Source organism: Saccoglossus kowalevskii, chromosome 17 (assembly GCF_978046115.1).
Source record: "Saccoglossus kowalevskii chromosome 17, keSacKowa6.1, whole genome shotgun sequence".
Classification (NCBI taxonomy): Eukaryota; Metazoa; Hemichordata; class Enteropneusta; family Harrimaniidae; genus Saccoglossus; species Saccoglossus kowalevskii.
The window spans coordinates 11,365,673-11,427,600 of NC_140657.1; the positions used below are offsets into that span (position 1 = coordinate 11,365,673).

At 35.1% G+C, this 61,928-nt stretch overlaps 2 protein-coding genes across 2 annotated transcripts; one reads left to right on the plus strand and one right to left on the minus strand.

Moving 5' to 3' along the window:
* The first annotated feature begins 3,451 nt into the window (after positions 1 to 3,451).
* LOC102801483 (uncharacterized) lies at positions 3,452 to 32,824 on the plus strand. Its single transcript, XM_085491854.1, has 18 exons — positions 3,452 to 3,716; positions 5,086 to 5,168; positions 6,788 to 6,943; positions 8,096 to 8,215; positions 8,944 to 9,022; positions 10,453 to 10,639; positions 14,877 to 14,952; positions 15,392 to 15,559; positions 19,240 to 19,307; positions 20,489 to 20,571; positions 21,359 to 21,465; positions 22,635 to 22,726; positions 24,853 to 24,947; positions 26,142 to 26,215; positions 26,750 to 26,929; positions 27,768 to 28,014; positions 28,737 to 28,804; positions 29,492 to 32,824. The coding sequence occupies exons 1-18, from the start codon at positions 3,500 to 3,502 to the stop codon at positions 31,400 to 31,402; spliced, it is 4,011 nt and encodes a 1,336-aa protein (XP_085347980.1). The 5' UTR covers positions 3,452 to 3,499; the 3' UTR covers positions 31,403 to 32,824.
* Positions 32,825 to 34,802: 1,978 nt separating this feature from the next.
* LOC100372270 (parafibromin-like) lies at positions 34,803 to 59,277 on the minus strand. Its single transcript, XM_085492528.1, has 15 exons — positions 59,105 to 59,277; positions 56,523 to 56,625; positions 55,941 to 56,010; positions 53,646 to 53,705; positions 53,396 to 53,475; positions 52,806 to 52,867; positions 52,452 to 52,677; positions 47,067 to 47,183; positions 46,876 to 46,954; positions 46,278 to 46,342; positions 41,572 to 41,753; positions 40,653 to 40,811; positions 37,473 to 37,573; positions 36,105 to 36,246; positions 34,803 to 35,454 (listed from the first exon to the last, which is right to left on the minus strand). The coding sequence occupies exons 1-15, from the start codon at positions 59,233 to 59,235 to the stop codon at positions 35,418 to 35,420; spliced, it is 1,614 nt and encodes a 537-aa protein (XP_085348654.1). The 5' UTR covers positions 59,236 to 59,277; the 3' UTR covers positions 34,803 to 35,417.
* Between the last annotated feature and the right edge of the window lie 2,651 nt (positions 59,278 to 61,928).

The window sequence follows — 61,928 nt, forward strand, 5'->3', positions numbered from 1 at the left end:
TTTTCTAAGGGGGAGTATGCTCCTGGACCCCCCTAGTAAAGAAATTACCATTTATTATTCCTGGGGGGGGGGGCAAAACAGAGGGGGTCAGCATATGTTCCAAAGCCACAGAGGAGCAGTGACTTTTTATATATTTAAATATATTTAACTGAATATATTTAAATATAATAAAATAAAAATATACACATGGAAAATATTTTTTTAACAGATGTAAAATAATATATACCACAAAAATAAACATGAAATGTCAGTACATGCAAATCTATTGTGTTTAAAATATGTGTAAATATAATTAAAGAAGTATTCATTATTGCAAAACACGTCTTATTAAAGCTGACAATGCATCTACACTGCCATCTAAACCACTAGCAACAGACCATCACCAGGAGCAACATCCTCATTGCCACCAACACAAGTGGTATTAGACCCACTACGATCACTAGTGACAATATCATCACTACCACCTAGACTACAGACATTGTCAGTATTGTCAAATCAGTCAGATTACACAAAAAAAAATATAAAAATGTCTCACCCTGAAAAAAGATGGTGGCCATGTAGCAAAAGATAGATTTGTTGGTCTTGGGTGCTGTGAGTAATTGTTAAGATAAGGTTCAGGGGTGGATAACAAGAGACGAACTGGTGTACACTATAACAGATGACTTTATTGAAACCTCCTCCCGTGGTGTGTCAAAGCACCCACTTATATACACAAGTTTACATTCCTTGCATTTTGGCGGAAAGTGACTTTGGCCTTGTACATGATTGGGTAATAGGGAGACGAGCTGATAGGTAAATAACTATTAATGAGGTTGTTTTATTGGCTAAAATTAACGTACTATGATTGGCTAAATTATTTGTAAGCAGAATCCTAAATCGACATCAAGCTCGGCTAGTTATATTTCCGATAGGTGCATAACTTTGTACAGTGAAGAGACTGTTCTAAATCATAACATGGACTTTCTTCAGACAAGTGAGTAGAACTGGTAATATAAATTCAAAATATTATTTGTCAATTTGTGTATTTTTACTTCACAGAAATGAAATCTGCCGAAAAAGTTGTGCATAGTGGATTGCTTGTAGTAATGTTTATTTATCAAAATGCTTTTTCGAGGCGACAGTTTTATCTCAACTGTTTATAGTAAAACATTTTATCTGAAGAAGATATATCTACAAATTAGACTGACTGAAGTTCTCCTCTCACTAAGCATTTATGTTGCTTCATATATACATGTAAAAATCAATAACAATACATGAAAATATATATATATATGGGGGGGGTTTACAAATATGTCATTTTTTCTAAAGGGGCACCCTCTTTTACAAAATGAATACTCGTGTTGCATTAATAGAACGAGTACGGACAAAACATGGAAAGAAAGAACACACAAAGAGGAATACCAAAAGAAAAAAAAAAAGAATCATCAAACAGGCAAAGATGTTAGTGGTTGATGCATATAGCTCTGATATGGGAGAAAAAGTTGTTAAATCCAAATATGGACATAAACCAGATACTGTTATTATTACTAATAAAATTGCCAAACCGAAGCTGTTGCCAAGGAAACACCTCAATTGTCTAATTTACTTACGAAAAATCAATGCATTTGAGAACCCTGATAATGCTGATGACAGGCTGGACGTACAACGTAATCAATCAAATATTTTTTTCGTACACTGTAAAAATGTGTCATTTTTCTCGGTACGTACAGGAATTTACATCCAAAATAAAAAAAAGTCGTAAAGAATAATCCAGGGAAATTACATTTTCGAAACTGTAAAACGACCAGATGACACATTTCACTGCAAAATTCAATTTTCACTGTAAACTGTAAAAACGTCTTTTTTTTCCTTGTAAATTGTAAAAAGCCCTTTTTATTTCCCGTAAAACTGTACCAGCTACCCCCTTGCCCCCCCTCTTGTTATAGCATAGTACATTGAGTGCAATAATTGGTACCAGCAGAGGTACATTACTTGGGGTTTGTAACTACGGTGACATGATACCAAGATCCCGTCACAATCTCGCTCTCGCATAAGCGTTCCAACTCAGAAAAAATGCGAATGCGCATGCCCGAGGTAACTCGGATACTGGGATGTCCAGGTGGATCAAAACAGCTGCTCACGATATGACGGAGTACGAGAACTATATTTTCTGTACATTTTCGATGTATTACATTTTTCACTGTGATAGTGACAAGAAAAGTTTATTTTTTTCATTACAAACCTTGAACATTGATATGCGTCATGTCAGAAGGTCGTAGCCTCAGTCTCGCTATCTACGAGAAGAGACTTGAATGGGATCTTGACATGATGTCACCATACAGTACTATGCTAGTTGCAAACCCCAAGTAATGTACCTCTGGTACCAGGAAGATATGTATACAGTTTGTTAAACGATGGTGCTAGTTTCCTTGCTTTAAAAAACAAACAAACAAACTATTATTCATTATTTTATATGTCCACATTTCCTCTGTTGCTACCTTTAATACATCATATTTACAAAAAAGGTTTTTACCACCATAAAAATTTACAATCAAATCACACCGTTTTTTGGTCAAACTACATGTAAACTTAACTGTTGTTCTACCGATATGTTTTATTTATTATACTAGTACATTTACAAATATGTTTTGTTTTTTTAAGTTAAAAAGTGAATAAAATATGACAAATATTGTTATACGTTGTCGTGTTTTAAAATGTTATGCCCCCCGGACAGCTGTCATAAAATTTCAAAGCCCCCCAGAGCCACCCATATTTTTCCGTTACCCCCCATTTTCTCAACCCCTCTGCCATAAATTCTGCTCACACCCTTAGGCACTCAAAATGAAACTATGACCTCAGATAATTTTAATTTTATTAGGAGTAAAATCGTCCAAATGTAATTTCCAGCATACAAATCTGCATAATACTAGTATTACATTTATTTTGATGTTGGGCATAGTGCGAATAAATTACATACATTTCTGTTTTGCCAATTCATACAAAAATAGTAAAATTTCGTAACTATAGTCGGAATATCTCCAAAAATTTTTTATATAGTATTTTATTTTTGATTGAATTTTACATCAAAGTACCTTTCGTTTTATTACATGATGTGTTTGGACTTTGGATTTTGTTTGCCTGAATATAAACTTATTAAAACAATTACATTATCTTTGGAAATATAAAGGCCCTTACTTCGACATTCACCCTCAATCCTGTGCCACAAGACGGAATGACAAATATCACATGCAACTATTGACTGCAGAACGAACATTCTGAGCATTTGGCCCCTGGAGTAGTAATGTTCATGGTATACATGCATAATATTTCATATGCATCTTATTTCAGGCTATAATTTCATTATTAATATATATTCCCATTTTTATAGTTCATATTTACATTGATTTGTAATTTGAAATTACTCCTCTGTCACACGCTAGTGAGCTTCGAACTCTGACCTCAACGTTGACCCATCGTTGAAATATGGCGACTTGCGTGCGGATGTATTCTTTCTTGAACGATGTCAAATAGCGATATTTGCCGAGAAATGGCAAGCACAAGTCGTGTTGGTGGTGAATTGGAGCAATTGAAAGATGATATCGAACAGATACAGCTGGTTTTAGGAGCAAACGGTAAAAGAGATTCGTCAGACGAATACGAGTCTGCCTCCGAAGATGACATTCACGATGGTGACTCTGAGACTGAAGCGGGTCCGAGCGGTATTCCATCTATTCCAGGTGATGTGACGTTATACTCTCTTACAATCCAACAGTTTGATCCTGTCTTACCCAAAGAACGAGACTAAAACACTGTTTAAATATTAACTTTAAATACCTCTGTCATCTGTACTTGTGTTCGTCTTGACATAGTCCTTTGTTGAAGAACCGGAAAATCAACAAATACTAATTTAAAAAAAAAAAATCATCCGCTATACGTATATAAATAAACAAGTTGTGAAACATGGCACCTCGTAAATCTACATCGTGTCGGTTTCAATAAAACCAAGTTAGCGATTATGAACAATGGTTATTAACGTAACACCTGATCCCCTCTAAAATTTTTGTTTCGCATTTTGAGGTAAGAAATCGAAATTTGAAACCGACACGATGTAGATTTACTAGGTGCTATGTTTCACAACTTGTTTATTTATATACGTACTGCGCATGATTTTTTTTTTAAATTAGTATTTATTGATGTTCATCCCCCAAGTGACTGTGGAACCGGGGTATTGGTTTCGGTAATATTGTAGGCGTGCTCGTCCTTATTTCGTTTTTTGTATGAAATAAGTGTTCAATAGCTGATAAATCGTACTGCAATTACAAGAACACGACGAAACCAATAACTACACAAGAACTGGCCCTAAAAGCTTGTGGTGTACCTTGTACTTAACGTTTCATGGTATATTTAAAATTGCTTTCTATGAAGTTCTCTTTTCTGACCTCTTCTTGTATTCTTGTTAGCTTCGTCTTGTATAATCGTAAAGTTCATACACTTGTTTTCAAGAAAACATGAATTTTTTTATTATGAAATTTATAAAACATGTATACTCTCAGCGCAACAAAGACATTCGCTTCATCTTTATAAATATTTATAAATTTTCAATGGCAGTTGAATCAAACCAGCCAATCAATGAGCACAGTGTGATACCTCATTTGAAAATGTTCCAGTGTTATTCAATTATCCAATAGAAACATCTTGTTTCTGTTTGAATTGTAAAATTTATAAATATTTATAAAAATGAAGCAAATGTCTTTGTTGCGCTGAGAGTAAAACAGGTATACAGATGTATGCTACTATTGTCAAAGTCGTCAGACCATCATGCACTGCAGAACTCATTACTGTAAAAGGATTAATTATTCACTGGGTTTTAATTTTGCTTATTTTCGCTGACTGGAAAGTACGCTAAATTAAAACCCAGTGAATATGTAAAATTGAGCATAGAACACATTATCCAAATGTTAAAACCGTCAATTTAAAACCCACTGAATATGCCTGAAATGCTAAATCAGCGAAATTTAAACCCAGTGAAAAATTAGGCATTTTACAGTATATGACCATGCTGCGTAAATGTGAACTCAAAAGTAAGTATTTTTTTGTTTTTTGTAGATGATCACATTGGTACAGGTAGTTTGCTAAGATCTCCACCAAGTTCAAAAGACGGTGTTCAGATTGCAGTGGGATCACCGCAGGTACGGCTATAACTATCATCCATACACACTATTCATACATGTTTTAGATTCCAACACACCCCTGTGGGAGATATGAAATTCTTACGAGGATGCCGCAAAGTATTGACCAAAGTGTAGCTGAGTTAGATGTGACAGTGTACTGTCTGAGTACATGTTTTATAGTATTCTCGTAGTAACCTTTAGCTAAAGAAAGAAAAATAATGCCTTTCCGGTATTAAACCCACCCTTGCCTTTTCCAGGTCGACCCTGTGTCTTTTTTCATTGCCAAACTGGAAAATTGGGACTTGTAGGTACTGTAAAATGACTAATTTTCACTGGGTTTAAATTTCGCTGATTTACCATTTCAGGCATATTCAGTGGGTTTTAAATCCACGGTTTTATCATTTAGATAATGTGTTCTATGCTAAATTTTACATATTCACTGGGTTTTAATTTAGCGCATTTTCCAGTCAGCGAAATAAGCAAAATTATAACCCAGTGAATAATTAACCCCTTTACAGTACTCCTTTCAGCTCTATTTAAAATTCTTCATTTTGGAACCAAAATGTCAACCTGTACATGCAAGATATGGTGTGTTATAGACAAAAATAACAATATTGGCCAAGCAGCATTCCCGAATAATAAATTGAGAATAATTAATTGCTTTTCATACAATAAAAAGTTATTCCTTTCTGTCTCAGGGATTGAAATATTATTTTTTTCCTTGCATGCACAGTGTGCATGTTGAATTTGAAATTTACCTGCACTAAATTGTTGTGAAATGCACCACTTTTAAAGTTATAATAAAATTTACTAGTTCTCGATCAATGTGAACACGAAAGAATTTGCTTTTTTTTAGTTACCTTACAATAATTGTTGAACTTAATTTAGGCTTAGTGAATATAATGAGAAAATGTTGTGTTCATTGCTACATGCACAGCGTGCACATTATATTTTGAGTTTATTTGCACGAGCTGATAATCTATGTGCATAGTGCAGTGTGCACCAGAGTATTTCGACCCCTGTGTCTCTACTTTTGTTTTCAGTGTTACCAGAAACACGCTGTTAATTTTTCATATAACCTTATTATTATTCTACATTTTATCAATCCAAACACTTGTATGCCCAGGATTGAGGAAAATTATGAAAATTTAATATGGCTTCAATTAATCATTATGACTAGATAAATACAATATACGAGATATTGTAATGCAATACTTAGCTAGACAAGGTCGCGTGAGTTGCGCCCTCTCCGGTACTCCAAACCCAACACACGTCTGACAGAACAATGTAGTTTTTCACTTCCCCCAATGATTTTATTGTTGGTACCAATCAAATTGCGTGAATTCGCAATAGAGATCTTGCTGACAATACATACAGTATTCTGTCAGGCGAGGGCACCACTCACAAGACTACATGTCAGGCTAACCAATAAACAGTGCTATTTTCTTTGAGTGGACACTGCAGTGGTGCGTCTATGATAAAAGTAATAATGTATGTACATACTGGTAGAGGGCACAATTGATTTTTAATGTTTCAACATAAAAAAAGCAATTATTTTTCTTCATATAATATGCTCTGATCAATTTGGTCCAAAATATTAATAATTTTAAAATAATAAAGACTTGATGTTCTTTTAGGGCAATGCAGTATATAATGTTGAAGCTGACTATGACAAGGATTTACAGGATTCCTCGCCACTGCTGTGCTTGCAGCAAAACATGGAATACCAGAGAGCTATTGAAGAAGAAATCAAGAAATTACACTTCATGATTGCAACCAATAATAAGAGACAGGTAAATTATTTCAATTTATTTGCCAATTATGAATCTCAATTTTATGATTTCAGCTTTCAAAGCTGGTATTCATGCTCCGTAGTCTGTATTCTCCAAGCAAGATGTGTTTATTTGTTATTTATCTCCTCAAAACTATGGCCGAGTCAGAGCATATATATATGGCAGAATATGATACTTAAAAAATACAAGCTCCTCTCTGATTGGTCTGACTGTTAGGTGTTATGGTTAGGTAGCCAATCAGGCACACTTTTCTAAGTAGCTTTGGATTGACTTCAACACTATACTATTCCGAGGATGTTTTAAAGTGTGCCCTCTTTGACAATTTGATATCCCACCTTTTTGTTTCTATGGGCTATGCCAGCTCTGATTGGACACATTTTTCAGACGCTTTACCAATCAGATTTATGCACTTTACCACAGCTTAATAGCTTAATATTGTGTGCAAGGTAGGGCAATATGAGATAAATGATGATAAATAAAAACTGGTCAAACTTGTTTTAAAAATGTGGAAATTTTTTTTTTTTTTTTTTTAAATAAATTACGGCACCCAAATTTTAAATGGTTTTATTAATATTAACAGAGGGTGCAATAGTGAAATAAGTTTGAAAAAAAGATTGGTGCACTTATTTGGAATGCATGCTGACCAGATTTTCTGTTTTTGTCCCAAGGAAAGTACAGACTATAAACAGTGACTATTTCGTGAATTTGTGTTGAAAAGAGGGAATTGGTGGTAAACAGGTTATTGATCTAGTCAAATGGTCAATGTCTTGGCAATGGAGTTATATAATGTAACAGAGCTACACAATGTACAGTGTATATTCCTAAAATCATATTTCTATAAAATGAACTGTGAGTGCAACTTTAACACTTTGTGCACTATTGACTACTTTTGACACCATTAACAAAATGGTTTCGTACAGTCTGCTCCTCTCGACATGAAATGTTTATAAAAAATGACAAACCTTTTGATTAAAAACTAAAAGCAATATCTAAAGCTGTCTGTCTGGTCCAAAATAATGATGAAATTTTGTGAGAATTTTAAAGAATGAACAAATATTTGCACTGTTTTTTAGGGCGGGAAAAAATATCTGGCCCTCAAAAGTTTAACAAATACATTGAAGTATAGTAACACCTTGTGTATTTCTCTTTCAGAATGAAATCAATCAAGAGTTAAATGGTGATAAATCCTCATCTTTACAAAGCAAGTCAACGTTTAAAAGTTTTTTTAATAGATATTTCCAGGAAGGCACTTGTAAAGAAGGCACCTATACAGTGAGTATCACATTATTTAAACACAACTTCTCGCTAAACTTTAACATATTTCAGAATCTTTTGTCTTTTTTTAATAATTTCTTTATTCATTTTGTAGCTACTGGATTAAAATGGGTCTTGCGCAAAAATTTGAAAGAATGTTAAAATAATTATGCAGATTTATTTTGTCAAAGATGAATTTGTCGTATAAAAGGTTGATTGATTTCGTTCAAACTTAGTACAAAGACACGTCATACTGGTTGACATATGCACATCAATTTTTATTTTATTTTTGTTTAATCTTCGGATGACTGGTGGCCATTTTTATCTTAAAAAATCAACATTTGTACATGTCGTTGTTTCTCAGGCTTGGCTTGACTGATTGACATCTCTCATGTTGGGTTACTGATGCATTTTTTTTTTCTTTTATGCCATGCATCCTACATATAGATGTATAGTTGTTGTTTCTTGATTTGATTAAAATTGGCTGACTGGCGGCCATGTTGTTTTCATTGTCAAACTTCTCAGACATTCTTTGTCCAATATAGTTTGAATGTTGTCACTTTTCAAAAGTTAAATAATTTTTCTATTTTTTCCAAAATTTTGATCAGATCTGTAGCCAATTAGAAATTATGTCCATTTGATCCAATATTACTCAAAAATATTATCAAAAATTTATGAAAACTGACAACATTTTGGAAAAATGATGCACTCAAAGGGTTAATGATATTGTTTATACTTACTTACAGGTACCACCTATGAACAAAGAAACCAAGTTGAGACAGAAACTTGGTTATCAAAGTGCACATGTTGGTAAACCTAGGAAATGTGAGTCAACAGCTATAAATCAGCTATTGTTATTGGCTACTTTTAATCACATGACAACCAGAAATGATTATTCATTCATAATCAGAAACCTTATTGGTCAGTGTCAGTCACATGACCATCAGCAATGATTATTCATCCATAATCAGAAACCTTATTGGTCAGTGTCAGTCACATGACCATCAGCAATGATTATTCATCCATAATCAGAAATCTTATTGAGGTTTATGAAGTTACTGCATTTATTGTATATAATATAGGTACTATAGCTTCGTCTCCATCTAGTTCCAAACCGTCTTATATCTCAGACAGGTGCCTTAGTATAGGGCACATATTTTTTATGTCATTTTACAGTACTGGTACTCATTCCGCCTAACCTCTCGCTTTTATTGCTTTTTGTCCGACCGCTCATTGCTTAATTTTCAACCACTCACTTCTTTACGACCGGAAAACGATCACATATTTTCGCCCTTTTTCCAGTCACTCGTTTATAATTTGGTCATAAACCTGTGGTATTTCGGTGTCTCATAGACAAGACATTGTGAGATACATATGCATATCATTTTGTTTCACTATCTAGAACAGCCAACTGGCAGACATTTTTTTCATGAATGTACTTTTACATGCCTTGGATAGTTATTTCAGCATTATTTTATAATGTTCTTAGCTCTGCTGTCAACTTTGACGAGTGGAACTTATCATATGTGATAAGTGATTGTTTTTTCATTTTTGGTAAAAAGTGATATTTTTGACTTCTTGTTAAAACTGCAAGTCTGATTGCTTTGATATTATACATATAGGTACTACAGGTCACAGTCCCTCTATCTATAGAAGAACTGTGTACAGGTGAACCTCTCAGATTTGTTCATTTCATGATGATATTTTCAATTCTCTAATTTTGATGAATATTTTTTTCATTTTTGGTAAAAAGTGATATTTTTGACTTCTTGTTAAAACTGCAAGTCTGATTGCTTTGATATTATACAATATAGGTACTACAGGTGGACCTCTCAGATTTGTTCATTTCGTGATGATATTTTCAATTCTCTAATTTTGATGAATATTTTTTTCATTTTTGGTAAAAAGTGATATTTTTGACTTCTTGTTAAAACTGCAAGTCTAATTGCTTTGATATTATACAATATAGGTACTACAGGTGGACCTCTCAGATTTGTTCATTTCGTGATGATATTTTCAATTCTCTAATTGAAATGTGCATGCTAACAGTGGAGCTGTCTCAGTTGAGAGGTTACTTGTAAATGATCAAAATAAGTTCTAATGATCTAGATTTATAATTGCAATTTTTAGGTCTATATGCACTTTCTCGTAATAGTGTAATTATGATACTGGGCTCAAAATCACAAATTTGGCATTTAGGAAATTTCAGATGAATACCATCTCAAGTTAGATAACTCTTTTTCCATTTTGTTCAGGGCAACCACGAGAGAAGACTATTCTTCACAAAGCGGTTTCTAGTGAACAAAAAAAGCGGCTCATGCAGCCATTGATCAATAAACAGGAAGTTTTAGAACGGAAGCTCACTTCACCACTTGAACTAGAAGAGGTGACAGAGTTGAAGAAAGATATAAACAATCTGAAGCTACAGATCAACGCTATCAGGTACGATGAAAGTTATTTTATCGGGAACACTTTATTCATATTAATTATTCGTTATTGATTCGTTTTATTTTCACTTTGAGTCATAGTATTGTTGTATTCCTTTAAAATTACATGTATCCCTATGGTAAACCATGGAACTATAAACCCCAGGAAGAACAACGAAACTAAGAGGATTAAAAAAACCTTTGTCTTAGTTTATCTTACAGTGCTTTCGCTTTTGTTTCCACGACATTAGTCATACTCCATGTTAGTTGCCGCCGATACGCCTGTATCAACCGCTTTGCTGGAAACGGAAAACTTGAAAAAAATATTTCATATCTGCGCAGTAAAATATTTCGTTAACTACGCATGCGCAAACAAGTCAGTCTGCAGGGTGACCTTCAGTGTACCGGAAATCATGCAACGGGTCGGAGTTTTAGCGAGATTTCATAATTTTCAATGTCGTTTTTAGATTATTTCATGTTTTTTTCAACCCTTGAAAAAATAAGGTTGCGAAAGTTTGCGAAACATGGGGTTTGGTATGCTGTTTGTTGTCGAGATATCCCGACTTATTCCGTGTTTCCCTTCGATCGCCAGAAGTGGCAATGTGTTTTTTTTTCCCGTTGAATGTCGCTCATTATCAGTGTTTTTGTCTTGGCGCCATTGTTTTTTTATGCTATAACCGAAACAACTCGATCACGTGATCCCCGAAGTCGCCTGATTGACTCCGAAAATGACCGATAGTCGGAGATAAACGTTCATTTGCGTAAATCGGCTTATTTTTTAATGCGACGAAATAAACAGTCAAAATAAACATTCGTCATCGCGGCAACTATCATAGTTCAAAGGAAACGAAGTGGTTGTTCTTCCTGGGGTTTATAGTTCCATGGGTAAACTAACACAACCTTGACTGTTTCAGACCATTTAACTATTCAAGGTTATTGGTACTAAAGTAAAAGTAAACATACTTCGAAAGTAAATACAGTCATAGTTTATTTACATGGTGTGAATCCTTGACTGTCTATATAAACTGTGATTCAATGTAATTCTCTAGTTGTTTCTACCTGACGCTCTATGACGCATGTCATATTCCCGAGTATTCTTTGCTGTAGAATACTGTCTCGTTGTCACTCTGTCACCGTCACTGCGTGGTATATACATTGTATACACTACCAGACTCGTTCTAATACAAATCCTGTCTTAAATCCTGTTGTGATATCCAACCACATATTTCAGTAGAATTAAATTCACCACCGAAATGGTTGAAAATCATCTGAAAATAAACAAATTGAAATGCCTGGTCTTGTGACCTGATTAGCTGTTTAGTACCTATGTTTTTTTCAGCCATTTCAGTCATGAAAGCGTCAGAAAATCATCGTCTCAAGTTTACAGTGAAATAAATATGTTGTAAAGTGTTGTAATCACCCAGTGTTCTCCACAATCCAAATTAGCCGGTGGGCGGTCTAATTAGCATAAATTTGCATATTAATTTGCATATCATTTACATACAGCATTCTCGCATTTAGGACATGAACTGCAATACACACTAAGTTATTTACTATTCTCTTTTTAATTTAATTTAATTGGAACATGTTACAATTTTTTGAAATACAAACAGATTGGTCACTATCAATATTTACGAAATGCAAAATGTTTGAAATCGGTGATTTATGCGTTCGCAAATTATTCTGCGTTCATGAAATGCAATTCGAGTAACCAAGAGCAAGTACAAAACATAATTGAGTTATAATGTAGAAAATATACGAGATGATTTGCCCACGAAGCCAAAACGGACAATTTGTCAAAACAAAATCCATAACATTTTTATTTGTGGCATCAGTACTCACCCGTGCCGACGGACGGTAAGATGCATTTACGCATGTACGGCCACGATACGTTGCGTTTTCACACATTGTTTTGGAATTCAAGAAAAAAATGCTAGCAATCGGCAAAATAAAAGAATCTGATATGTTGTCGAAAGATTAGACATAAAAAATAGATAAATTGAAAAAAGTATGTGGAAAAGATAACTAAAATATTATTCAATTACAAATACTCGCGGTAAACTAATCCAGCAGCCATGTTTGATGTTTATTACCGCTTTCCGAATTCAGTACACGAACACCCAGAATGCGCTGTTCCCCTATGCAACTTAGATACTAATAGTAGTTTATAAATAAATAAACGCTGCTCGGACTGATAAGTATGATATATTGAAGATAATATTTGGTAATCGTAGTCCTAAATAACTATTAAAAATAGCTAGACGTTTCGAGCAATGGCTCTTTATCGATAGCATAGAAGCAAGTCACACTTGCTTCTATGCTATCGATAAAGAGCCATTGCTCGAAACGTCTAGCTATTTTTAATAGTTATTTAGGACTACGATTACCAAATATTATCTTCAACTTAGATACTAAATCGTTACAGCGCCAACAGCGGTGGGTAGCAGACGGTCGTTGAATGGGGTAGGCCAAAAGGTCATCAGTTTGCCTTCTCCATGCTGTTTTCACAATGAAAATCGAGCGAACTTTGTAAATACGGCTAGAATTTAAATTTTTGTTCGAGTTTACATGCAATCTGCTAATATATTTGTTTATTTTCTGTGCATATACATTTCGTTCGTATTTACTTCTTTCTTTCATGATCGGAAGACGATTATTAAAAATACAGCTGTAAATTGAAACCACTGTAGTTGCGTGTCGTGAGCAATAAGTGGCAACAATGTCGGGCGACAATGAATTCAAGCGATTGACACATTGCCATGAATACACTTGATAACTGCTTGCAGACTTCCAATGGACATTGTTTATGTTTGGACAGTTGAAACAATAGCAAAATAAAGGGTTGGGCAACTACTCTTTTGTTTAGGCTTGGGAAGAACAATGCAAGCTTTTTACAAATAATTTCAGCTGGATGTACGTTGGTGGGCGGGTGTTGAGAGTTACTGGGCGGCCGTAAAACTTGATGGGCGGGCCGCCCGCCTAAAACCCCTTGTGGAGAACACTGTCACCCATTTGTCAATTTCACCAACTTTAGAAACATGTGCTTGTGCTCAAAGTCAGTTTGGGATTTTTGCAAGATTTGCTTCAGTATCAAAAACGTAGACGAGATTTATGTTTAGTTTGACTGTCATAAATTTGAATTAATGCATGTGGGGGCCGTGCTAATAGCATCAGTAATATTCAATGTCATGAAATCAACGACAGCTGAATGTGAAAATGTCAGTTTGTTTTTTCAAACACACATGGGTTCTTCTACGCACCTTTTTGTCATATTAATTAATTTGGAATCCATCTATCTTTCTGTTTGTGTGTTCAGAACCGTTTCTCAGACATTCAAACTTAACACGCAGGCTATGCATGATGATTCACATAATATGCACATCAATTTTTATTCAATACTGTAAAATACTTTATTTTCGCTTGGAATTAATTTTCGTTTTTGTCGCTGAAGGGATGACTCAGTGAAAATAAAAACTTTTTTCTTATATTTCACATTCAACTCATCAAAAATCAATGAAAATAAATTCCATACAAAACACCCAAAAGGCCTTTTCAGCGAAAATGAATTCCAGCTAATAAAAATAAAAGTATTTTACAGTACCATTTGATCAAGTATGGCTGACTGATGGCCATTTTGGATATCAAAGTTGCTAAATTCTGAAATTTTAACATGTAGGGCACTTCTTCTCGGTGATGAACAGGACTATTTCATTCAAATTTTGTAAGCTGACCTTGCATATTGGGTTATAGATGTAAATCATAGATTCAAACACAACTGGTTGACTGGAGTGTACTCAAAGGTGAAAGAATTATAAATATTACTGATCTCATTAATTTGGTGTACATGAACTATAATGTGAACTAATCAATTATATGCCAATCTGGGAGCAATCAACTACCAATCAGAGGTCGAGCCGAGTCAAACATGAACTTCTCTTGTTTTTCTTCTTATTCCTTACATTGTTGTGTTGTGCCATTTATTTTTTTGTCCTCACCTATGCATTTCTACTGTTTGTTAGGTGAACGAATCATTTTGATTTCCAACTGCATTATGGGAAATCAGGATGGTTGGATGAGCGTGACCCAAATAACGAGCGCGGCCTTGCTATTTACTCCAATGAGTATGCAGACAGTAACTAGTCAAAGCTCAAATCACTCACCTGAAGAGTGCATTTATTAAATGTAACAGCTCTTGTCCATCTCGTTTTGCATAATACTTTCACTGGTATTTTTTCATATTATTTTATTTACAGAACAAAATCTGACCGTGAGTTACTCTCAGAGCCGTTCGATGATGGAATGGATTGGCAAAAAATATCATGTGTTGATGTGAGTGTTCAGAGGGTTTCAGGATTTTCACACAGAATTTTGCGTCTTGTGAAAGAACGATTTCCTGTGCACTGTTTGAGGTTAAAAGTACACGTTTCTAATACAGCTGCAATAACAGTTGCGTATATTAGACGTACAATTTGTGCAATATAAGGAAATGCATTACTGATGCATTATACACCTGTAATGATCGATTTTTGTTTGGAAATGGTCCAGTCATGTTAGAAAAATGGAAAAAGCGCTAAATTAAAACCCAGCAAATGTGTAAAATTTAGCATAGAACACATTATCTAAATGATAAAACCGTCAATTTAAAACCCACTGAATATGCTTGAAATGATAAATCAGCGAAATTTAAACCCAGTGAAAATTAGACATTTTACAGTATATAGTTCGCTGAATGATATTATTAAAAAACGTTGTTTCATTTGTTTCCCAGTTTGATGGTGACAGAACTGCTATGCAGTGTATGCTTGCTTGGAAACACATGTTCCATCCATCAATCAACAACAGCAAGGCATGGACTAACAAAGAGGATGAGCAGTTATTAGAAATAATAGAACAGCATGATGCTAAAGACTGGGATGCCATAGCCGAAGAACTTGACGTATGTTTGCTTTTCACTCATTCGGTTGATCTATCGGTGTTATCTCATCCTGTTTTATAATTGCAAAAATATATGTAGCAAGACAAGTAATTATAGGGGTGGTGGTAGCACTGCTGATAAAGCAGCTGATCAATAAATGAGTTTTGAGTTAAAAGAAGAAGGGGGGGTTGTAGCTAGCCCAATTTGCTCACTGGTTTCCCTGCTTCCCTGTCTCCCCCCCCCCCCTCCTCCTCCAAGAAACATTTTTACACAAGATCACATTTCTAAGGTAACGACAAAACTCGAAACTTGTCTACTGAGTCTGTGATCTTTTTCACATGTATATGTGTATAGTGGTACATGCAGTATATGTATACCCTCTTATGCAGGGTTTCATTCTGTGTCTATATTGCCCTACGTGATGGGCCATATTCTGCCAGGTGGTTGAATTACTGGAACGGAAATAACAAGTAAAATTCAGGTGGTCCTACTAATTCTTGTATTATTGGTTTCAGTCACAAGCAGGCTTTTCAGCCAGCTGCCGGCCTGTCTGCCTAGGCTGGCACAACATAGGCACTTATCACTCATGATTATAATTGATAAGGTGAATTTATACAAACCTGTCGACTTTTGACTAAAAACTTTCTGTTCTTACAAAATAACTATAAATAATCAACAAAAAATAGACTACAATCTTTAGCTACACACCAGCAACTATTACATTTTAGGAGAGATTTTGGACAGGCACTCATTCTCTGGCTATAATACTGATCACGTGGTATTTTTGTCTGAGTACATCATCATCTCCACCATTTTGTTTGAAAGATTTTATTTTTAGGTGGTGGTGCTTTAAGGTAGAGATGCAGTTTATTTGGCTTGCTTTTTAATTGAGTAATTAGACAATGAAGATGGTATTATATATCCAACATGTTATATATTTTCTGAAAGCTTATTATACAAACTTTGTAAAACTTGTCTTTATTTTAAATATCCAGAATGCGTTTTTGATTTTGGGTCAAAAATATGCTTTTTTGGACAAAAGTGGTTTAAAAAAAATTAGCTTAAAAACTTCAAGTCCATTTGTGGGTAAAATTACATCACTGGATACCTTGGTATACTACTAATTCAAATGCGTCCACTCATCTCTCTAACGACTTTCAAAGTCGCACAGCATGACCTCAAAGTTCACTCTTTTCTATTTTTGCATAATTTATATATCCATGTTAATTGCGGACTTGTTATTTTTGTTCCACTCGCCGTAATAAACTGTCCGGACGCATTTTGAAGGGGGAACACCTTGTCAATAATGTGTGAAAATTTCGAGGCAAATGGCCAAAGCGTCTATCAGCTATTTTAATTTAAAACCCAAGAATTCACCAAAAATAGAAGACGAGAAAAAGGCTAATTTGCATATTTGTGCGTTAAACCGGGATTTACTGCTTTGTCATACTTTGTCATACTTTCTAGACTATTGAAATTGAAAGTTGACGTATAGACATAGACATTTTATGTAAAATCGTTGGACCAGAACAACTGCTCTTGAATATATAAATCAGAAACACGTCATTCATACCAGTGTTTTGATGGGGTCGGTAAAAACACGTGGCAATGCCCAGTAAATATAACGTCATCTCATGAATTATTAAACAGGGGGCGGTCCTAGGAAGGTGACCTTTTATCACGATCAAAACATGGCTTCTCTTCGATGTATTTTCAATAAAAAATCTACGAGTATTTCAGAGCCTATGGTTTACCGTGAAGAGTACAAAGTGGGATATTAAATTATTTATCCTTGATGATTTTTATGTAGTATTGAGAACCAACTCCAGGAAGCGAACGCACAATAATGAATAATCGCGTAATCCTAGAATCGAAACGCGAGGCACAGAAGTTTTGTTCATCGTTTCCAATCCCATTTTTCCCACTGCAACATATTTGTTAAAAGAAATATTTGAATTATGTTCGTTTTTTAAGGAGGCATTTTTTTATTTTTCCGATTTTGGCAACGCCTTATTCAGGGATTTTCTAAGACAGTCGCAGACAATCAGCGCACGGATGTACGTACAAAACATGCTGTTGTACTACCAGCGACGGTCGCCTGCAAGAAGAGAGCTCCAGCTCCTAACGTAAAAGTTTTAAAATTTCGACCGGTTTTAAATAATTAGTGTTGGAAATCTGACATGTTTTAAGAGTGCAAAATTAAGGTGCATTTTCGAGCGGTCGAATTTTTCTGAATAGAAATCGGCAAATGAAAAAAACAGGAGTGCTAAACAGTGTGCTTCGGTAGTTTAAAAAATGGAATGTCCGTCAAATTTACGTAAACTTCCCCATTTTTCACGGAAAAAGCAAAGGTCGTGGCCGTGTTGCAGGCTAAAAAACTCAAAAATCAAAACAAAATCATCAATCAGTAAGTATTATGACAAGGAAAGCAAAACATCAGACGCGGAGAAGCGGTCAGCGCGTCGAAAGAGTTGTTACCGTAATGTATCAAGTTACCTCTCCCTGTGATTTATTTTTCATTGAAATTATTTGGTTGTTTTCAATTAATTTTAGCGTACCTTTGCAATTTATTTTAGCATTGTCAGTTGTTTGCTTCATTGAATTAAACGGAGTTCGTCCGGTTGCAAACAAAGCTGTCTCGCACCACCGAGCAAAACTTGCGAATGATCGAAGTACAGGTACCCATTGGACAACTTGAAAGATACACAAAAGTTTGTATCTCCCCGACCCAGTGCAATATATCCGGTTAGAATCAAAGCTCACGTGTCCCTTATTTGAGGGACCAGATTCTGCCGTAAATTCGGGATGGGATTTAGAAAAAAAATAAAATGGGACTTTTAAGGTGTATTTTGGCGTCATTTCAATCATTCCTAATGCCTAAAATAGAGTCTAAGTTTTACCGTAGTCATTGACGCCTATTCAAGAGTATGATGCTTATTGTGACTAGCGTGAATGGGTAAGCTTCGTTTCGACTATGAGCAGTTATCACTGTAAACAATGTTAAATTATTCTTCACATGCTCAGTTTATTTTTTGAGAACAATTATTTAAAAATAAAATCTCTCAGTCAATCAGAAACTCGGATTCATGCCTTCAGGGAAAGTCATGTTTGGACGCTCACATCGATTTGTTTTTCGTTCGGTGGGCTGATGCCTTCGGTGTAGCTTTTGCATCTTCCGACATAGAAATCATCTGAATCTTCTTTCTACCTTTCTTTCTTTTCACACCACGCATAATGTAATGATAAAAATTAAGAAAAAACGCTGAGGAAATATAATGTTTGGTTTGCTAGCGAGCGAGAACTGATTTGAGAATAATTGCACATGCGCGTGAATTGAATGAACTATGACCCGTACAATCTCGATTTGCATATTGTCAATCAAAGGTCTTGTTATTTGGTTACTCATGCAAATTAGGCAATTGGACATAAACATTGCCACGTGTGAGTGTTTTTTATTTTTAACCAGAAAATAAACAGCATTGTTAACGGTGTTCCAATAAGAATTCATTGGTCAAATTTTCACAGAATGTTCTTTAGATAAAAATCTATATAAAAAACGAAAAAAACTATTTTTGATTGAAATTCACAAATAAAGTGCATCTCTACCTTAAGTAAAACATTGTTGCAATGACGACAGTGTCAGTTTAATTATTGCTAAAACTACAATGTTATGCACATTTGTCCGCAACTTGTTTTTTTAGAATGGGCGTGTGGGGTGGCAGTGTATACAAAGATATCAACAACATCTCAATAAAGATCATGTCAGTAAGTAAGTATGCAAATCATTTACATATTATATTTGTATTGTTATGTAGCTGAATTGTAAAAACAAGCTACATCTTCATCTTGCTACCGTGATTCTTCGTATAGCTACATGTCCTGATAGTTTTCTTCAAACTAAGCAATGTTCAATGCAACTGAAATAAATAGCCACTCGTCAAAAGAAGCTAAGTTCAAAGTTTTGACATGTTCGTCGTACTTTCCTTATGAGTTCATACCATCAGGATACCAAAAATAGAAAAAAATTGGGGGTCATCAGATTATTTTTTGAGATTCCTGAGTCTGAAGTATCATGGAAAATAGTCAAAATTGTCATTTTTACACTGGTTTCTATGGTGAGATTTGTTATTCCTATCTCAAAATTTGGCTTGCTGACTTATTAGTATTGATATATATTATTATTAATATGAAATCTAGCATAGTGAAATGTTTGAAAAATTGACATATAATTTTACTGAGTTTCCAGGGTGATAATATTTTTCCATGATATACAGGTTATCTCCCATAATGCATTGCACATATATAGAGTAACATCATGCACAGTAGTGGAAACATTTCATTGGAGTTTGTGTGTTACTTTCTTCAAGATTTCATTTTCATGGATTAAATACTATCAGGATACTGAAATTGAAAAAAAAGTATTTGGGCTTAGCAGACAATTTTTCGAGAAATGCATTTTTACACTGGTTTTACATGGTCTAATTATTTTTTCATACCTCAAACTTTTGCTCGGTGACGTCGTATAATATTATTTTCTTGAATCCCATCATGGTATTGGATAATTAAATTCATCGCGAACTGCTGTAACAGGCTCAATGTCAAGTCAACTTTCTGCCAACTTTTACAAAACAAAGCTGTGTACCGGGGGGTAATTTGTTTTCCACATTCAAAAAATAAAATGGTCAAGACCTGTAGCAAATGAAAAATATTGACCATTCAGTTAAAAATTAACCAGAAATATTATTAAAATATTTAAAATATTATGATTATTTGGTAAAATGTGTGAAATGTTGCATCTAAATTTTGGCGACAAAACATTTAAAATGTTAAAAACTTGTATAAAATATTCCCTTCTCAAAATTGTGCAAACCCCAAACAATAAAATATGAAACTCGTGTTTTACCAAAAATATAAATATGGGAAATTACATCAATTTTTTTTTTTTTGCAGAAAATTCACCCCGGAAGAGGACAAACTGATTGTGGAAATCATTGAAAAATTACGAGTGGGAAACATGATTCCATTCACCAAAGGTCAGTATGCAGTTCTGTGAATAGAAAAAAAAAATAGTGAAAACAAATTTGTGTGAGAAAGTCTGGTGGTGAAAGGGTTAAGAGTAGTCTGGGATGCATGTGCATGTTGTAGATGCCTCTATTTTGAACTTAAGAATACAACAATATTATTCTTGTTACTACTGTGTCCGAGTGACTTTTGAACATCAACCATTGCGTGCTTTCTAGTTTAACTGTTTCTAGCACACTCCTCCAGCAGCTGTACATGACACGATTTATTGTAATGAAGACAATAATAACTTGGAGAATACAGGTTTTGATGCGTATTACTCGCAAAACGCTGTAACTTTCAAATTTGATTTTTGGCCAAGTTACTCAAAATTGAAAGAGAATTCAACTAAGTTTTACCGAGAGGTAGAATCCAACTCATAATTCTTGAGAAAATTAAAATGGTTATATTTAATATTAAAATTAGTGTATATTCAAGTGTTGGTAACAGTGAACAACATTCTCTTGTGCGTTACAAAAAAATAATTTTGAAAAAGTGGGCCAGATAAAATTGGTTACGCATTCGTCTATACTTCATGTATTCATGTCTATTATCATGTCTATATACTTTACCTTGTTTGTATCATCGTAGGTGAAGGTCAATGTATATGTCGTAAAACTTTTTCTTGTGTTTACAATAACTCAAACAGTTTTTATACAGTTTCTTTCAAGTTAACGTTATATTAACTAGTTTGATATCTGGACCGCCATTATATTAGACAAAAATGAGGAAAGCCTTGTTCCTGTGTTTTTTTTCTAGTTGCTTATTTTCTTGAAGGCCAGTCTAGTCGGAAAATACTAACAAGATGGCACAATAAACTCAACCCTGATTTGAAAAGAGGTAGATTTACTGAATTGGAAGATCAGGTGAGTAGTGCATACATACATTTATCATCTCCATCATGCCTGCCAACCCTAACCAGGACCCTCCTCCTCCCAAATGTCATATTCATATATAGTCGATAGTCGTCACGCCACGCATGCTCGAGATATATGGGCCTCATATAAACAAAAATGATGACTTTGACTGTTGCGCAGATTAACGAGTACAAACTGAAACATTTTAACAAGCTTTAATTGGGAATTTTTCAGGTGATTGAAGGTAAGGAAGGAGTCAACGGCAGTAATTAGTGCAAATCACGCCCAAACATCATATTTGAGATTTCCATTAGAAAAGCACACTGAATTGTGGGAAAATAAATGTTTATCAACACAAATATCGCACATGCGCAGCACGACGACTACCGCCCTTTAACCTTTTAAATGAAATTTTGGTGTAATATTTTTTTTCAAATTTTTATCTGCGGTTATTCATATTACGGAGCTATTCATATTACTGATATAGTTTCTACCTTGCCATTTATTCAGTGTTATTTACTTGCTTTACTTTCTAAGTCAGTATCTACTATGAGTTAACAATTATTTCTCAGTACTTATTCACTGTTATATCGCTACACCATTACTTTCGACTTTCAACATCCTTGTACCCCAGTGTCGGGCTACGCTGTGTGGCGAGGATTGGCATGAACGAATTTCATGCTCTTTACACGTAATATGCATTCTTTATTGGGGAAATGCCTGGTGGCTAATGGGAGGACGTGATGTGAAGCTCGATAATTAGGTTCTAGATTCTATGTCAGTTATTACTATATTATATTCATATTACTAATTGTTCATTGTTGTCAAGGTTACATGTTTGACATCTTAAAAACTGTCAGCTATATGGCTTTTATACTCGCTACAAATATACTATGAGCGATTTTATCATTTTATGATACCATCAATATTTCAGTGAATATTCTCGTCATTTTTGGTAAAAAATGATATTTTTGACTTCTTCTTGAAAATGGCAATGCCAGTTGCTTGTTTGCTTGTTTTTTGGAAAAAATTATGTCACTGAAAAAGTAAAAAAAAAAACAAAAAAAAACTGCAATGTGTAATTATAAAATATTAATATTTTACTGGAAAAATATTTGTCTGTATGTGTTTTGTTATGAATTGATTGTAGTATAAAAATATATTTTTGTATTTTCTAGCTTTTAATAGCAGGAGTGAATCAGCAAGGTCAAAACTGGGTTAATATATCTAAAACCATTCCAGGAAGAACACCTACCCAGGTCAGAGATAGGTAAGATAGTATTCTATGGCCTCATTGTGTGAAGTCAACAGTCCCTCTAGCCTAAGTTTTTGTCAACTAAAATGATTTAATCAAATGCTGCAATTCATTTACGAAGGCATTGCAAGCAAAAGATGTAAGACCCACGGGACTGTTATAGGTTGAAGGCTCTGCCTTGCTATTAATTATGCATGCATCTGGATGACATAGTAAAATTTGCATATATGCAAATCTCAACTGCATGGAAATGTCAAATTTTCCGTTTTTAAACGTCGTGCATGTGTTCCTGTTTCCTGTTCACTGTCTGATAATCCATCTTCAGAACTACAAATGCCATTTTTTACCTCAAAGACAGTGCAATCAATGTGAGTCCACTCACTTGATGACAAAGAACTGGTCAAAGGTTCCCTGAACATTTCACTCAGCAAATATTGAGTTAATATTGCATTCCTCCCCAGTGACCTGTGATTGTGATTTCATGACGTCATTCTACCTGTCACTCACCTTGATATGCTACAAGAGAATTTCTCTACAGTGGCGAATGATGGTGAAACAGCCTATAACAGTCCCTCAGGCCTTACGGCAGTCGCTTGAAATCCCTTTGTAAATGCATTGCGGCATTTTTTACCTTGCCCGTACCATCAAAGATGGAAGGGAAAGGTATATTAAGGGATAAATTTCTGTCCGGTGCTGTCGTTGTTGTCGTCATCATCGTTGTTAGGCACCAATTTTTTTGCAGTATAATTACATCAAGGGTAAAGTCACCAGAGTTCAACTATTTTAGTTGAAAGCCAGAATGACCATCGACAATCTATGTGTAATACACTAATACATGCATAGTATTCTATGGGAATCACTATGTAATACACTAATACATGCATAATATTCTATGAGAATCACTATGTAGTACAGTAATACATACATAGTATTCTATGAGAATCACTATGTAATACAGTAATACATACATAATATTCTATGGGAATCACTATGTAGTACAGTAATACATACATAATATTCTATGGGAATCACTATGTAATACAGTAATACATACATAGTATTCTATGAGAATCACTATGTAGTACAGTAATACATACATAGTATTCTATGGGAATCACTATGTAATACAGTAATACATACATAGTATTCTATGGGAATCACTATGTAGTACAGTACTACATACATAGTATTCTATGGGAATCAATAATACAGTAATACATACATAGTATTCTATGGGAATCACTAATACAGTAATACATACATAGTATTTTATGAGAATCACTATGTAGTACAGTAATACATACATAGTATTCTATGGGAATTACTATGTAGTACAGTAATACATACATAGTATTCTATGGGAATCACTAATACAGTAATACATGCATAGTATTCTATGAGAATCACTATGTAGTACAGTAATACATACATAGTATTCTATGGGAATCACTATGTAGTACAGTAATACATACATAGTATTCTATGGGAATCACTAATACAGTAATACATACATAGTATTCTATGGAAATCACTGTAATAAAGTAATACATACATAGTATTCTATGGGAATCACTATGTAATACAGTAATACATACATAGTATTCTATGGGAATCATTATGTAATACAGTAATACATACATAGTATTCTATGGGAATCACTATGTAACACAGTAATACATGCATAGTATTCTATGGGATCACTATGTAACACAGTAATACATATAATTATATGGCGTAATACTGTAATACATGGCATCATTATGTAATACATACACTGTATTATATGGCATCACCCTAATACATTACATCATGATATTTTATGCTATATGATTCGATAATTAACAACATTCATAGGGGAAAAATTTTGTAGAACAATCTGGGAATCGCTGCAAAATGTCATGTTTTTCCATGACTCTGTGTATTCATGTTCGTTTTCATGTTCGTATTCATGTTTGTATTCATGTTCGTAGCTTACAAAAGAAAACATTTAACAGTATAGAAAATAAATACCTGCAAACCATAAAATGCAATTTAAAAATAAACAAATTAAATTCAGTGAAATAAATGATTCTTCATAAAATGACAATTCGGCCATTTTAATCCTATTAGTGGTTTGATGTGGAAATCTTGTTGTTCGTAAGGTGGATAAATTGTATCAATCCTGAGTTAAAGAAAGGTACATGGAGCCAATCTGAAGACATTAAACTAATGGGACTGGTCAGAAAATATGGTGCTGGTAAGGCAGTTGTTTTTTTCTTCCAAAATTTGGTTGAAATTATTGTAAATTTTTCTGTATTTTATAATAATTTTACCGTACTCGTCAGCGCCCATGCCCGGTCAATCGCCCAGCCCCCACTTTTGTGCAATTTTTATATTAGGGGTCACTTTCGGCAAAGTGCCCACCCCTTCAAAATGCCACTAATTTAAAATTGGTCTTTGATCATTGCTTAACAAATACTGGTAATTGTTTTTATATCATTATATCATTATATTGACCGCCACGAATATGTTGTGAATGCGTAGACCACGGAAACTGTGCATAAACTACGCTTCGACAATGACCTGTTAATAAAAGTAAAATGCTGTAAATATTTCATGCCGTATTCAGTTTACCTATAAAAATTGCTAGTTTAAAAACCATGTCGTACTTCGAAATCAATAATTCACTTTCGCATTGCGTTACCAGAAAGTCTTTGGGAATTTCAGAAGAATTGCGTTAGTACAACACATCATTTTGATTGGATAATAACAGACTTAACACAGTAGGTCAAAGAACATTGATGCAGGTCAAATGCAAATACATTATGGCGGAAAGTGATTTTCATCGAGAGTTTGCGTACGATCAAACACATTCGTCAGTGGCGATAATGATGAAGATTTTTACTTTGACTGTGTTCCAGCAGACTCTAATATTTTTAATCTCAAAAATGTGGGTGGTACGTAATAAAATATTTTAATAAAATGTGCATATTTGACCATTTCTGTTTCTTCATTGTAAGAGTCACTGACGATGCACCTAATTTCGTAATTTAATTTTCCCTCAAAGACCATATGCACTCTTTTCTGAGGGGGGTGCTCGGGTAAGCACCCTCACCTAAAAATTCTTGATTTTACGGTATTGTTAATTTCAGGGAAAATGTCAACTGTTAAAGAATGTTGTCATGGCAACGTGTCAAGTTTGATAAGGGTCTTATACATGTTTGTTACTACGGCCATCTTGAATTGACCAATGGGCATTCTACAATTTTTGTGGTATTCTATAACCTGGATACTGGAAAATTTTAAAAACCATTTCTCAGGCCTGCCTGGACCTATTTCATTCACACATGATAGGTGCACATGAGTTTGTTTTGTGACAATATTATCACAATGCTGAATACTTTGAATTTTTCAATAATTGACACAGTCACAAAAAAAAACAATTTTATAGGTTGCTGGGCGAAGATATCTTCAGAGATTGGAGGCAGGAGACCCAATTCTGTGTTGTGGAGATACAAAAAACTTGTAAGTCGTATTAGTTGAATATACATCAGAAATAAATATACTGGTAATGTTTTTTTTTAATATTCTCCTTTGTTCGATTTTATTAGGTATAAAAGGGAAGGGTATATGTACATCTTCAATAAGGCCCATAAAAACAGACTTCAGTTAAAAATGTGTGTTTTTACTCTGTCCGTATCATTACTGCCTGCAGCATGGATTGATACAATACACTTGTGGTAATCACTCTTGTCTGCTGACGTCAACCAAGGAAAAAATATTGTGGGTTTATATATGATTATTGCGTTGTTTCCGGACTTTTATACTCACTTTTGCCATGACATCTATTTATTTGTAGTTTAATCAGGATTCTTAATGGGCAAGGTTGTAGTAGTTGTGCTATGTTTTATGTTTTTTATCAGAATGATAGTTAAAGGAAAATTAAAAAAACTTGTGTCAAGCAAACCTGTTTTGGCGAATCACATGAACATGGGTCACATGAGTAAGAGTGGTATAATAAATTTTACACTACTTGACTTGGTAATTATCTTATTGCAGACAAATACCTATAAGCGTAGCAAGAAACAAAGAAAGGAAAGGAAAGTAAAACCTTCAAAACCTAAATTGGTAATTAATCACAGAATTCTGAAGATGATTGCCCAGCACAAGAGAGTAGCAATTCAGACAGTGCTGGTAGAACTTGTACAGCAACATCACCAGGTCCACCAGGAAAACCAGGTACGAAGCTAAGTAGGTCATAGTGAAATGTTTTCAAACAGTTGACGTACGGGGGAAAGCATTACATGATAGCGGCGATACGGCAGTTACTTCTGGTAGCACACCACTGTATGCACAGGCTTCAATTGATATTACATAAATCCAAAGTTGAATGGCAGGCACTTCAATCAGTCTAGGTGTGTATATGTCTGAAATGTCTCTTGCCCCAAGTCTAATTATTAAGTGATACAGGCTACAGTGTATCCTGTAAAACATATTGAAAAAGCGACATGCAATTTTAGCAAATTGTGGTAAAATGACGTAATATGGAAATGTTGATTTAGCGAATCTCTCTTGTCATTGTTGATTTCCTGTTTTCACAATACTTGTCTGTCGCGTGCCAAAACAAATGCGCAGTCATTAGCGACATCTTGAATTAGCTTATCAGTTCTCTAACTAAATTCGCTAAAAAAAGATATGTTTTACAGTATACTCATGAATCTAGGAATACTTTGGTCTGCAAATGGGAAAGCTGATACACGCTTTGAGACTGGTCGGAGAATTCCAATCATGTGTATAACCAATTTTGCTCCTCTACTCCTTTCACCACCAGACTTTCTCAGCCAAATTTTTCTGCATTTTTTTCTTCAATATTTCTGGAAATGAAATCTAATTTTGAGCTAACAGACAAAACTTGAGTCAATTTTCATTTTTTAACCAAAAATATGGCTATTTTTGTCTTAATCTTCTGAAGGAAAGTGCAGACTATAAACGGGACTATTTTGTGAATTTGTGATGAAAAGGGAGAACTGGTGGTGAAAATGTTAATATAATAATATTTGACATGTCAATTTTGCAGTGTAATCTGTCAACAATTGATAAACTCAATGCCTTGCCAGATGACTGTTCATTAGAGCAGATACTATCTGCACTGACAGAAAATACAGAAGATACCTCGTCTCCATCAAAGCTGGAAAAGAAGGAAACGCGTGGAAGGAAACGACAGGCGGAATCTGAAAAGATTCTGGATCAATCAATCCAAGATGCGATAGAGAATAACAGTATAAAAGTACCAAAGAAACGAGGGCGACCTTTTAAATACAAAGGTTAGTAGACATCTTAACTGTTGTTTCAATAATTCCTAAATATTTAAATATAGAATTTATTATCATAAGAAATTAATTTAAAGAATCTGCTCCAACAATTATCAGTAAAAAGCAAAGTAACGGTATCAGTAATAATAATGTTAATAATAATAATAAGCAAGACCTTCTTTCACTATCATCAAATTTTCGACAAAAATTTCATTTAAAAATACTGTCAACTGTTGAATTTTACTGCTACAAATATTTGCAATTTCATAACTTAAGGGTGTTTACGTGGACAAAAAGTCACTGTTGCCTAAAGACCTCAGTGAAATCTTCACTACTACAATATTTGCTGATATTTTCTAATTTATGAAATTAATCTTGGCCTTTCACAAAGTTAAATTGGTTTATAATACTTTTACTTATCACATGCATAACTTGTGTATATTTTTCAAATAATTAAAATTAAATTAAAATGAATCCTATTGAATTATCAAATATCATAAACAAGAAGAATTGCTAACATACACCACTTTCTTATAAGATACTCCAAAGTAAATGTATACATGTAGATAGTATTTAAGCTGGAACATTGTATCTCGAAAAATTCCAAATGTATTATGCTGTACAGTAGGGATCACTCTGCATCCATTGTGAATGTACATGTAACCTTGAATGATACAAATTTGTTATGACTGATCAAAGCCAGTTGAAATTTGTGTTAATATTTTTAATTTCAGTTGTAGAAGACAAGCGTAGATTATCAAATCCTGGCAATCAGTCGGCGTTGTTTCCTATTTTACTCAAAGTAAGTAAAAATGCAAATTCTTATGAAAACCTTCCATTACAAATCAATGTGTTTTCGAAATAGTTTCACGTGTGCTACACTACACGCATTGGATGATGGTTAATTGTTATGAAGTTAGGGAGTCTTAATGCAATATTCCCCTCTTATAATTGGCATTTTGACCTTGAAAACAAATGAAATTCAAGTTCAAAATCAAATCGTTTGATTACTGTAAAATATTTTATTTTCACTTGGAATTAATTTTCGCTGAAGGAGTGATTCAGTGAAAATAAAATCCAGTGAATATACCTTTTTTCCTATATTTTACATTCAACTTGTCAAAAATCAAGGAAAATAATTTTCATACAAAACACCCAAAAAGTCTTTTCAGCGAAAATTAATTCCAGCTAAAATAAAGTATTCTACAGTATTGCAGCAAGCATTCGGTACATACACTCTTGGTTGTTTCTGTGCATGTGTGTGCATTGCATTGTAATAAACGTTAATAATCTCGTTTATATGCGACTCAAATGTATTTTGGTCTTAACATGTATATAATTGGAATTTGGCTTATGTCATATGCAAATTACCTGCAGAGTGGTACAATATTCTGACTGTATTCATATTCTTACTTCCACACTTTTTTCCCAAAAAATGTTTGAAATTTTCCATTTTTGTAATACCAATCTAAAATTTGCTTCTTTCTAGTCAATGGACATTGATGTAAAACAAGTGATGCCACTTATTAGTGAGGCTAGAAGACAGAATATTGGAATAAATTCACTGCCAGAGTCAACCCAAGCAAAGAAGATTATTCTCAAACCTTTGAACATTGCCGCGCTCTCTTCAGCATCAGACGTCGCTTATAAACGACAATCTCACAAGCCGATGGCGTTGCCTTCTCAATCTGCCATAGCTGTACCAGTGATTGTCGGGCAAATAATGAACATTGATAGTTCTCAAAAAGGAACGTCCTCCACAGTGACGATAACCAATAACCATACTGGAAATGTATTACAAGCACCTGCAGTCAGTGAGACAGCAACACCTGTAACTGCAGCACCTGTAACTGCAGCAGTGAATACTATGGCTATAGCGGTGCCTGTAGCAAATAAACCCTCTTTGAGTGCAGCCTCTGCAAACAAGACAGGACCATCTCAAGGAGTTCCATCTACAAACCTGACAGTTCAGCCAGCTCCAATATTAGTGAGTGTGCCACACGCAAATCTGGTGGGACCAGTGAATCAACTAGCAGCGGTTTCCACAAGTAAATTGTCATCAGTGACTGGTACGATATTGTCGCCGTCTGTTTCTCCCAAGTGTGTCATGCCTTCTGTAGGGGTGGTGCCTCGAGTTACCCCTGCTCAGACAATAGGAAGTCCATCTGAGAGACTAAATTCATCTCCAGTTACACAAAAAACTACAGCTAGCACTGCAGCAATCGTATCATCAGTCGCAGGTCTCACTAATCCAACAACTGTAGTCACAGTTACCACACCAACAAATGCATCTGCAGCTTCAGTCATGCAAACAACCACAGAACCTGCCGCTACAGCAACGCCTGTGGAATCTATTGTGCAAACTTTAAAATCTTCGACACACAGTAAAAAAAAGGCTCTGTCTACTTGCAAGAAAAGCTCTTCTGATGCTGAACCCGAACCCGAACCAAGGCAGTATAATTGCCTTTACCCAGGTCATGTGACTGTAGCAGAATTATTGGAGCGTAAGAGAGGAACTCCCAATGAAGACAGTTATGTGCCGCCGAGTTTGCGCGAGAATAAAACTAACATTCCCCATAAACATCAAGTATTCTCAAAAGATAGGATTCCTGTCATAAAGCCCAACAAACCGATCCATTTAAACAGCTTGCCATCAGGATGTACAGTTTTCAAGTTAAACACCCGGGGAGATTTCCAAACCGTCGGTCAAGTCAGCAATCCTAAAAGTTCACATGTTGTTCAAGGCAGTTCACCAGTTCGAATCACACCTTCTCCTGCTCCTGCTGCAAAGAAACGTACACCAAGAACAAACTTTGATTTGCCGATTCTTCCGCCCTCTACTGCCACTCTGACCGGTTTTCAAATATTGCTGGAGAAGAAAAAACAATTAAAGGCGATGTCTGATATTGTCAAGCAGACACCTGTAAAGAAGTCGAACGAGAACCTTGTTACTTTGCCTGGTCAATCAACTCTGGCATTTGAAGGGTACTCATCTATAAATGATTCAACCGGAACAAAGAATACAAATTTAGATGAACATAGAAATTTAGATTCCCAGGGAAAGAGGAGTACAAGTTCAGTTGATGGAAGGAATTTTGATTTGCATGGAGCAGCAAATAATGGTTCAACTGAACAGAATAATACGGAATTACAGAAAGCAGCGAATTCAAGTTCAGCTGAAGATAGTAATACAATATCACACAAAGCAACGAATACAAATTCAGTTGAACAGGGTAATTCGGAATCGCATCTAGCAGCAGCTGAACAAAGAAATTCGAACTCTGATGCACTCGACAAGATTCGAGAGAGCGAGTCGTATAAACTGTTAAGGGCACGATTCACATCGTTATTTTCTTGGCCTATGTTGATGTCGCAAACAAAACTTGATCCAGGAAAATAGTCGAGACAATTAATTATTCAGGGGAAAGAAATAATTAGAATTTTCTTTACTTATCTTTGTTTCTGTAATTTTTTGAATTCATTGTAAATTGAGTTATTTCGGAATACGACATTAAATCTCTGTACAAAAAAATCTGATCTGTTGAATTGACATGCTGATTGAGTACTGTACACTGTACTTGCACATGCCATTTTTTTCAAAATTTAGACTTTAACGCAAAAATCTGAAGAAAATATGGTAGCCAGTCAAAACGATCACCTGCTTTAAATAAAATACATTTTTTTTTTGCTTTTTAGCAGAAAAAAAAAAATATATATATGTACATGTGGACAGACAGTGGCCTTCCAATATATTGGGAACCATCTTTGTTTTACTTGCTCGAAAACAACACCAACATCACTGTGCCATAATTTTTGGATTCAAATAGGTAAAGATTGTACACTATTATCGATGAAGTGAAAAATCAAGAAATTGTCATATTTATTTGGGTAGATCATAGACAATATTTATATATCAGTTTCTAAACTTTTATATGTCAGTCAAGTTGTCATCTTTCAGAAAATAAAACCTGCATAATTTCGTCCAAAATTCTGATCAGAACCTGTTCAAATTTAATAAACAAATTATAGGAAAATATTTTACCAACATTTTGGCGGGAAAATTCACGACTTTCAAAGGGTATGAGGCAGTTTAATCCGGATTCAAATTTTGCTCAACTGAGCATATAATTGCAATGCATTATGGGAGAGAACTTATCATTGTAAACAATAAATTATTATTCTTTCTGGAAACTGACTAAATTATGTCAATTTTTGAACAATATTAGAATTTCCGTCAAAGATAACGACGACTTTCCTCCCATGTCGCCGAATAAAAATATGAAAAAGTAATCTTTTGTGTTTAGCATTTACCCAAAGCAGAATTTGAATCTACTGTATGACTGTCAGTTATTATAATCTTTCACAGACTATCCTGCATAATTTCTTTCCATATTTTTTATCAAATTCTGCTGTGAATGTAAATTCTCTCCACTGGCTTGGCCCAAAATTATAGAAAAATACATGTTGTAATGGTTCATGTACATGTGCTTTGAGTGCATTTCTTGCACAAGAATAATTCATAAACATTTTACCACCAGACTTTCTTGCCAAAATTTTTCTGCACTATTTTTTTTTTTTCAATATTTCTGGGAAATGAACACTAATTTTTGAGCCAACAAACGAAATTTGAGTAAAATTTTCACTCAAAAAATGTGACTATTTTTGTCCTAATCTTCTGAAGGAAAGTACAGACTATAAACGGGACTAATTTGTGATGAAAAGAGGGAACTGGTGGTGAAAAGGTTAATAAACATGTCTTTAGACATTGTACAGAGATTTGTCTCATTGTGTTAAAATAATAAAATTTGAAAGTTTTCAAGTTGTAGTTTGTTTGCTGCGTGTCTTTTCATGGCAGAGTTGTTTTCCAATAAATCAAAAATGTAATTGTTGATGGACAATCACCTATAAGAACAGCAATCTGTCATTCCATGTCAGCGAAGCTAAAATCTCAAGAAAAGCTTTGAAAGAACTCCTGTGTGCTGAGAGTATTAGTCTTAGGAAGTGAAAATAAATCAATTCAAAATTTAAGATCGATATAGGTCTGCTATTTGAGATGCACAACATGAAAATAATGTGATCAACATTATTGAAGTTTATAATACTCTCAGAAAATAAATTGATTGTATATCTGTTGTTTTTCAGTCTAATTCAAGAAGAGCACCTCTACCATGAATTAAATTTAATCAATTTTTTCAACATTAAACTAATCACGTCTGTAGATTACATGGTTTTGTACTCCAGTACATCATTATACCACATCCACATTTCAATATTTATGCAAATTAGGCAATTAGTATGCATGAATTTCAATCCAAAACGAGTTGTCTTCTCAGGCTCTTGTATAGTCTTATTGACATGTAATTACTAGTTTTGGAGATATACATGTAGGTACACAATTGTTATGCTTAGATTTCAACCTAAAAACTAATATCGTTCCTGGGCACTTACACATGTATGTACCAAGTTTCGTTGTATGATGAATAATTCTAAAAAAAATTTCGCAAAGCCGAAAATGTATATAAACCACAAACTAATTAGATCATCACATAGTCTTGTGTATTAAGATTCATTGAAATAAGATAAGTAATTGAGATATTAATGGGAAAGCTGAAAACTATTATGCAAATCAGGTAATTAACCTAAAACTGGGGTGTGTGCATTGTTCTTGAGCATCTGTTTCATTGAAATGTGATGATTAGTACTTAAGATATCAGTTTAAAAGCCAAAAATTGGCCAATTATGCAAAGATTTTAAAGCAAAACTATTCAAGTCTTTGCAATGTCCTATGACATGTGTAAACCAGCTGTTCTTGAGATAATGGTGGAAGACATGCATGGTAACTGCAAAGACTCGATGCATGCTTCGCTGTGTGAATCAAATTTCAGTGGAATAGAAATTTACTAATTATAACCCAAAACGCACACATACTAAGTTTTATTGAGATCCGACTAGTTGTTCTTCAGACATGTATAAATACACACATACACAGGCTATTACTGCTTTGCACATGGAAGCAAAAAATACATGGCCTGTCCAGTGTAGTGCAAGTTAAACCAAAGTACATTTTACTTTATTTAACAAACTGGAAAACCACTTTATTATCAACAAATTACCCTACAAAATGAATGAATACCACAGCAATGTAAATTTCATAGATAATTTTTATTAATGCAATATATTTGTTTGCAATATTTCATTTTTTTTTTTACATTCAAAACTTCCAGTCTAACAAAACCAAAATGTATTCATGGGAAACTGTTCCCAGTATAACAATTGGGGGAGGAGTGAGACTTTGCAAAAAATAGAGACCTTAGTTGCGAGTAAGAGATCCTGCTTATTGCTCAGCTGGTAATTTAAACGATATTTTCAAATTTTTTTTTTAATCCTAATAATGAGTAATAACTGAATATACACTGGGGGGAAAATGTAAGCATGTACATTCTATTAACAGCAAGTTGACTGCTGGAAAGTTAAACAGAATTTTATTTCTCACTATGGACATTCCATTAACATAAAAGACGAATGAAAGACATAATACCCCATTTTCAATCACAGATGTGCACAGATGATGATCTGGGAGTAATACACGAATTGAAAAAAGACATCTCATGCCACTGATGTAACAATTACAGAAATATCAAAAATTATTAGTTATAATTTTTACAGTTTGAACGATAAGAAAGACAGCCCCCTCCCCAATGTAGTTCAACTTCAATGTGAAGAGATTCCGTTACCAATCACCTCTCTAACGGAGTAAACAATACTAAATTCATGATATCCATCAATGCAGTCCATTATCACATAGCAAAGTGTTTGGCATTGAGTTGTCTGTTATGAAAACAAGCTTGGAAACAAAAAGCTGTACAAATTTCAACATATCCCCTTTTCATTCGTTAATAAATACATTTTCATTTGCTTTGCAGGGAAACTGCTATATACAAACTTGCATTCTCGCTAAGTAAGCATGTCATCTGTGTATTTCAGAGTAGATGCGCGAGAAAATGATCAGGACTGAGGCAACAGAAAATAACGCTTGTTTCATTTCGTAAACACAGATGCACACACCAGGGTTATTATAAGTTTTTAGAATAACTGCACATCCACAGAAAATTCGCAATGTTGACTAAAAATTATTGACAAGTACAGACTTTTGGACTTGTAAAATCGAGGGAGCTGCTTCTTGCTGGAAAATATACACAAACGTAGCAGATTTCTTCATAAAATTATTTGTCCATCTACCACGAAGAAGTATCGCAGTATACACTTTTTAGTGAAACATCTTGCATAAGAGCCTAATCCATGATGGCTGGCATGTCGATCGTTGTTCTGTTCTTGTGTCAGCATGTCAAACACAATCGCGGCAGTTTTTTTTTTTATGAGACCATACAAAAAATCCAAGTGTGTTCGGAGGTATTTCAGAATCGCAGATGAGACTTGTGCTTCACCATGTACCTAGAAGTATAGAAATTATTAATTATTGTCAACATGCTGTCATGATTGGCCATCTGACCCAAAAAGGTACAACTTTACATGTGCTATAAAATTACAACCCTGATAGTAGAGTTAACATTTCTGGACTTCGGACTTCCATTGAATTGATTCTTTGGACTGGTCAAAAATCAAGACTTAATAACAAGAGAACTTTTAATGTTTTTGTATCAGGCAACAATTCAAAACACTGAATGTCACTATTGGCACTATTGACATTTTTTTACATCTGCAAATTTGCAAGTGTGAGTGCTAAAATTTAGTGCATTCTGCCATGGAAACCATATTCAAGTTTGGGACTGCGTGACAGGGCTGTGTCATCCTATCATAATGAAATTATGGCAATTACGATAAATGCACAATCCTGGCATCAACCAGGGCTGGTCGAACACAAACACCTGCAGACCTTAATGAAGGTTGCCTCGAAGTCGCATTTGTTAGTGAATGAATCTCGGCAAGTGGAATTGGCCTTCCCATTGAGTCTGTAGCACACTCACACAGAGTAGGGGTCGACCCTTTTTGATGTTCAACCTGATTTGAACTCAGGTGTCTGATTCAACAATCACTACGCTGACAAAGAGAACTCATTATTCATGTTGATAGAATATACTCACTTGTCCATTATTTCCCAGAATCTGAGGAGAGTGGCTCTGTCTAAATGTCTTTTGTTTCTATTTATCTTGAGAATACACACATCCCATTTCTTGATGTTGGGATCTAAATTGGCTTCTTCAAATTTCAAATGGAAAGCTTTTACTGTAATAGACAGGAGAAAGTACATCATACTGTAAAACCATTTAATTTCACTATTTTGAGCATATTCACTGTGTTTTAATTTCATGAATTTGTCAAGGAAACAATTTTATAGTTATTTTTAATGTTCAATTAGATTTAATGTAGCGGATTTTACTTATCAGTCGAAAATAGAGAAATTAAAACCCAGTGAATAATTATTACAAAATAAATATCAAAATACAGTCAGAGCAACATAGTGATTTCTGGGATACCTGAATAAATGTGAACATATTTAGTATACTGTATTTGCTTGATTAGAGATGCACATCTAAGAGCTGATTTTCAGTACTTCTATAATATATGTATGAAGGTTGAATTTAACCTTTTCACCACCAGACTTTCTCGTCCGAATTAATTTGCACTTTTTTCTTATATTCTTAATATTTCTAAAAGTGAACCCTAATTTTGAAGCCAACAGACAAAATTTGAGTCAACTTTCAGTTTCACTCAGAAAATTTGGCTATTTTCAGCAATCGTCTGAAGGAAAGTGCAGACTATAAATGGGACTATTTTGTGATGATAAGAGGGGAATGGTGGTGAAAAGGTTGAGAGTGGTTTTCATATAATATAAATGAACACGAATCTACATGTGTATTGAATAATATTGAAGTTTGTATACAAAAAGCAACAAATATGTACTTGATCATCAGCAAAGGTAAAATGAAATCAACCAAGTTATGTTTGACAAGTAGAGCCTGCAGACATTTGGAGTTGTTTGAGTAATTCTGAAAAAGTATTTTGTCATGCATTAATGTTGAACCCCCAAATACTCAAGGCCCATATTGTTCTTCATAATACTCTAGGTCGATAACGCAAACAAATTATTTTACCGATTTCAGTTAACAGTGTGGTTTACCTCTTCTTGGTATTATTCATATACTAGTATTCATATTGGGGCTTATTTCCAAACATGAAAAACTGTAATATATGGTGTATTTTACTACGGCCTGAATAATTAAAATGTGCTCTTGGCCAATCAAAAAGATGTATTCAGGCAACTGAAATGTTGGTATAAAATGCAACAGTGCACAAACGTTGCAGGTTTAACAAATTCATCAAAAGAGGGCAGCAGTGAAATGAGAGTGAAAAACACACACTTGCTGACCGACTCAAAGGTGCATGCTGACTAGGAAATTATGTTTTTGTTGAACATAGTACTGTAAGATCAGCCTGACTGGGTTACTCACTTCTTGCAAAAATATCTACTGGCGAGCCATCTGAAAGCAACCATGGCCAGCCTTTAAACTGCCATGCTGGTCCTTGTACAAATACTGCTACCACACGGTCCCTGTAATTAACATATAACAGATACTGAAATGATAGTAAATTTTAAAACCATATAAATACAAGTCATTGAAAATGACACAGTCCCCGTTAAATTTTTGAAAGTTCTCTTTGTGCTAGTCATATTAAAGCGGAGGGGTTGTCGTGAGCGTGTCCTTGAAACTTGATTTCCAAGTGGCGTATACAACAGATTGTTTATTTACATCAAAACATGTGTTCCGTGTAGTAGTAATATGGCCAAAAATAAAAACAGCCGTTATTCGGCCATCTTTGATCTGATTATGAAACACACTGATATGTATGATGTATCTGCCAAATACAAATGAAAATGGTACACAAATTGTGGAAATATAGTAGTAAGGCCAAAAAGTCAGATGGCTGTCAATCGGCCATCCTTGACCAAATTTTGAAACAAATGTATATAAAGTACATGTATATGCCAAATTTGAATAAAAACTGAAAAGATACCGCATAAAAAAACAAAACAAGATGCCTGCCAGTCGACCATCTTTGATCCAATTGCGAAATAAATAATCATGGACATGTATCCTAACATGTGTAATCTATGTACCAAGTTTGAATGACAACTGACAAAGCATGTCCAAAATACAACATTTTCAAAAAACAAGATGGCTGCCAGTCGGCCATTTTGAATCGAATCACTAAACCACTGCATGTGCATATGTCCCACATAAGATACTAGGCACATGCAAAGAATGAATGGAATCGGTCCACAGGATTCTGAAATATGACTCTGGACAGACTGACGCACGGATGGACGGACACATGGACGGAGGGACAGACTCAGGAACTCACAGATGGTCGGGACATGTATCCTAACATGTATGATCTATGTACTAAATTTGAATGCAAAATGACAAAGCATGTCCAAAATACGACATTTTCAAGAAACAAGATGGCTGCCAGTCGGCCATCTTTGATCCAATTGTGAAATAAATCATCATGGACATGTATCCTAACATGTATAATCTATGTACCAAGTTTGAATGAAAACTGACAAAGCATGTCCAAAATACAACATTTTCAAAAAACAAGATAGCTGCCAGTCGGCCATTTTGAATCGAATCGCTAAACCACTGCATGTGCATATGTCCCACATAAAGTACTAGGCACATGCAAAGAATGAACGAAATCGGTCCAAGGGATTCTGAGATATGACTTCGCACGGACGCACGGATGGAGACTGAATTATAAGTCCCTGTTTTCAGACTTCGTTCGAACGGGGACTAATTACATGAATTTTAGAAACATTATTGGTCACAATCTGGATGACCGTAAAAGCACCAAAAATATTTATCTCTTCCTTGAATGGCAAAACAGAGAACAAAAGTCCTGCAATAATATATCGGGACATTTCGCTTGGGAAAAATAACACACAATGACTCTTGTAGCTGTCAAGATCAAAGCAAATACGCTACACATATCAGCGGCAACAATGTAATGTAACCAACTGGAACCAGTTAAAATTGCATGTTTTAAATCTAGGAAAGAAACATTTTCGTCCAAATATGGTCAATTAGGCCGAAAGGATTTGGGAAACTGGATTTCCCATTAAGTTCCGCAGCCAGGCAATACAAGATGTGATATGTGACAAAGACAATCATTGCACTGGTTACGCAAGCAATATGGCTGTAATTTTGATGGTGTGTAAGGACAATCATTGCAAGCAATAAAAGTTACACCATATAAACCCACCATACACTTCTAGCCCAGGATGTAGGATAAGGTAGACAACTCACCAATCCTGTGGCTGTAATTTTGATGGTGTGTAAGGACAATCATTGCAAGCAATAAAAGTTACACCATATAAACCTATCATATCCATTTAGCCCAGTATGTGGGATAGGTAGACAACTCACCAATCTTGTGGCTGTAATTTTGATGGTGTGTAAGGACAATCATTGCAAGCAATAAAAGTTACACCATATAAACCTATCATATCCATTTAGCCCAGTATGTGGGATAGGTAGACAACTCACCAATCCTGTGGCTGTAATTTTGATGGTGTGTAAGGACAATCATTGCAAGCAATAAAAGTTACACCATATAAACCTATCATATCCATTTAGCCCAGTATGTAGGATAAGGTAAACAACTCACCAATCTTGTGGCTGTAATTTTGATGGTGTGTAAGGACAATCATTGCAAGCAATAAAAGTTACACCATATAAACCTATCATATCCATTTAGCCCAGTATGTAGGATAAGGTATACAACTCACCAATCTTGTGGCTGTAATTTTGATGGTGTGTAAGGACAATCATTGCAAGCAATAAAAGTTACACCATATAAACCTATCATATCCATTTAGCCCAGTATGTGGGATAGGTAGACAACTCACCAATCTTGTGGCTGTAATTTTGATGGTGTGTAAGGACAATCATTGCAAGCAATAAAAGTTACACCATATAAACCTATCATATCCATTTAGCCCAGTATGTAGGATAAGGTATACAACTCACCAATCTTGTGGCTGTAATTTTGATGGTGTGTAAGGACAATCATTGCAAGCAATAAAAGTTACACCATATAAACCCACCATACACTTCTAGCCCAGGATGTAGGATAGGTAGACAACTCACCAATCTTGTGGCTGTAATTTTGATGGTGTGTAAGGACAATCATTGCAAGCAATAAAAGTTACACCATATAAACCCACCATACACTTCTAGCCCAGGATGTAGGATAGGTAGACAACTCACCAATCCTGTGGCTGTAATTTTGATGGTGTGTAAGAACAATCATTGCAAGCAATAAAAGTTACACCATATAAACCCACCATACACTTCTAGCCCAGTATGCAGGATAGGTAGACAACTCACCAATCCTGTGGCTGTAATTTTGATGGTGTGTAAGGACAATCATTGCAAGCAATAAAAGTTACACCATATAAACCTATCATATCCATTTAGCCCAGTATGTAGGATAGGTATGCAACTCACCAATCTTGTGGCTGTAATTTTGATGGTGTGTAAGGACAATCATTGCAAGCAATAAAAGTTACACCATATAAACCTATCATATCCATTTAGCCCAGTATGTAGGATAGGTATGCAACTCACCAATCTTGTGGCTGTAATTTTGATGGTGTGTCTATTATTCTATAGGGTACTGTGACTGTTTGTATCGTGCCACCTTGGTTCAGATCTTTTTTACGCTGGACTAAAACTTCGTTATCCCGCCTCGCTCCTTGTCCTTTCTTGTCGTCTGTACTCAAAAATCTAGTTAGAAATTCAAACAATAGTAATAATAATATTTATAATGAAAACAAAATTGGCATTGAACTTTTTGAACTCCATCTTTTACCCGCCAAAATTTATTTTTCTATTATATCTTTGGTAATGTTGGATTTGATCAATAAAAAATTATGTCTATTTAGTTCAAAATTATGAAAAAAATTACAGAAAAATACTGTACTCGACCGCGTTAGTGCCCATGCTTGGCTAAGCACCCAACCCCCACTTTTGTGACATTTCAGGTTCACTTTCGGCTGAGCGCCCATCCCCTTCAAAATGCCCCTAATTTGACAGCCTAATCATAAAACTTGGTCTTTGATCATTGTTTAACTTTTCTGAATACTGGCTCTCTTTTTCGAGAGAGGGGGGGGGGGGGGGCTTGGGTAAACACCCATCCCCATCACGATTTTCTGAGTTGAGGACACTGAACGCTAACGCGGTCGAGTACAGTACATAAAAACAGTCAAAATTTTGCACCAAAATATGGGCAAAAAAATAAAGGATAGTCCGAGCACAGAAACTAAAGAAACACCCTAAACTCACTGGAAACTGGTCAAGTCAAGTTGCCTCAATTCTCTATTTTACCACAGGGTCTATGATTTGACCATGTGATGTGATGTACTACACTGGTACGAAAAATTGATAAAAATAATATGCGAGGGGCATGTTTCAAACTCGAGAGTGCGACGACAGGACGCGTAACCTTTAATTATCGGCCAATGTTTGACATTATAGGAATGCACACCTGAGATCCTGCAGTAAATCTTTAGCATTGTACATAGTGATGAGTGACGTTGTAGCCGCCGGGATGATAATAATTGGTGTACGTGATACTCTCTTGGTTGGACCTTGTGGCTTCGGCTGCACCAGAGCCCGCGAGTCTTGCTGGATTATCGGTGTCGGTGCTTTCCTTGCGCTTGCACCTTCCTGGAATGATAAACACAATAAAGTAATGGAGAGGTTTGCAGAATGCTTAGACGGTCCCAAATGTGGATAATACTATAAAACCATTTATTTTCACCAACATTTAAGTTCACTACTTTGATGTTTAGAGCATATTCACTCTGTTTTAACTGCACAAAATTGTCAAGGAAACAATGAGTTTTATTTTTATTTTACATGTTCACATAGATTTATTAAAGTTAGTGGATTTTACTTATTATGTGCTCATAATGGAATAATTATTGTAGCAAGCCTAAAACAAAACATTTAATGATGCTTACGAGAGGGAAACATTGTACATGTCATTGTAACTAACAGTCAAGGTTTCTATAATGTGCATGACAGGTGAGCACATTCAAGTTAATAAGAATACTCTGCGTTGAAAAATCCATTATTGGGTATTGAGCAAATGTAGAAAGTCAAGTCTTCTACAGGTACAATTGTAGGTTAACCTTTTCACCACCAGACTTTGTTGCCCAAATTTATTGGCACTTTTTTCTTATATTTTTTAATATTTCTAGAAATGAACCCTAATTTTGGAGCCAAAAAACAAAATTTGTGTCAATTTTCAGATTTTACTCGAAAAATTTGTCTATTTTTGTCCCAATTTTCTGAAGGAAAGTGCAGACTTTAAGCGGGGGGACTATTTTGAAAATTGTTGATGAAAACTGGTGGTGAAAAGGTTAATACATAGTAATGACTTTTTATATATGGTGTGAATGTTGCTATGACCAGAGAGGAGATGAATGTTTTGAGAAATTCAAGACAGTGTCACCATGTAACTCAAGAAAGCATGCAACACAGTGCTTTCACCAGACATCTTTCTGCATGGCAGTTTTATACCATACTCAAACTTTCAGAACACAATAGAAGCTATTTTTAAAATTAATATGAGATTATTACGAGAATACTGCGAAGTAAGCACAAAGACTGTATCGACCTTTGCGCAGCGGAGGTTGATGCGACCATGTACTATCTGAATGTATACGTTGCCGTATCCTCGTAATAACCTTTCCTCCCAGGAAACAAATTTAGTAAACTTCTTTGTGTGGGGTCCGGTCAAACCTTGGGGCAGCCATGTTTGTTTTTTATTATTAGAGGACACTTACGCTCGTAATCATTCCAGAATTGGAATTTGTGTTTCCTAATATGGTAGAATGAAAATACCCAGTGCAAAACTGCAAAATTACGACACGCTGTAACTTATGGTGTTACTGTGACAGATGTATAAGGGAAGAGTAGGAAATCAAACGGGCGGTGCACCGCGGTCATTACCGCGGTGGTGGTGGGTGCTCGCCGGTCGACCGCATTTTATGCAAATTTATGCATAGATTCCATGACCCCGGTTTACCGCGGTCATTTGCGGTGGGCTCACACAGCAATTTACACTTATTGTCAAGACCATTAATAAACACAAAGAACTGGGAAATTAAAAGGATCACAAAGTTCTAATGAAAAATTAAACCAATTTGGCTGAGCCAAAAGCTAGGAAACTAGTCTATAATAGTTCACATTATTTTATTTGCCTGAGCTTTGGAATAAAATCACAAAACGATCCAGAAAGACGTAGAGATCAACATAATATAAAATAAGATCGTATTATTTTTTGAATACCGTACTCAACCGCGTTAGCGCCCATGCCCGGGCAAGCGCCCACCCCCCACTTTTGTGCAATTTTTATATTTGGGGTCACATTCGGCAAAGCGCCCACCCCTTCAAAATGCAACTAATTTAAAACTTGGTCTTGTGTAACGAATCTTGGTAATCGTTTTTATATGATACAGCGTGGATATCGATCGCTGTGAACATGTTGTGAATGCGTAGAACACGGTAACCGTGCGTAACCTACGCTTCGACAATGACTTGTTAATACAAGTAAAATGTGGTAAATATTTCATGCCATATTCAGTTTACCTCTCAAAAATGGCTAGTTACTAGTTTTTTGGAAAAACTATGTCGTTTATTCGCTGAAATCAGTTCCAACAGATCGTACTTCGACATCGATAATTCACTTCCGCATTGCGTTACCGGAAAGTCTTCGGGAATTTCCGAAGAATTGCGTCAGTACAACACAGCATTGTGATTGGTTAATAACCAACTTGACCCATTAGGTCAAAGGACGCCGCTGCAGGTGAAATCTGCAAATGCATCATGGCGGAAAGTGATTTTCATCGAGAGTTTGCATACGATCCAACACCTTCGTCAGTGGAGATAATATGACAATTTTGACGTTGACTGTGTTCCAACAGACTCAAATGTTTTTAATTTCGTAAATTCTGGTGGTACGTAATTAATATTGTAATAAAATGTGCATATTTTTTGTGATCATTTCTGTTCCTTCATTGTGAAAATCAATGACGACTCAACTAATTTCGTAATTTGATTTCCCTCAAAGACGTAATCTGTCACTTGATGAATTCAATTTTTCATTTGCACTCTTTTTCGAGGGGGGTGCTCGGGTAAGCGCCCACCCCTAAAAAATCTTGATTTTCTGAGTTGAGGCCCCTGGGCGCTAACGCGGTCGAGTACGGTATATATCATGCATGGTCTCAGAAAATGTTTAGAAAGATTAATGTTTCGCGTAGACCAAATATAATCACGCATAAGTATAAATTCAAAGTGTTTTAATACATTGGTGAGAGGTCGCATTTACGTGAACAAGAACATGCACTAAGAAGAAAAAGCAAGCCAAAGTCGAAACGGGGTGTATCATGGACTTGGTACAACATGCGTTGCGACAATTGAGTGATCGTCGACATCATTTTGGGGCACAATTGAACTTCAAGTACATTGCGAAACTTGCTACGCGGCGATGCTGATATCAAGTGTGTGTTGACCGAAGTTTGACCCCCAAGTCACGCACTGAACAGGCGCGTTACCTTAGCAACCCTTTTCTTTCTTGGTCCGCGCTTCGATCTCGTAAATTTGTTATCATATCCGGCGGTACTGTAATAACACAACTTGTATCCAACTCTGTATTGGCTTTGAATATTTCAACATCGTTTACTTAGTGTGCTGCTTTTCTAATAACGCAAATATGTTTACAGTATTGGACGGGCTCTAAATATTTCAATTTTGCAATGTATTACTTTTATAATAATTACGCAAACTAAGTTATTTTTATTATTGTTGGGACACTAACCCGGGCTATTGGGTCTGTGAATATTTCAATATTACCGACTTGATAATGCGTTGCATTCGTAATTATTACGCAAATATAAACATGGGCGCATTTACTAGTAAATCATTGAAAAAGATAGTCAGGTCCCAGAGTCAGGTGTCTAACGAAAGTCGAGAAAATATTTTAAATACTTGTGACTCATCGGTGAATTATTTTATTCGAAATAAAGTGAATATGTAATATTAACCATACAATAACATACAATATCATGTGTAATGTTAAATTTTTCTATAATAAACTCGCAGCGCACTTCGATCGCATTATTCACGTTCATTTCGACTGAACTCTAATAACCACGTGTTTGAATTACGTGCAGCAATGGGCAATGACCTCAATGAGTTCACGCACTGACATTTAAATTCGGGCCACCCAGTTTGACGCAAAACGATATAGTTACTTAACATTTGTTCAAAAAATCGGTAAACTCTCGCGAAGAGTTAACAGAAAGGCAACGTCGTTTTTGACCAAAAAAAAAAAAAACATGTCAATACAAGATTATGTGTGCAAGGTTAGATTTACAGAACGTACATGACTGCTTAACTCTGTTTTTTTTAATAATCATGTCGCACATGAAACACAGGAGACATTTTAGTTCGTCCATTTCTTGTTTACCGATCTTGAACTTTTTGTCTGGAATGCGATATAGGCAAAGAATAAACATTAATGATACCCACCGTTGTCAAATCAACAAGAGGCTCGAATCAGGAAGGCTCGGATATTAACTTCGTAAATAACATTCTTTTCATGTGGTAGACTTTATTCAAGTGTAACAAACGTAAGTGAAATGTATGGACGAGTCATAATACTAGTACCTTCGAAAGTTACGACTTTTACTCTTGGAATTGGTGATAAATACATGCATAAAATACAACATTGTTTCACGCAACAACAATTCGTATACAGCATTGGACTTATGGATTTTTATATTAATAAAATACGTGGGCCGATAATATTACTATATGCTTAGTATTTCCATGCCAGCGATGCTCGTAACCTGCTCGATTTAAAAACAGCTATTTGAAACAAAGACTCATGGAATCACAAAGGAAACTGTTAAATACGTATTTCACACCTTTCCTACAACCGTGGTTGCAACCGGTATCGGTGGCCACCGCGGTAGAGACCCCTAATTATAAGCAGTCCGCGGCTCTCCCCGGTGTACCGCGGAGAGCCACGGTGATTACCGCGGTGAACCGCCCGTTTGATTTCCTACTCTTCCCTAATAATTAATGTTACAAATACTTATTTATTGTTGTACAAAAAAAAGTCAAAAATTTTTTGGAAGAACACCAACACATGACTGCCGTAGCACAGAATCTGGTACTTACCGTCACTGATTTGAGCGTCATGCCACGGTATGTACCCATAGTGTCAATTTTAAATCCCTCAGTTTCTGTGAATGTAAATTAAAATATTGAGTTGAGGCATTAAAACAGCAATAGATGTACCTATCGATCATTTGTCTCTGATTTTATTCATCAGTAATTGAACAAACTTGAGAGAGGTCTATCTTAGGCACCTATATGTATAGTAACAAAGCAATCAGACTTGAAAGAAGTTGAAAATATCATTTTTTACAAATATATTCATCAAAATTAGAGAAATAAATGTATTATCACGAAATGAACAAATCTAAGAGAGGTCTGCCCAAGGTACAGTACACCAAGTATCAAAGCAAAAAGAATTGTAGAAGTAAAAAAAGTAAAAAGTTGACATGGACGCTGGAGGTTAAATGATTATTCAATAGTGTATTCATTGTATTATGTTATGGGACACTTAAGTAGGCATATGGATATGCAATGAATTCTATGTATAAAGGTTATGTTGAAAATGACAAATCAAAAGGTGTCATCAGCATGAGAACATGTTACTTTTTATGTTTTCGTAATGGAAAATATTCTACCGTAATATAGAAATGTAATTTACCCTCTTTTCCTTTGAACCTTTCCTGATCGTATCTGTTATACTGTGCAGGGGTGGAGGGTTTAACTTTTTTCACAAGTTCCTAAAAATTGAACAAAACAACAAAACAATCATTGAATTCTATTTCATATGTAAGAATCATGACGCAATCCTTTTGATCATTTATTGAAAACAAAAAAAGATTAATAACTTACGACTGGTTGCGCAAGACTGTGTGTGTTAATGGCACTGTTTGCGTCATGGTTAACTCGACCACCTTCTTCTTGTGCTTTCACAGACTGTAATATTGCAAACACGTTCTTTGCAAAACACTACAAGGGAAACAAACAACAAAATTTAGATACTGGATACTGAGATTGTACATTTCGCCATTTAAGGATACAGTGTATGGTGTGGGATACTGCTTTTGCAGCCGGAAGCTTGTGAGAATGCATAAGCCGTACTTGCGAGAGCAGAAAAGGCTGTATCCGGTCCATAAAGGTTTTATAGGTGTAATTACAATTTTATCATGCCGTGACCTCAAACACACAACGTAATTTAGAATGACGCATTTTGTTTTGAATGATGAGAGCCAAGTGCACTGGGCCAACCGTGATACAGGAAATTATTGACCTGATGTGAGCGTGCTCTTCACATAGCGTTACGAGGCCGGGCAATACAAGGTATATGATAATACAGATTATATTGTGTTTGAATCAGGGTTCTCCCCAGGGGTTTTTAGCGCCGAGGTCCGCGGCGCTATACTTGTGAATCTCGGCACTTTGCTTGGTGCTATGTGTTCCGACCTCGGCGCTTGATTTCATATTTGACATGCCAATATCAGATGTGCAAAAGCTTTGTTCGCCACGCCGGTAGGCCCCGACCGTCACTCAAAATTAGTGACCACCACGGAAACGCTTCCGACCAGGACTATTGTCCGATTGTTACTATGTACCGACCGACACACATCCTGCCAGTCGTGGATTATAATTTGTAAACAATAGACCTAGTCGCACGATACGTAGCGGCTAATCAAATTTGTTCCATAAGCACCTCTTTGTAAGTAAATACTTTCTGCGATAGACACAGTCTTTAGATTGAAAGCTAAAATTCTTTTAAAATCAATTCCACCTCGATATAACATGGTTAAAGCAGAGTTCACAATCAGTTTACGCTACGCAAAAAAAACAAAACTTGTTTATTGTGTGTGTATTGATAACATTTGAACTGTTATCATCGCGAATCATGTAAAAACTCTTCTTTCAAGACCTATTTTACCTTTTAAAAATTGCTAATCACCTCTTTCGAAAACCATCATGCAGTTTTCAATTAAAATCGATGCCAACACATCGTGCTACAACATCACTTAACTTCCGCAATGTAATTTTTATGATCACTACCATTCTGAAAACTTCGGATTCTACCGACATTACCAAGCGGCATTTTGATTGGTTAATGGCATTCTTGACACAACGGGTAAAAGGACACATGCTAATGTTTCACAAACATCATGGCGGGTCTGTTGTTTTTTACCGAAGTGATCGAGTGATCAAAAATAATCGCTCCCGATAAAAATAAGTTGGATTTTACTTTCATTTCATTTTTAAAAAAAAGAAGCAAAATTTTGTTGAGGAATTATTGGTATAACTGGTGTAAAACATCGCCAAGTAAGTTATGTCACGTCGTAACTTTGATGATTGTTTTGAAGTTTTATTTGTTCGCTCATTACTGTAAATGTAAACGTTTTAGAAGTTTATGGTACGAATAATAAATTACAAAAATATGCCAATTAATTATGTGGTCGATTTTTTGAAGGAGAATGTTTTTGAAGTAAATAAAATCATGAAACACATACACATATTTGTGTTGATTCAATTAAAATCAAAGAAAGCTTAGAAAGAACTCCCATGTGCTGAGAGTATTGGAGACGCATTAAATATAATTCGAAATTACTTAGCTGAAAACTAATTATGCAAATCAGAAAATTAATATGAACAGATTTGAGTGTAAAACTAATGAGGTCTGCGCAATGTAACAGAAAATCTATGTTTCCAAGTTTAATTGAAATGTGATTAAAACCAAAAAATTATGAATTATTATGCTTATTAGGGAATTAATATGAACAGATTTTTACCCCAAACTAATTAGGTTTGTACATTGTCCTAGAGCATCTTTGTACTAAGTTTCATTGAAATGGAATAATTAGTACTTTAGATATCAGAGTGAAAGCTTAAAATTGGTTAATTATGCAAATTAGGTAATTAATATGTACCGTTAAAGTCCTATTATAAACCGCGGTTTATATTACAATGTATCAATTTAAAAATTGGGATCAAAAGCTCAAGTTGGGGGTGCGGTTTCTATTACGTACATATTGCAATCACTAAATGGGCGTGGTCATTTTTTGTCCACAACACATGCACAAAACAAACAATACACCGTACAATCTCTTGAATAGGCGTCGGGGAAGAGTGAAGGGCCTTATTTTGGTTCTAAAATAGGCGTTACGAAATGTTGAAAAATTACAGTCAATCAAAAAAAAATTCCACATGATACAAAAAATACTCAGTATTTTTAATGTAATATGCATTTATTTTTTTAATTTTCTTGGTAACGAAAAGTATACATGATGTATTCTAACAGAAGTTTCAAATAAAAACATGAATGCACTGCTTTATAGTAGCAAATGATCACATGTAGCTCGATCCGGCCATGCTGCTGGTCACAAGTGAATAACTTACTTGTTTTCGAAGTGTTGATATTGGTGATTATTATTTGTAGTGATTACAATAACGCACGAAAAATAAATTCGTTGAATTGTTATAAAATGCAAGTAAAATTCAACTTAGTTTCCCCGTAAGCGAATGATTTCAGTCACATGTAAACGGCCGATACGATATCCGCCATGCTTTTGAATGCTCACGTGACGTATTATTGACCGGATAGGTCAAGTCGCTAATTAACCAATCAAAATGCTGGATGGTGCCTACGTGTCTAAATTACATAGCTCATTTAAATATGTTAATGACAGTTCAGCGACCTCATGGTGAACGCAACACGGAAGAGATTTACCGATAATGGAGTGCGATCTTTTGCCTTTGATTTCCATGGGAAAACGGCATGATTTTTTTTTTTAAATCAAGAAATTATTTGTTTTCGAAAGATAAATTATTCTTCAATGGTCAGTTTAACACTTTTACGGTGATAAAAGCTCATTGTCTAAAACTTACGAAACACAGACGTATTCAGAAAGAGTATTGACAGAGGTCGCCGACAGAACAAAAGCAGTTTCATTGCCTGTCTGACATCTTATCACCGCTGAACAATAAATAGGTGTGAATATTTTTAGGCATGTTGTCGAAACAAATGAATAGGATTAGGAACAATGCCGTTTTGGAACAGCTGGTTGAAACAATGAAGTCAGTCACGGTCTTGTTGAATTGGGGGTGCAGTTAGTAATAGGTACTTTTCAAGTTTTCAATTTTTGTTAAGAACTCTTTAACCCCGAAGCCGGAATTGGGGGTGCGGTTACTATTACGTATGCGGTTTATATTAGGACTTTAACGGTACAGATTTTAACCCACAATTATCCAGGTCTGTCTATTGTCCTAAAGCATCCATGTACATTCATTGGTATGTAATCCATGTACATTCATTGGTATGTGATGTTTAGTACCTGAGATATCAGAGTGAAAGTTGGTTAATTATGCAAATTAGGTGATTAATATGCACAAATATTTACCGGAAACTAATTGGATCTGCATAATTCTAGATTCATTGAAATGTGATGATTAGTACTTTAGATATCAGTAGAAACGCTGAAAATTAATTATGCAAATTAGGTAATTAATATGCACAATTATTTACCCTAAAACTAATCAGGTCTCTGCATAGTCTATGTACCAAGTTTCATTGAAATGCGATGATTAGTACTTGAGATAGCTGTGGAAAAGCTGAAAATTAATTAATTATGCAAATTAGGTGATTAATATGCACAAATATTTATCGGAAACAATCAATCTCTGCATAGTCCTTGAGTATGTAAGTACCAAGTTTCATTGAAATGTAATGCTCACTACATATATTAAATGCTGAAAATTAATTAATTATGCAAATTAGGTAATTAATATGTACTGATATTACCATAAAAACTATCAGGTCATTGCAGTGTCATATGACATCTATGTACCAAGTTTCATTGAAATGTGATGATTAGTACTTATAGCAAATGCTGAAAATTAACTAATTATGCAAATTAGGTAATTAATATGTACTGATATTACCATAAAAACTATCAGGTTTGTGCAGTGTCATATGATATCTATGTACCAAGTTTCATTGAAATGTGATGATTAGTACTTGAGATATCAGTGGAAAACCCGAAAATTGACTAATCATTATGCAAATTAGGTAATTAGTATCCACGGATTATTACCAAAAACTAATCAAAACCTAGCATTAGTTCAGAGCATGTATGTACAAAGTTTCATCAAAATCCAATGAGTGGTTGTTTAGATATCAGTGGAACAATCATGGAACAGCTAAAAATCAGCTAATTATCATGCAAATTAGGTAATTAATATGCACGGATTTTTACAAAAAACTAATCAAATCTGCGCATATGTTCAGAGCATCTATGTACCAAGTTTCATCAAAATCCAATGAGTGGTTGTTTAGATATCAGTGGAACAATCATGGAACAGCTAAAAATCAGCTAATTATCATGCAAATTAGGTAATTAATATGCACGGATTTTTACCAAAAACTAATCAAATCTGTGCATTGGCCCAGAGCATCTATGTACCAAGTTTCATCAAAATCCAATGAGTGGTTCTTTAGATATCAGTGGAACAGTCATAGAACAGCTAAAAATTAGCTAATTATCATGCAAATTAGGTAATTAACGAGCATGGATTTTTACCAAAACCTAATCAAATCTGCGCATATGTTCAGAGCATCTATGCACCAAGTTTCATCAAAAAACGATGTATGGTTCTTGAGATAGCAGTGGAACAGTCGGACACACATACACACATACAGACACACTAACTGCAAAGACTCCCATTATGTGCTTCGCACATGGGAGTCAAAAAATATTTGCACTTGACCGAGCTCATTAATATTCATATAATTGTAAATGAGTTCTGTTATTTAATGAAGGAAAGGTATGTAAATGATATGCAAATTATTATGCAAATTAGTTGCAGCGCTATGTATTTTTTTCTGGGGAGAAGCCTGTGAATGCCATATTTTTTCTCTCCCCAAAATAACATATTCCACAATTTAATGAATATATTATTTTTTTAATTTGAGACCAGAAGAATCAATAATTTTGAAAACAAATATGGAAAAAGTTGAGTACATGTAGGTTATATGTGGTGTATAAATAGCATCAAACTTTTATAAAACAATTTATAGTGCAATGACCTGGAGAGCTTTACCATTTAAAAGGGGTAAATTTCATGTAAACAAACAATGTATTTTACATGCGTTGTGTACACCACTATGAGGGACATAATGATCAGAACAGCACGACAACCACCTTCCTTTAACCACCTAAGACATTCTATACAGATGACACTAACAAGTAGCTGACTCACTTTTCCGGTGGTTTGTAGAATAGAAGACCTAGTTCTCCATAATCGTTCTCTGCTGACAATATCTCTTGTCACATCCACTTCTGCATCAACAAAACTACGCTGTTCAAGAGCTGCGGCGCCAAGATCATCGTCATCTACCTTAATCGTTGTCCTTTTTTTCGCCATACGTTTAGCCTTGATTGCGGCAATCTTTTCAACCGACATTGCTTCTGACAGTGAACTTTGCCTTTGAGACATAAACAAAACAAAGTACTTGTGACAGAGCGATTCAGCATACCGAAAAGAGTGACAAGTGCTGAACAGGAAATGTGAGCAGCAACACGACATGAGTGAAGAAAGGGGTTTCTCAATTACCTGATCTGATCGGTTGTAACAGCGCCCTCTTTCGGAGCTTCAAGACGAGCAATATGACGAGCCTACAGAAACACACATTTAAATGATGAAAAATAAAAAAGTACTAATTTTAAAATAGAATAAAACAAGCCATGCATGGCACAGTCCCCGTTAGTTATCAAACTTAAGATATATAGTTGTTGTTTATAGTGATATAGTTGGAACATAAAGATGTCAGAGATATGGATCCAGAGGCTGATGCTTGATTATGATTTTTTAACATTGAAATGATTGACATTCAGTCATTTTGTATCTGATCGTCAAATGAGTACTTGTCCATATTGGGAGATATTGCTCTGGAACAGCATTAATTAAAACAAAATGGCCACTGGTCAACCATTTTGAATACATCTTTATATTTATAACATGATGTATGGTGAATATATAAAACTTGAACATAATCTGTTAAATCATGTCAGAAATACTGCTCTAGAACAGCATTTATTAAAACAAAATGGCCGCCAGTCAGTCATTGTGAATCAGATTTGAAAAATAAAATGATTATATAATAATTATTGTTTTACGGTACTGCAATTTGGCTAAAAATCTACCTTGTCTTGTTTGACATGTTCTTCTTCCAATCTTGGTTTCTTAAATGTTTCATTTCTTGTTTCTTCAAGTGGTCTTTTCACTATCAAGACAAATGAAATATACTGGTTGTTATACAGTGAATCAAGAACCAGAAATATATAATACGTTTCTTTAAACTAACAATACCAGTAAAGCAACTGGAAAACGGTGTTTGGCTTAGAAAATTGTCATCAAATAAAAAAAAATAGATGATAAAGAGTATAGGATTACCTTGTGTTGGTCTTGAGGCACTTTCTATGGGGGCGCTTTTATCAATACTAGCACTGGTATCTGTGAGGAGGAAATAGAATTATTATTTTAAAATTGTGTCACAGTGATAGTGGGTAACAAAAAAAAAATTCTCTTATAATATATGATGCGTCACAAAGATTTGTTGAGACACAACAAACTATGCAAAATAGCTGACACATCAGAAAATAATACACTGATAGCGTGATAATGGTAAAATGGAATTCATATTTAAAAAACAAAATAAGTGTAAAAATAAAGAAATTCAGAGACACAACAGTTTCGTTTGTGCCTTTAGAAGCTCCTACAGCCATATACATGTACAATATTTTTCTTGAAGACCTCTCTTTCCCTAGCAGTCACTGAATAGACCAAAATTTTGGGGATTTCATTTTTATTCCTGAAAGACAGCACATTGGTGACACCAAACATAGCTTTGGATGACACTCTACATTATAGTCAGTGTTCTCCCCAGGCCAAAACAGCGTCGCGGGCCCCGACGCGATCGGATTTGCCCGCGACACTATGTGTTTCCTCCGCGATGCTATTATTTATCTCGTGATCTGATTTCTTCAGTCTCTCACAGACTGTAAGTTTCCTGGCTAACTAGTTAAATCTACAAATGCATTGTATTAACGCCAATTTCCCGGGATAATCCCCTGTTGTTTCTCATTGGTTGGATATCGTTCTAAAAAAACAAAGCATTTCCATAAAGACAAAGCCGTAAGCCCCGGTTGTCAAACGCTCTTTGCCAAACGTATATTTATATGCAAATGATATAGTCACACTTGGGGTCAAAAGCCACATGTTTCCGGTGTGTACGAAACGTATTTTCATTATTATTTTTAGAAATGTAGTAGTACTATTATTCTATGTTTTGATTTTTGTCAGTATTTTTGATATTGTATTTGTTTTTTGAGATCAAAATGTGAAAAAATATATATTTATGATGTAAAAAATTTTGACCTCGTGATTGTGAATCCAAGATGGCGTCACCCACGTAAGATCCAGCAAGCGTGAACTTCCCACTCGGATCGCATATCGTGCTCAGATTCAGATGAAATAAGTGAAGCATAATTGAAAATAATTTATTTATCAAGAAATCGGGAATTCTAATCAAGAAACGTGTGGAAATTGGAGTGACACTTGTGTTATTTCTTGGAAGAAAAGCCTCAATTTTACGTGGTATAACAATGGCGACAATTCGTAATTTCAGACCTCCGTTGTCTCTCACAATTGTGTTGAACAGACAACATCGATGATTAAAAAAAATACATAAAGATGGATAATTTCAGCCAGAAAAACTATTATTGCTCGAACATAGTAGCGTAAGTATCGTAACAGTTGTTGTACTTAACCGGAAAACAACAGAAACGGAAGACAAGCAATGAGAATAATCAACCCCATGTTTAATTTACCGGGACTGAACAGGGTTTTATAAAGTTGCTGATTGCTGGGCCAAGCAAAGAAACAGAAAACTCAGTATTTCTGCAGGACATTTGCAATACTAAACATGCAGTGCAATAATTGTATACAGATTGTACATAAAATAAATAGAAAGGAAAAAAACTGGTTTTGTTTTATTTCCCCATATGACAACAATATGTTAATTTATGCTAATTATATGCTAATTATTATGCAAATTAGCCGTGACTATGAAAAATTTCTGGGGAGAACACTGTATAGTACACTAAATTCTGTGCATCGCAATGTTGCTCAATGCAACTATCATGTGACCATACCAGTCAATATCATGTTCAATGCGTTGTTTGATAGTTTCATCTATGTGCATTGTGGGAATAAGCTATGAAAACGAAAGTTCCACACATAAGTCAAGACAAGGACCAATGTGTCAATACACCACTGGCCATAATGATCAAATAACAGAAATATACTATTACAAAACTTTATTTGGCAAAAAAAAATTATAGACTGTATGATGATATACTATTTCTATTCTTTCTAATGGTCCTGAAAATCTTTTTTTTTTTCATTTTTCCAATAAGTCACCCTTCTCTCCCAAAAAGTGTGATGCACACCCTTTAAAGCGAGGTGTTGTCACCTGCGCATGCATCAGATGGCTATAGCGTGTCATTGTTTACAAACAAGCGTCTACCCATGAGCCTTTGCGTTATTTAGCGCATGTTGTTATCACCGCTCGGGACTCAATTCCCTCGTGTGCGCAGGTGACGACTCTCCCACTTTAAACTAACAACACACTTAAAGGGTAGAAACTAATCACTTTTCTTGGATTTTATTAATCTTGGATTTACTTACTTGTTTCTCCATTGAGATAATCCAATAAAGCTTTTCTGTCAGGTCTTCTAACTACTGGAATATTTTCAGCCTGCATAGATAACCAAACATATGAAGTAGGTGAAAGAATTATTTACAAAAATATAGGTATATAAGTGGTAAAATTATTCTAAAACCAGAGTTGTAAAAAGTGTATGTATTTTGACCAATTGTCAATTCAAAATGGCCGCTGAAAAATGATTTTCCGGTAACTCTATGGAAAAATTGCAAAGTCATTGTTTCTATAGAAATGAGGTAAGGTTCAATAAGTTATACTTTCTCCATCTTTACAAGTTAGCTGCATTTTATCAAGTCAAGAAATCTTCGATGCAGTATTTCAGTATCTACACTGTATGCGCACTATCAAAAGTGCATACTTTCAACTAATTAACACGCGAAAGTCTGGTATACACAAAAAGTCCAACATAACAGATCCCCCACCCCGACCCACTCGTCTCAATTAGAGATGCGATCAAATACCATGCAAACCTTTTCAACATTTCAAGACAAGAAATAGATCAATTGAAACAGGTTTCAAGTTTTATATTTAAACACCCAACTTACCGCTGCTCTGCGCACATAGATGGGATGACTTAGCTGAACATTTTTAAGTAGAAACAGAATTGAATCTAATGTATAGTATTCCTTCACACCCTCTTTGTCTGACCTACATTGAAAAAAACACAGTTATTATAATTTTAACATCAATTACTGTAAAATCCTTTATTTTAACCAGGAATTAATTTTTTCTGAGAAGACATTTTTTCAGTTTTGTATGAAGTTTATTTTCGCTGGTAGTCTTCATCAGCTGGAATTGTGTCCTTGTTTACAGTATATTTTGTTAGTTCTTTAAATTTGGGTCAGTGCACATCAACAAAGTGGAATGCGGAAATAACACTTGCATGAAATTGGTTATATTTGTGTATGGTTTATGATGTATTGCGGGGGTGATAGTTTTGGTTATTATTACAAATGCACAGTACGGACGTGATTTTGTTTTCATCTGTGGCATGGAAAGGTCAGGCACCAGTGTGTGTATGGATGTTTCTGGTTAAGTGATTCATTGAAGCAAGCAATTCGCCAATACCAAAATTCTAAATTCCCACATGCCAAAATAAGCTCAATCTCTGCATGTGTAACCACTGCAGATCATACACATTCACCTCAGTTGCAGACAAGACCCGTCATAACCAAATGTTTCACTCTTGAACATATGCCACAGAAATGCAGATTCTTATTCTGCCCAAAACCAAAAGACCCTTTTCAGGGTCATTTTAAATGTTCCAAAAGAAATTTATCTGGACTACATGCGTTACACGTGTTGGCGTCCAACAAAGAATCAAAACAGATTTTCCAACTTACTGTCAGCTGTGAATATGCAATGTCAACTTCACTCTTCATATCAGGACATGTTTGATAGCAAGTGCTCGACATGTTGCAATATTTATCACAAAAAATCATTTTTAAGCAATACCATTGGCGTTTCCATACTGTTCAAAGGTTTCCACAATATCAACACTCAAAGGCAGGCAATGAATATGGGAATTGAATCGTACAAACACCTTCAACATATGGAAAAATTACAGAAAGATGCATTTTTTTTTTCATTCATGTATCATCGTCTGACTTTCTTTTCACTGTAAGAGCTAGTGGCAAAATGTAAACAAATCATTAAAACACCTTGAGTCGGACGTTATGGAAGCCAACATTCAATCATACAAGTCAATTAATTTATGCATGAGTCATGGTTACTGACACAGCGCAGATCAGATCAGTTACCCGAGCATTCATAAATCAAAGGTGATAAATAATCAGACCTGTCAGTACCGCTAATTGTGTAGTCGGTACAGTCAAACACCGGCTGGTGCAGTAAACGACCGGAACGGTAAAACACCATCCTACTCCCTGACTTCGTGATCATAAATGAAAAAATGTCAACAAAACATGGCAGCCATCTTGAATCATGCACAATTCATGAAATTTTTATCGACGATTGCATTCATGTGACAGCAGGAAGTATCAATGATACTTTTGGCGTATTAAGGTTTAGATTACTCCCAAAATAAACACTTTGTATGACATGCTCAGTGTTTGGAAAATGACTATGGATGTTAATAGGGCTGCATGCGACGAGCCGGCAAGGTTCCAATGAAAACAAGCGCATACACATTCACATACCTGTACACAGAGCTAAACATGTACGACTCTCAGCTGCATACATTAGATTACATATAATACTACTGGGTTATGCATAAACAATACAGTAAACACATTTACAAGGAGACTTCTACCAAACTGAGAGATTTGTTCCTTGTTAATATACATTCTATATTATGGCTATATATTAACAAGTTGTGCTGGAAAGTTTCCATAATAATAATATAGTTTGTTGTATCTTTCGAAATACAAGTTTCTAACAGTATGTAGCAATAACTATTTATGAAAAAACAAGTACTTAAATATGAAATGTAAAATAAAAGAAAAGAAGTTTTCATGAATACATGTACTTAGTAGTGTGCAACATTGGCTAATGTATTCATGTCATTAGCTACATTAGGTATATAAATTTGTCAGTAATTTAAATAATTTGTGAAAGTAGGTCTTGGCAAAAAAATGTTGTATTTTGAACATTCTACCAGAAAATTAGTTTTATCTTTCACAAGGTTGTTACCACACTGTTTACAGTCATAGGCTGGTCTTAAAATGACTAGATTTTCAATTCTTAACTGGTATAGTAGTTTTTCATATTAAGGGTCTAAGTAGCGGTTGAAATCTCCTGGCGATCAACCGACTTGGAGAAAGTCTCATTTTGTGGGAAGAACCTTACTGTTATACGAGAAAACAGGAAGCCACTTCAAGAGCGATTTTAAAAGTACTGCACAATACTGGTTCCGTTACGAAACTTGCGATGGTCAGGTTTTATTTTTTCTACAAAACAATGTCAAGGTAAACACAGATTTGGAAACGTTTCGATAACATAGATATGTGACGTCATTACGTTTAGAAAGCATGAGAAATGTTTATTTTGACTTGATTATTGGAGGTAGTAATTCAACAACAAGCAAAGCAGACAAGTTACGTTTGACAAAACGTATGTTTAGAAACTGCTAAAACTGGCAAATCACAAGAATACATAACCTACTTACCCCCATATCGTGAAGTTTGTCTTTGCTGTCTTCAGCCAAGCGAAATCACCCAATATAACTTGGTCATCTTTTCGTACGATCTCCTTTTTCTCGATGTTGTATAGCCGCAGAATGCTTAGAAGATCCGCCATGTTGGGTTCTCCTTACCACGCAAAGCTTCTTGGGTAACGCGGTGTGTCAAAGGTCAGCTTCAAATTCGGTTGCTTCTTTTGTGCTTTAATTGCATTGCAACACTCAGTGAAAATAATGTCTTTTCCTTTATTTTTAGCAGAGGCGAGACTTCATTCTACAAGGAAAATGAAATACAAAATGGGATGAAAATAGCATGTTTTTTTTTTTTTAAATACATGTGCACAGAGCTAGTTTTGCCTGTTTTTGGCCATACTATTTTCTTACAATCGTCGGATATTCATAATTTTTTTCTATTCGTTAAATATTACTATTAATATTCTCATTTGTATATAGTAGTTAATTCGTAGTCGTATGAAGGATTCTTCTAAATAACTCTTGACCAATGAGAATCACTTAATTTCAGCCAATGAGCGCTGAGATATTTTTTACCGATCATCTCATTCGTTATCTGGTTCCCCGCACATTTTACTCATTTATATTTGCCGCCTGCATGTTTTCTATTACATTCGCAAAGCAACTATATAAATTGCTAGTTTCGTAGATTCGAGGTTCATTTTCTTTTGTAAGCTGATACTATGTCAGTTGGTTAAGCAATAAACCTTGCCATGTTTTTGCATCCACATTTTGACTTCTTGTTGTCATCCCGAAAGTGCGTACTCTATCCCCCGCAATTGTTTCTAATGGCAAGCATATGTCTCATTATCTTAAAGGGCGGTACAGGTTTTGTACTCGTTGGTCTGCGCAACAGTCAAAGTCGCTATTTTTGTTCATATGAGTTTCATATCTCGTGTATGCGTGGCGCGACGATCATCGCCTTTTTAAAGGGCGGTAGTCGTCCCGCCACGCATGCGCGATATATATGGGTCTCATATAAAAAAGATGGCGACTTTGACTGTCGCGCAGATCAACGAGTATACACTGAGTCGTTACCAAGCTTTAATTAGGTATTTTTTTAGGTGATTGGAAGGTATCGAAGGAGTCTCTGGTGGTAATTAGTGCAAGTCGCGCCCAGGTCAAACCTCGTACTTGTGATTTTCATCAGAAGAGCGCATTGGATTGTGGGAAAACCAATGTTTATAAGCACAAGTGTCGCACATGCACAGCGCGACGACTAACACCCTTTAAAAATGATATATTGTCTTATAAGGTTCATGTTACAAAATTGGCATTATTTTAGTGTGTTTTAAACGATAAAATATGTTTTATAACTATGGTTTATGGAAACCGTTGCTATATTACCGTTGCTAATAAACAGCCTTTCACATTTTTCCAGGAAATATGAATACATTTCAATTTTACATGTTTTATCAAATGTTTAATTACAGCTTACGATACGACTATACAGTACGTACAAAAGAAAATAAATATTAAAAAAATATTACGGTTTCTTTCCAAGTATTGGTTGTCCGTTAATGGGTCATCGACTTCCATAGTGAGATTCGCGTGTCCGTCACATGCAAATGAGCGCGTTATACGTTTCGCGGGTTGACTTATGCAATGTCGCTATGGGTAACCACTCATACCAATCAGATTTCACAAACTCAGTTATAATATTTGTTTTAAACTTCAGTTACAATATACGTATTTTATTTTTGTTATTCTTGTTAGTGTTTAGTAACCATGTTGCATTGTGATTCGTGTTAGTGAGTGTATGTTTCACTATGTTACGTAATCGTTTAATTTCGTCCGATGAGTTTTGAGCGTTTTTAATAAACTGAATATCGAACATGTACTGTTTACAAATATGACATCACTTGTATTACAACTTATTGTACCGTAGCTACCAATATTGGGGGAAATAACGAAAACTGAAGATGCGGCAGCCCGCTATGATTTCAAACCATGTGGTTTTCACTAATATCCCACTCCTAAATTTACCATAACCACGCAATCGTTTGGATAGCAACATTCAGAAACAAGTGTTTGGGATCGGCTGCGTAAATCTGGATAGGGGTTTCAGAACACATGCTCTCTTTCACATCTGGGACCGCTCTTGGTGTCACCGAAGCGAACTGGCTCTGACAGATCGGAATTACCAATTTGTTTCTGTTTCGGGGTAAAATATAATCTCTGAAACCTTTTCGTATATTACTTCAGTTTTAGGTATCTTTTGTAACATTTACAGCAATGTTGCAGCTTTACTGCATCTTTTTACTCACTGAGTCAATATTCCACTCAATCTTTTTGGAGATGTTAAATTTTCAATATTACTAAACCACTTATGAATTATTATAAATGACATCATTTTTGTTGGCAGGTAGCCTGGAATCCAGCCATTCAGAGTGCCCTTCCCAGTGCACTCAAGAACTCGTAGATTGTACAAAGTCCCGCGATAGTAGACGAGATCCAGTCTAGCTTGCAAGTTGAAAGGTAGCCCCCTTCTTACAATTCAGTTCGAAAAAAAATACAAAACACAAATCAAGCTAACTTTATACAGAAAAATAAATAAATAAAATAACATCCTAGCCCGGTACTTTATATAACACATTGTACAACTGTTTTATCATTGCCTGATATGTAGACATGAGAACCGCGGTGGGCGCAACTCACGCGACATGTCAGGCAATTTTTTCACTTCTTATTTCAAATGACTAGAAATGCAGTAATACAGACCATAGACTTCTACTTTGATGTGAAGTGATACTAATTACATGCGGTGGGGTTAGGAGACGTTTCCGGGGGTCCGGCTTGT

Coding starts and splice junctions, on each gene's coding strand:
- LOC102801483 (XM_085491854.1), top strand. CDS start 3,500: ATGTCAAATAGCGATATTTGCCGAGAAATGGCAAGCACAAGTCGTGTT. Junction 14,953..15,391: donor AAAAAATATCATGTGTTGAT/GTGAGTGTTCAG, acceptor TTTGTTTCCCAG/TTTGATGGTGACAGAACTGC. Junction 26,930..27,767: donor AGGTCCACCAGGAAAACCAG/GTACGAAGCTAA, acceptor TCAATTTTGCAG/TGTAATCTGTCAACAATTGA.
- LOC100372270 (XM_085492528.1), bottom strand. CDS start 59,235: ATGGCGGATCTTCTAAGCATTCTGCGGCTATACAACATCGAGAAAAAG. Junction 56,626..59,104: donor ACAAACTTCACGATATGGGG/GTAAGTAGGTTA, acceptor TTTTCAATGTAG/GTCAGACAAAGAGGGTGTGA. Junction 52,868..53,395: donor AACATGTCAAACAAGACAAG/GTAGATTTTTAG, acceptor GTGTTTCTGTAG/GCTCGTCATATTGCTCGTCT.